The sequence below is a fragment of the Pelophylax lessonae genome (genome assembly GCF_965119305.1).
Source record: "Pelophylax lessonae genome assembly, chromosome: 8".
Classification (NCBI taxonomy): domain Eukaryota; kingdom Metazoa; phylum Chordata; class Amphibia; order Anura; family Ranidae; genus Pelophylax; species Pelophylax lessonae.
In genome coordinates, this window is record NC_138775.1 from 666,623 (window position 1) to 720,915 (window position 54,293).

General features: G+C 47.0%; 1 protein-coding gene across 1 annotated transcript; it reads left to right on the top strand.

Moving 5' to 3' along the window:
• Window positions 1–6,733: 6,733 nt before the first annotated feature.
• Window positions 6,734–38,053, top strand: LOC309561684 (protein SSUH2 homolog; the record flags this gene model as incomplete). Its single annotated transcript, XM_082265672.1, has 10 exons — window positions 6,734–6,803; window positions 6,915–6,966; window positions 12,372–12,427; window positions 14,257–14,381; window positions 18,975–19,037; window positions 19,120–19,202; window positions 22,905–22,997; window positions 24,811–24,925; window positions 30,758–30,868; window positions 37,862–38,053. 10 exons carry the CDS (start codon window positions 6,734–6,736, stop codon window positions 38,006–38,008), a joined length of 915 nt encoding a protein of 304 aa, XP_082121798.1. The 3' UTR covers window positions 38,009–38,053.
• Window positions 38,054–54,293: the final 16,240 nt, after the last annotated feature.

Sequence of the window (54,293 nt, forward strand, 5' to 3'; positions counted from 1 at the left end):
ATGAAAACATCTCGGAGTCTGACCTGCAGTACCTGGAGGAGAGAAGGAGGGTTGTGAGGCGGAAGAGACAGGCGGTGAGGACGGAACAGGGACAGGAAGCCCCAGTGTCTGTCCCCAACCGTTCTAGGGCTTCCGCTTGGGATATTTCCTCATCTGGAGCTTCCTCTGAACAAAATTCAGATTCAGAAATGGAGTTGGAGGAGGCCTCAAGAAAAAGAGAGGCTTCTGGTGATGAGCAGCAGAGGGGAGCTAAGAAGCAATCCACCCAATAACCCAAATGGCGGTTCCCCCTCCGTTAAAAGTGGTGACAATAAATGTCGCCAGTATTAAGTCAGTAAGAGCTCGTTCTATGGCCTTCTTTTTGTTCAGCCAATTAGATGCTGAAATTTTATTTTTGCAGGAGACTAGGCTCACCTCCTTGGCAGATATTCATATGGCCAAGAGAGAGTGGAGGTATGGTCCATCTTACTGGTCTCTTGCGGCCGAGCCTTACGGCGGGGTGGCGGTGTTGTTTAAAACCGGCATGGTAACTGTCCGGCGGGTTATTGAGGTGGAGATTGGGAGATGTATGGTCTTAGACGTCCTTGTGGGAGGGCAGGACCTGCGCCTAATTAATATTTATGGACCGCACACAAAGTGGGACAGGAAATGCCTTTTTACAAGGATCAAGCCATTTCTTTTTACATCCCGGCAAGTGGTTTTTGGAGGTGACTTTAATACTGTGACTAGGCCCAAGGACAGGAAGGACTTCAATGATAGGCTGGGATATGATAGCGTTTTTTTAAATAGTATGGTTAGGGATGCTGGTCTTGTGGATGTGCACATTAAGCACCTTCCGGATGACACAGGGTTCACCTTTCATCGAGGTAATAGTCAGAGTAGGATAGATAGGTTTTTTTTGAAGGAGGCCTCTGCTTTCTCACCCCCAGTGGTGCAGGCAGTGGAGTTCTCTGATCACTGTATGCTATCTGTGGTCTTGAATGCTTCAGACTTCCCTCAGAGGGGCAAAGGCATCTGGAGATTGAATTCGACTCTCCTTGAGGAAGAACATGTTAGACAATCCTTTGAGGAATTCTTTCAGGCACAGGTGACCATCCTGGACTTTTGTAGCAGCAAGGCTGAGTGGTGGGAGCTGACCAAAAAGAGGATTGCTGGATTCTTCAGGGGCCTAGCCAATAAAAAACAGTTTAATAGATACATGACCTACCAACGTTTGCGGAGGAAGCTGGATATTCTTGTCTCGAGAGGAGGAGATCCTGGGGCAATCTCTGAAGTGAAAATCCTCCTCAGGAAGTGTCAATATGACCGGCATACCTCTTTGGTTCTGGAGCGGGACTATGGGAAATACCACTCGCCTGACCCTTACCAGAACTGCAAACAGGGTGTAGCTGTTAAGATGGTCGTTGGCCTTAAGGATAGTACAGGTTCCTTGACAAAGTCCAGGTCAGGGATCCTGGAGGTCGTGAGGTCTTTTTATGCTGAACTTCTTGGGAGGAAAGAGCTTGACCGGGACAAGATGGAAAGCTTTTTGGACTCTACTCCAGGTCTAAATGGTGGAGATGTCCCTTTGATGAATTTGACAGAAGAGATCACAGTTGAAGAGGTGACGAGGGCAATTGAACAGCTTGCCATCAAGAAGTCACCTGGACCGGATGGTCTGACGGCTGAGTTTTACAAAGCCTTTAAGTCTATTCTGGCCCCACATTTGGTAGAGATTTTTAACAGTTGTCTTGCTGAGGGGGTGCTTCCCCCTTCCATGAGACACTCAGCTGTGATTCTTCTTTCAAAAGGTAAAGATCCTTCGATGATTGAGAATTGGCGCCCCATCAGCCTTCTCAATGTCGATAGAAAGGTGCTGGCGAAGATACTTTTCTGGCGCCTATCGGCAGTAGCAGAGTCTTTGCTTTCTCGCCATCAGCACTGTTCGATCCAGGGTAGGAGCACCTTCACAGCGGTTTTAGCTGTCCGGGAGGCCTTGGAGCAGTGCAGGGCTGCAGGCTGGGGAAAGTATTTACTGGCATTGGATCAGGCAAAGGCTTTCGATCGTGTCAACCATGAGTACCTGTGGTTGCTCTTTAGTAAGTACGGTCTGCCGGGTGGTTTTGTAGATTGGTTAAAAGTCTTGTATAAGGGGGCAGAAAGCTTCCCTCTTGTTAATGGTTGGGTTGGACAGTCCTTTGAGGTTGGTTCTGGGGTGCGCCAGGGTTGTCCCCTGAGTCCCCTGCTCTATGTGTTTGCAATCGACCCCTTCATCAGGAGACTAGAGAGCAGCATGTTGTGTGGGGTACCAGTGGGAATCCCGGGTGAGCCGCCTTTGAGGGTTGTTGCCTATGCGGATGATGTGTCAGTGATTGTCACTGGGACAGATGAAGCAGAGGAGGTGGTCTCTCTGACATCACGGTACTCTGAAGCATCAGGCTCCAAGATCAATCAGGAAAAGAGTGAAGTTTTTTGGATGGGAAAGGAAGGTGAGGGGTTTGATCTCCCGGACACCTTTCCAGTGCCCCAGGAAAAAATTAAGATATTAGGCATTGAATTCGGACCTGGCGATTATGGCCTTAAAAACTGGGAAGGCAGGCTGGAAGTTGCCAATACTAAGGTGGTCAGCTGGAAGAGATGGAAGTTATCTCTGAGGGAAAGGGTTGATCTGATTAAGACTTACCTGATACCGATCTTCTTGTATGTCAGCCCTGTCTGCATCTTGCCAGTGTCTCTCTATGCTAGGATCTATAGTGTGTTCTTCCAGATGCTATGGGGGAACAGACTGAACCCCATCAAGAGGAATGTCACCTATCTATCCAGGAGGGAGGGTGGCTTAGGTATGGTCAACCCCGTTCTTTTCTTTTCACTGCTATTTCTCAAGTTTAATATTGGTAGTATGCTTGCAGTGGAACCTCCTGGATGGGCAGGCATGTTTAGATCTTGGTTTAGGCCTTTTCTGCGACTTTGGGAAGAAGGTGGCCAAGTGAAGAATCTCAGGGGTCATCGTGGTCAGCTTCCAGCCTATGTCGCTCCGTGTCTGAAGTTGCTGGGGCAGTGGCGACTGTCGGCTGAAGATCTCAGATCTGCTCCGAGGAAAGTCCTTATGAGCCGAGTCTTGAGCGAAGTCTTTCATGACCCACTGGCCTTAAGGGATTGCCCAGGCCCAATTTTGAGGGAAGGGTTAAGATTGATTAATTTGGCTAGAGTCCCCCTTAAATTCAGGGATCTGGCCTGGTTGTGCTTCCATGGGAGGCTCTATGTTCGGGGCAATTTGAAATTCCGCAGTGGGATGGATCGTGGTTGTCCTCGGGAGGAATGTACAGGTGAGGAGGAGACTATGGACCATTTTCTGCTTCGTTGCCCTTTTAACATAGAGGTATACAAACAGGTGGGGGGGGGCCCTCTGTGTTCCTTTCCTCTCCAGGCTGGGTTATGCTGAGTGGGTGTACGGAGCATTCAATACTGGTGGGGGCTTTTGTTTGGATACACTTTTTTTAGTTAGTTTAGTAGTCCGTTATTACACCTGGAACGCACGGTGTCAGGTCACCCTTCGGCGTAAAATCCTTCCTGTTCAGGTGGTGGTGTGTGACATTCTGCATGAGGTGGGGAAGATTCGGGCGCTTGAGAGAGACAAGTGGGGTCAGAGGGCTTGGCTGAAGGCGTGGAGGGGTTTCAAGCCTCCCTGACTGCCAGGAGTCTCTTTCCCGGGTGTGGCTTTCTGTCTCTTATCACCCTAGATTTTTTCTTAATGCTTAGTTTTTGATAAATGGCTGCATACATAGGTGATGGGTTGTGCCTCTTAGGCCCTCTCTGCTGCTTTATGTAAATAGTTTTCTATGAATGTTGGAAGTGGATTATGTATATATTGTATATATTCTGCACATGGATGTGAATTCCTTTGTTTTCTGTTGGAATATTGTACTACAGTTCTGTTTTTTACTTTTGTATAAAATATGTTGCTTGATTCTTTTCAATAAAAGATCAATAGTGTCCCATCATTGGTGTCAGTGGGGGGGAATAGTGCCCCATCATTGGTGTCAGTGGAAGGAATAGTGCCCCATCATTGGTGTCAGTGGGAGGAATAGTGCCTCATCATTGGTGTCAGTGGGAGGAATAGTGCCCCATCATTGGTGTCAGTGGGAGGAATAGTGCCCCTTTATTGGTGTCAGTGGGAGGAATAGTGCCCCATCATTGGTGTCAGTGGGAGGAATAGCACCCCATCATTGGTGTCAGTGGTAGTAATAGTGCCCCATCATTGATGTCAGTGGAAGGAATAGTGCCCCATCATTGGTGTCAGTGGGAGGAATAGTGCCCCATCAGTGGTGTCAGTGGGAGGAATAGTGCCCCATCATTGATGTCAGTGGGAGGAATAGTGTCCCATCATTGGTGTCAGTGGGAGGAATAGTGCCCCATCATTGGTGTCAGTGGGAGGAATAGTGCCCCATCATTGGTGTCAGTGGGAGGAATAGTGTCCCATCACTGGTGTCAGTGGGAGGAATAGTGTCCCATCATTGGTGTCAGTGGGAGGAATAGTGTCCCATCATTGGTGTCAGTGGAAGGAATAGTGCCCCATCATTGGTGTCAGTGGGGGGGAATAGTGCCCCATCATTGGTGTCAGTGGGAGGAATAGTGCCTCATCATTGGTGTCAGTGGGAGGAATAGTGCCCCATCATTGGTGTCAGTGGTAGTAATAGTGCCCCATCATTGATGTCAGTGGAAGGAATAGTGCCCCATCATTGGTGTCAGTGGGAGGAATAGTGCCCCATCATTGGTGTCAGTGGGAGGAATAGTGCCCCATCATTGGTGTCAGTGGGAGGAATAGTGCCCCATCATTGGTGTCAGTGGGGGGAATAGTGTCCCATCATTGGTGTCAGTGGGAGAAATAGTGTCCCATCATTGGTGTCAGTGGGAGAAATAGTGTCCCATCATTGGTGTCAGTGGGAGGAATAGTGTCCCATCATTGGTGTCAGTGGGAGGAATAGTACCCCATCATTGGTGTCAGTGGGAGGAATAGTGTCCCATCATTGGTGTCAGTGGAAGGAATAGTGCCCCAATGTTGGTGTCAGTGGGAGGAATTGGGAGAGCCACAAGGGCCACAAAGGCAAGACAATGGTTGCACCCATCCCATGAGGAGCAGTTTGGGGACCCCTGTAGTAGGGTGAAGATATATTTAAGGTGTGTGCGTCTTCCAGGCCCATGACACTAAGAAAGTGCAACCGATCATTCCCCGCACCTTCTAGCTGGGAGACTGAATTACATGAAAAGTGATTTCTTTTTTAGTGGATTTTATATTTTAGGAAACTTGTAGCAAAAATTCTTCTAAAGTCGTATAGAAGAGACCATAAGATGACCGATTGCACCAATACAAAACCATGCCCCACACCTGAAACATCGCTGGACCCTGAAGGAGGACTTTCTGAAAGTCAGTATTAGCTCACGATTTTCTCTCGGGCAGACGTTCTTCACTCCTGAGAATAGCATGAATCACTGACATACCGCATTATGCCACTAGATGGAGTACAGAGTAAATATGTATTTATTTCATATGACCATTAGCTCCACCTAGTGACCACAATGCAGTATTGATGACTGGAACAAACTTCCAGCAAAGGTAATGAGTCAGCCAACAGAAAATACATTTAAACATGCTTGGGACAAACATAGATCTATTCTCAGACAAAAGGGGTAAAAAAAAAGACAAAAGAGCTGACTCATTTGACCACCTGATCTTTGTTCTGCCTTTACTTTTCTACCATGGGCCCACATCTACCATGGGCCTACATCTACCATGGGCCTACATCTACCACGGGCCTACATCTCCCATGGGCCCACATCTACCATGGGCCTACATCTACCACGGGCCTACATCTACCACGGGCCCACATCTACCATGGGCCCACATCTACCATGGGCCCAAATCTACCATGGGCCCAAATCTACCATGGGCCCAAATCTACCATGGGCCCACATCTACCATGGGCCCACATCTACCATGGGCCCAAATCTACCATGGGCCCAAATCTACCATGGGCCCAAATCTACCATGGGCCCACATCTACCATGGGCCCACATCTCCCATGGGCCTACATCTCCCATGGGCCCACATCTACCATGGGCCTACATCTACCATGGGCCTACATCTACCAGGGGCCTACATCAACCAGGGGCCTACATCAACCAGGGGCCTACATCTACCACGGGCCCACATCTACTATGGGCCCACATCTACCATGGGCCCACATCTACCATGGGCCTACATCTACCATGGGCCCACATCTACCATGGGCCTACATCTACCACGGGCCTACATCTACCACAGGCCTACATCTACCACGGGCCTACATCTACCACGGGCCTACATCTACCATGGGCCTACATCTACCATGGGCCCACATCTACCATGGGCCCACATCTACCATGGGCCCACATCTACCATGGGCCCACATCTACCATGGGCCCACATCTACCATGGGCCCACATCTACCATGGGCCCACATCTACCATGGCCTTACATTTGCCATAGCCCTACATCTACCATGGCTCTACAAGGATCATAGCACTACATCAGCCATGGCCCTACATCTACTATCGACCTACATCTACTATAGACCTACAACTATCATGGTCCTATATCTGCAATGGCCCTACATCTACCGTAGATCTGCCATGGCCTTACATATGCCATGGCCCTACATCTACCTTGGACCTACAACTATCATGGTCCAGCATTTGTCATGATACTACATCTACTATGGCCCTACATCTACGATGGCCCTATATCTACTATGGCCCTATATCTACTATGGCCCTACATCTACAATGTAAACCTCTGTAAACACAATTTTGGAAATCTTTATTTAGGATAAAATCGACAATTCTCACCGAGGAAAAGCAGATTATTATACTCCCTGCCTTTACTTTGTTTCTTCCAGGGGCCCCGGAGAGCCTCCATGAGCTGGATGAGAAGGGTCCTCCTTATTCCAGGTAGGTCACCTCTGGATTTGTTACCTGCAGCTTCTCGTTATGTTTCTGTGATCACAGGCAGAAGACATTGACTGTAGAATGAACATTTATTACACTTTATCAGGCAGAGAAATCAGGGGGCATCTAAAGCCACCGAGGAATCCTTTCCTCCACAGAGAATCCCTCAGATTGCTTTTCTATGATTCTGAGGTGTCACAGTCAGGGACTTTTTGAAGTCCTGTTGAGGGAGGTGGCCCAGTGCTCTGCGAGGGGCCGATGCCTGGAACCCGGGAACTCACCGGCTTTGTTTTATTGGCTCTAATTCAGGATGCCGGGCCGGACCAAGGGGTAGGCAGAAAAGACAGCCGCCTTGGGCGCATCAGCAGGAAGGAGGCAGAAAAATTACAGGAGCTGCAACCCATGCTGCTAAAGTAAAACCCGATTCCAAAAAAGTTGGGACAATGTACAAATTGTGACTAGTCCAGAATGCAATGATGTGGAAGTTTCAAAATTTAATATTTTATTCAGAATACAACATAGATGACATCAAATGTTTAAACTGAGAAAATATATCATTTTAAGGGAAATATAAGTTGATTTTAAATTTCATGGCATCAACACATCTCAAAAAAGTTGGGACAAGGCCATGTTTAGCACTGTGTGGCCTCCCCTCTTCTTTTTATAACAGTCTGCAAACATCTGGGGACTGAGGAGAAGTTGCTGAAGTTTAGGAATAGGAATGTTGTCCCATTCTTGTCTAATACAGGCTTCTAGTTTCTCAACTGTCTTAGGTCTTCTTTGTCACATCTTCCTCTTTATGATGGGCCAAATGTTTTCTATGGGTGAAAGGTCTGGACTGCAGGCTGGCCATTTCAGTACCCGGAACCTTCTTCTACGCAGCCATGATGCTGTAATTGATGCAGTATGTGGTCTGGCATTGTCATGTTGGAAAATGCAAGGTCTTCCCTGAAAGAGACGACGTCTGGATGGGACATATGTTGTTCTAGAACTTGGATATACCTTTCAGCATTGATGGGGCCTTTCCAGATGTGTAAGCTGCCCATGCCACACGCACTCATACAACCCCCATACCATCAGAGATGCCGGCTTCTGAACTGAGCGCTGAGAACAACTTGGGTTGTCCTTGTCCTCTTTAGTCCGGATGACATGACGTCCCAGTTTTCCAAAAAGAACTTCAAATTTTGATTGGTCTGACCACAGAACAGTTTTCCACTTTGTCACAGTCCATTATAAATGAGCCTTGGCCCAGAGAAAACGCCGGCGCTTCTGGATCATGTTTAGACATGGCTTCTTTTTTGGCCTATAGAGTTTTAGCCGGCGATGGTGAATGGCACGGTGGATTGTGTTCACCGACAATGTTTTCTGGAAGTATTCCTGAGCCCATGTTGTGATTTCCATTACAATAGCATTCCTGTATGTGATGCAGTGCCGTCTAAGGGCCCGAAAATCACCGCCATCCAGTATGGTTTTCTGGCCTTGACCCTTACACACAGAGATTGTTCCGGATTCTCCGAATCTTTGGATGATATTATGCACTGTAGATGATGAGAACTTCAAACTCTTTGCAATTTTTCTCTGAGAAACTCCTTTCTGATATTTCTCCACTATTTTACCCCCCAGCATTGGGGGAATTGGTGATCCTCGGCCCATCCTGACTTCTGAGAGACACGCCCCCTCTGAGAGACACGCCCACTCTGAGAGACACGCCCCCTCTGAGAGACACGGCCACTCTGAGAGACATTCCACCTCTGAGAGACACGCCCACTCTGAGAGACACGCCCACTCAGAGACACGCCCACTCAGAGACACGCCCACTCTGAGAGGTTCTTTTTATACCCAATCATGTTGCCAATTGACCTAATAAGTTGCAAATTGGTCCTCCAGCTGTTCCTTATATGTACATTTAACTTTTCTGGCCTCTTATTGCTACCTGTCCCAACTTTTTTGGAATGTGTAGCTCTCATGAAATCCAAAATAAGCCAATATTGGGCTGACATTTCAAAATCTCTCACTTTCATCACTTTCAACATTTGATATCTTATCCACATTATATTGTGAATATAATGGAAGTTTATGAGATTTGTAAATTAGTCCATTCCTTTTTTACTCACAATTTTTACAGTGTCCCAACTTTTTTGGATTTGTAGTTCACAGCACATGGGGGGGGGGGGGGGTGAAGGGCACACGTTCACCTACTTGCCTCAGGTGCCATGAGGATGCCCGTTACTATATGGAATTCGTGGGGCAGCCACCAGAAAGTCAGAGACAGCGATGGGCTTCATTCCTAGAGCCAAGCTTAAGGTCTTTCCATGTTTGGCCTTATTGTAACTTTTATTTCTGGAAAACTTCAACCCAATGATTATAATCTGGTCCTGGGTAGAAGATGGCGACCAATGTGTGCGATTCTGCTGCATCAGAGAGTCCAGAAAGTGACTCAATCTGTAAATATAACGATAAGAGAACCGATCGTTTCTATCTCCAGGAATACAGACATCACCGAGGACCGGGCCAGAGAGGCAATACTCCGCCATCTGTCTGCCCGATGCTGCTGCCACCCACCCAGAGCCGAGGAGCTGGTCATTAACAGGTTAACCCAGATGCCCCTGTACAGAGTAAGTGCGATTATTCACATAGAATGAAGTGTCAGCCTTGTGGGGGAATCAGAAGAGAGCAATGGAAACAAATATCTATCACTTCATTATTTATTACAGGAACTTCTACAGCGCTTTACATATGCACTATTATATCAAAAGTATTGGGACGCCGGCCTTTACACACACATGAACTTTAATGACCCCCCAGTCTTAGTCCGTAGGGTTCAATATTGAGTTGGCTCCGCCCTTTGCAGCTATAACAGCTTCAACTCTTCTGGGAAGGCCGTCCACAAGGTTTAGGAGTGTCTATGGGAATGTTTCACCATTCTTCCAGAAGAGCATTTGTGAGGTCAGGCACTGATGTTGGATGAGAAGGCCTGGCTTGCAGTCTACGCTCTAATTCATCCCAAAGGTGTTCTATTGGGTTGAGGTCAGGACTCTGTGCAGGCCAATCAAGTTCCTCCACCCCAAACTCACTCATCCATGTCTTTATGGACCTTGCTTTGTGCACTGGTGTGCAGTCATGTTGGAACAGGGAGGGGCCATCCCCAAACTCCTCCCACAAAGTTGGGAGCATGAAATTGTCCAAAATGTTTTGGTATGCTGATGCATTAAGATTTCCCTTCACTGGAACTAAGAGGCCAAGTCAACCCCTGAAAAACACCCCCACACTATAATCCCCCCCTCCACCAAATGATTTGGACCACAAAGACACGGATGAGTGAGTTTGGGGTGGAGGGACTTCAATGGCCTGCACAGAGTCCTGACCCCACCCCGATAGAACACCTTTGGGATGAATTGGAGAATTGGAGCGGGCACTGGGAGCCTGGCCTTCTCTCCAACATCAGTGCCTGACCTCACAAATGCACTTCTGGAAGAATAGAGAAACATTCCCATAGACACTCCTAAACCTTGTGGACGGCCTTCCCAGAAGAGTTGAAGCTGTTATAGCTGCAAAGGGCGGAGCCAACCCAATATTGAACCCTACGGAGTAAGACTGGGATGCCATTAAAGTTCATGTGTGTGTAAAGGCAGGCGTCCCAATACTTTTGGTAATATAGTGTATATAGAGAGGTGTCCCAATACTTTTGGTAACATAGTGTATATAGAGAGGGGTACCAATACTTTTGGTAATATAGAGTATATAGAGAGGTGTCCCAATACTTTTGGTAATATAGTGTATATAGAGAGGCGTCCCAATACTTTTGGTAATATAGTGTATATAGAGAGGCGTCCCAATACTTTTGGTAATATAGTGTATATAGAGAGGCGTCCCAATACTTTTGGTAATATGGTGTATATAGAGAGGCGTCCCAATACTTTTGGTAATATAGTGTATATAGAGAGGCGTCCCAATACTTTTGGTAATATGGTGTATATAGAGAGGCGTCCCAATACTTTTGGTAATATAGTGTATATAGAGAGGCGTCCCAATACTTTTGGTAATATAGTGTATATAGAGAGGCGTCCCAATACTTTTGGTAATATGGTGTATATAGAGAGGCGTCCCAATACTTTTGGTAATATAGTGTATATAGAGAGGCGTCCCAATACTTTTGGTAATATGGTGTATATAGAGAGGCGTCCCAATACTTTTGGTAATATGGTGTATATAGAGAGGCGTCCCAATACTTTTGGTAATATAGTGTATATAGAGAGGCGTCCCAATACTTTTGGTAATATAGTGTATATAGAGAGGCGTCCCAATACTTTTGGTAATATGGTGTATATAGAGAGGCGTCCCAATACTTTTGGTAATATAGTGTATATAGAGAGGCGTCCCAATACTTTTGGTAATATAGTGTATATAGAGAGGGGTCCCAATACTTTTGGTAATGTAGTGTATATAGAGAGGCGTCCCAATACTTTTGGTAATATAGTGTATATAGAGAGGTGTCCCAATACTTTTGGTAATATAGTGTATATAGAGAGGTGTCCCAATACTTTTGGTAATATAGTGTATATTGTACAGTCCCTGCCCTCCAGGAGCTTACAATCTAAGGTCCCTAACTCACATTCATACATACACATACTGTGGACAAGTTAGACCATAGCCAATTACCCTCCTAGCATGTCTATGGAGTGTGGGAGTAAACCCCACGCAGACACAGGGAGAACATGCAAACTCCATGCAGGTAGTGTCGTGGTTGGGATTCGAACCGACAATCCCGGTGCTGCCAGGAGGAAGCGCCGACCACTCAGCCACTCTGCCCTGAATTCACTATCAATATGAAGAGAAGATAAATGGAGCAACATCCAGGCAATGTTCCCGAGAAGAAGCATGAAACATACCCCCCCCCCCCCCAAAATAAGCCCCCATACAGAACATAACCTGAATATCTCACCCTCCGGTATCAGCCCCCCCATAATTTGTACTCTTTGCCTTTCTAATTGAATGTACCATCAGGACATCACACCCCCAATATGACCCCCCATGGTAGACAATTCCCTGCTCCCGGCCTCTCTCCCCCTTTCTGACCCCTCCCCCCCCCCACCAGACTATTACATTACTGGATATGGAAGTTCATTGCTCAGGTGGGGGTGAAAGGGGGGAGGGGTGGTATAAGGATTTATGAAACTCTTCCCGATTTAGGAAAATTTTAGTCACTCACACCTTGTTCTTCTGGCTTCCAGTGGGCGGAGTATTATTGAGTACAGGATAGGCTGGTGGAAAAGGGGCGGGGACTTTGAAGTGTCATGTGATGTATAATGATAGCTATGGGAAGTCATGCAATGTATCCAAAAAGTATCCAAAAGTATCAATCACAGAAAAGAAGAATTTCTAATATGAATCTTTATATCCCAGTACAGGCTGCAGAGCTTCACAGAGAGCCGGCAGCAGGAGAAGACCAGCCAGCCGTATACTGGTGAGTGGATGATATTCCCAGTCATATACTGGTGAGTGGATGACATTCCCAGTCATATACTGGTGAGTGGATGACATTCCCAGTCATATACTGGTGAGTGGGGGATATTCCCAGTCATATACTGGTGATTGGATGATATTCCCAGCCATATACTGGTGAGTGGATGACATTCCCAGCCATATACTGGTGATTGGATGATATTCCCAGCCATATACTGGTGAGTGGATGATATTCCCAGTCATATACTGGTGAGTGGATGACATTCCCAGTCAATATACTGGTGAGTGGATGACATTCCCAGTCAATATACTGGTGAGTGGATGACATTCCCAGTCAATATACTGGTGAATGGATGACATTCCCAGTCAATATACTGGTGAGTGGAGGATTTTCCCAGTCAATATACTGGTGAGTGGAGGATATTCCCAGTCAATATACTGGTGAGTGGATGATATTCCCAGTCATATACTGGTGAGTGGATGATATTCCCAGCCATATACTGGTGAGTGGATGACATTCCCAGTCATATACTGGTGAGTGGATGATATTCCCAGCCATATACTGGTGAGTGGATGACATTCCCAGCCATATACTGGTGAGTGGATGACATTCCCAGCCATATACTGGTGAGTGGATGATATTCCCAGCCATATACTGTGTCCCCTCTGTTTCTCCTCTGTGTCTCCCCTGTGTCCCCTCTGTTTCCTCTTTGTGTCCCTGTGTCCCCTCTGTGCCTCCATGTCCCTTCTGTGTCCCTCCCATGTCCTCTGTGTCCCCTCTGTCTCCCCCCTGTGTCCCCTCTGTTTCCCCTCTTTGTCCCCTGTGTCCGCCCTGTGCTCCCCCTGTATCCTCTCTGTGTCCCCTCTGTGCCTCCATGTCCCTTCTGTGTCCCCCTGTGTCCCCTCTGTGCCCCCCCTCTCTTATCTCCTTTGTTTCCCCTCGGTGTCCCTCCTGTGTCCTCCCTGTGTCCCCTCTGTCTCCCCCCTGTGTCCCCTCTGTTTCCCCTCTTTGTCCCCTGTGTCCCCCCTGTGCTCCCCCTGTATCCTCTCTGTTTCCCCTCTGTGTCCCTCCCATGTCCTCTGTGTCCCCTCTGTCTCCCCCCCCCCTGTAGATATTCACCGTCCCCTCATTATCCCGGCGCTCATTGTCAGGAGAAGAGAAGGAAGTGACGGGAAATTCAAAAGTTTACACTGGAATCGGAGAAAAGGGAGAATTTTCCTAAGGGGACTTCTGGTGATAGTTGTCTAAAAAGGGGCTCCCCCCCCCATATTGTAGAGATTTATTCTGACTTCCTGTTGTGTCTCTGAGACAAGAAATGAAGAGAAGTTTCCACAATGTGACACAGACAGCAAAAATATAAAAATAGACCGGGGGGGGGGGGGGGGCATTGGGCTTTGGTTTTCCCTTTTCTATGAAGAAAACTAAATTTCAGCTCTCGCCCCCCAGAGAGCACAGCGGGGTCCCCATTTCCTCCATCGCTCCGATTATTCAACACACTGAGTTTTATTTAGGAGAATGAGGTAATAATATTCGGACAAACAAAGCTTTCATTTGCTAATATTTCCTTTTATTATTTTATTTTTATGAAATTCAAATATAGAAAAAAGTATCAAAAGTTAAAAAAAAAACATTTTTTCTGCATTGATCATCACGAGTTATAAATATTGTTACTGCCGATAAAAAGTATTTCTTTTATTCTATCGTTGTTTCCTTTGAAATTTGATTATTATTCTACAAAATATTTACAAACAAAGATCCTTCTTTTCCCTCCATATATTGGTGAGGAGGAAATAACGATATCTGAGCTTTCTCATCCTATGTGGGTGCAGGTCAGAGACTGGACAAAGCAAACCGAGGAGCCCCCCCACAGCTATGGAACATCCGAGTCCAGACCCCCAAAATGTTTCAGGACGGCGCCGAGAGAATTCCCCTTCCACATTCTTCAGAGCTGAAGGTGAGCCGATCGATATTACAGATCAGAATGTATGGGAGAGAAATCTTCTCTTCCCTTCCCTTCCCTTTTCTTCTCATCTCTACTCTTCTCTCTACTTCTCTTTTCTTTTCTCTTTTCTCTTCTCTATTGCCAAAACAGTTGGGTTTGTAAGGGGCGGGGTTATTGGGTAATATGAAGGGGAATGGGGAGTCCATGTAAAGGATTTTGTAGTCCTCAGTTTTTCATGTCCCTCTCAGTCTGTCACATATTGTGCAGCTTTTTTCACCATTGGCTCTTCATCTCCCAGTAGGATTTGGAGTTTCCTCTTCTTTTCTATAGAAATTAAGTCTCTTCTATAGGATGAAAGTGGAGAGTCTCTGGAAGTGAGTGTCCCTCACTGATGAGTACTTGGGGCACTGTAGCAGGAAGTGGTCCTCATCCTCCAGGACCCCCTGGTCACACTGCTGGCACAATCTGCTCTCCCTGGGCTTGTAGGTCTGTCTGTGCCGTCCTAATTCCATTTCCAGTCTGTGGACGCTCAATCTGTACAGGCTCAGGGTCTGTCTATCTGTGGACGCTCAGTCTGTACAGGCTCAGGGTCTGTCTGTCTGTGGGCGCTCAGTCTGTACAGGCTCAGGGTCTGTCTGTCTGTGGGCGCTCAGTCTGTACAGGCTCAGAGTCTGTCTGTCTGTGGGCGCTCAGTCTGTACAGGCTCAGAGTCTGTCTGTCTGTGGGCGCTCAGTCTGTACAGGCTCACGGTCTGTCTGTCTGTGGGCGCTCAGTCTGTACAGGCTCAGGGTCTGTCTGTCTGTGGGCGCTCAGTCTGTACAGGCTCAGGGTCTGTCTGTCTGTGGGCGCTCAGTCTGTACAGGCTCAGAGTCTGTCTGTCTGTGGGCGCTCAGTCTGTACAGGCTCAGAGTCTGTCGGTCTGTGGGCGCTCAGTCTGTACAGGCTCAGAGTCTGTCTGTCTGTGGGCGCTCAGTCTGTACAGGCTCAGAGTCTGTCTGTCTGTGGGCGTTCAGTCTGTACAGGCTCAGGGTCTGTCTGTCTGTGGGCGCTCAGTCTGTACAGGCTCAGGGTCTGTCTGTCTGTGGGCGCTCAGTCTGTACAGGCTCAGAGTCTGTCTGTCTGTGGGCGCTCAGTCTGTACAGGCTCAGAGTCTGTCTGTCTGTGGCGCTCAGTCTGTACAGGCTCAGGGTCTGTCTGTCTGTGGGCGCTCAGTCTGTACAGGCTCAGGGTCTGTCTGTGGGCGCTCAGTCTGTACAGGCTCAGGGTCTGTCTGTCTGTCTGTGGGCGCTCAGTCTGTACAGGCTCAGGGTCTGTCTGTCTGTGGGCGCTCAGTCTGTACAGGCTCAGGGTCTGTCTGTCTGTGGGCGCTCAGTCTGTACAGGCTCAGGGTCTGTCTGTCTGTGGGCCCTCAGTCTGTACAGGCTCAGGGTCTGTCTGTCTGTGGGCGCTCAGTCTGTACAGGCTCAGAGTCTGTCTGTCTGTGGGCGCTCAGTCTGTACAGGCTCAGGGTCTGTCTGTCTGTGGGCGCTCAGTCTGTACAGGCTCAGGGTCTGTCTGTCTGTGGGCGCTCAGTCTGTACAGGCTCAGAGTCTGTCTGTCTGTGGGTGCTCAGTCTGTACAGGCTCAGGGTCTGTCTGTCTTTGGGCTCTCAGTCTGTACAGGCTCAGAGTCTGTCTGTCTGTGGGCGCTCAGTCTGTACAGGCTCAGAGTCTGTCTGTCTGTGGGCGCTCAGTCTGTACAGGCTCAGAGTCTGTCTGTCTGTGGGCGCTCAGTCTGTACAGGCTCAGGATCTGTCTGTCTGTGGGCGCTCAGTCTGTACAGGCTCAGGGTCTGTCTGTCTGTGGGCGCTCAGTCTGTACAGGCTCAGGATCTGTCTGTCTGTGGGCGCTCAGTCTGTACAGGCTCAGGGTCTGTCTGTCTGTGGGCGCTCAGTCTGTACAGGGTCAGGGTCTGTCTGTCTGTGGGCGCTCAGTCTGTACAGGTTCAGGGTCTGTCTGTCTGTGGGCGCTCAGTCTGTACAGGCTCAGGGTCTGTCTGTCTGTGGGCGCTCAGTCTGTACAGGCTCAGAGTCTGTCTGTCTGTGGGCGCTCAGTCTGTACAGGCTCAGGATCTGTCTGTCTGTGGGCGCTCAGTCTGTACAGGCTCAGAGTCTGTCTGTCTGTGGGCGCTCAGTCTGTACAGGCTCAGGGTCTGTCTGTCTGTGGGCGCTCAGTCTGTACAGGCTCAGGATCTGTCTGTCTGTGGGCGCTCAGTCTGTACAGGCTCAGGATCTGTCTGTCTGTGGGCGCTCAGTCTGTACAGGCTCAGAGTCTGTCTGTCTGTGGGCGCTCAGTCTGTACAGGCTCAGGGTCTGTCTGTCTGTGGGCGCTCAGTCTGTACAGGCTCAGAGTCTGTCTGTCTTTGGGCTCTTGTAGCACCTCCAGGTATGGGGCAGTTTGTGGTCTCTCTGCAGTGATTGGTAAACAGTTCGTTTCTTCGAGTTTGTTATTTCATTTCTCCATTCAACAAATTTTTCTTTGGAATATTTCATTATGTTTTTTATTTGTGATTTTGTCAGGCCAAATTGTTGGGAGTTTGGGATAGACAAGGCGATGATGAGTTGTTGCAGACCGGCAGGCTTGGGCTGGTTCTTATTGGTCAGTAGGGCCTTATGGCGGTACGAGTCAGGGCTGCTGTTTTGTAGATGATCCCAGAATGATAGCGCCCTCTTCTGCAGGCACTGTTAGAGGAGCTCCGGTGGACTTGGAGGAGGGGCTTGCAGAATTCCAGATGGAATATTTCTGTCTGGTTGGAGTCCCATTGTGATTGGTCTGGGTAGGTGACAGGACCCCAAATCTCACTGCCGTAAAGGATTGGGGTGATGACGCTATCTAAGATTCTAAGCCAGACTCTCACTGGGGGTTTTAGGTGAGACATTTGTCTCCTGATGGCATAGAAGACTCTGCGTGTCTTTTACTGCCTCTATGGCTGGCTTGAAACTTCCTGATTGGTTGATTTCTAGGCGGAGGTAAGTGTAGCTGTTAGTTTCCTCAAGAGTGCGATAGTTTAATGTACATGAAGAGCTCTTTGAGTTCTTTCTATGGAAGATCATGATTTTTGTTTTCCTTGAATTGATTGATAGTGTTCTCTCTCTCTCTCTCCCTCCTCTCTCTTTCTCCTCTCTCCCCTCTCTCCTCTTTTTCTCCACTCTCTTTTCTCTTCCCCCCCCCCCCCCCCTCGCTCACAATACATACAGGTCCCTCTCAAAAAATGAGCATATTGTGATAAAGTTGATTATTTTCTGTAATGTACTGATAAACATTAGACTTTCATATATTTCAGATTCATTACACACAACTGAAGTAGTGAAGCCTTTTATTGGTTTAATATTGATGATTTTGGCATACAGCTCATGAAAACCCAAAATTCCTATCTCAAAAAATTAGCATATTTCATCCGACCAATGAAAGAAAAGTGGTTTTAATACAAAAAAAGTCAACCTTCAAATAATGATGTTCAGTTATGCACTCAATACTTGGTCGGGAATCCTTTTGCAGAAATGACTGCTTCAATGCGGCGTGGCATGGAGGCGATCAGCCTGTGGCACTGCTGAGGTGTTATGGAGGCCTAGGATGCTTCGATAGCGGCCTTCAGCTCATCCAGAGTGTTGGGTCTTGCGTCTCTCAACTTTCTTTTCACAACATCCCACAGATTCTCTATGGGGTTCAGGTCAGGCCAATTGAGCACAGTAATACCATGGTCAGTAAACCATTTACCAGTGGTTTTGGCACTGTGAGCAGGTGCCAGGTCATGCTGAAAAATGAAATCTTCATCTCCATAAAGCTTTTCAGCAGATGGAAGCATGAAGTGCTCCAAAATCTCCTGATAGCTAGCTGCATTGACCCTGCCCTTGATAAAACACAGTGGACCAACACCAGCAGCTGACATGGCACCCCAGACCATCACTGACTGTGGGTACTTGACACTGGACTTCAGGCATTTTGGCATTTCCCTCTCCCCAGTCTTCCTCAGGGTCCGGTCACCTCTTCTCCTTGTGCAGCGTTTTCTGCCACACTTTTTCCTTCCCACAGACTTCCCACTGAGGTGCCTTGATACAGCACTCTGGGAACAGCCTATTCCTTCAGAAATTTATTTCTGTGTCTTACCCTCTTGCTTGAGGGTGTCAATGATGGCCTTCTGGACAGCAGTCAGGTCGGCAGTCTTACCCATGATTGCGGTTTTGAGTAATGATCCAGGCTGGGAGTTTTTAAAAGCCTCAGGAATCTTTTGCAGGTGTTTAGAGTTAATTGATTCAGATGATTAGGTTAATCGCTCGTTTAGAGAACCTTTTCATGATATGCTAATTTTTTGAGATAGGAATTTTGGTTTTTCATGAGCTGTATGCCAAAATCATCAATATTAAACCAATAAAAGGCTTGCACTACTTCAGTTGTGTGTAATGAATGTAAAATATATGAAAGTCTAATGTTTATCAGTACATTACAGAAAATAATCAACTTTATCACAATATGCTCATTTTTTGAGAGGGACCTGTATGTGTATGTGTATGTGTATATATATATAAAGAATCTCTATATTTGTTGGTTATTTTGCTCTCTTGCTCAGGTGTGCTCCAAGTGTCAGGGACGAGGGCGCTGTAAGTGTGGCAGGTGTGGAGGATCAGGGCAGGTAAGTTGTACATCTTCTAGGAGTACACACAGATCTCTGGTATGTTCATTGAACCCCCCCCCCCCCACCCATATTTGCGCAGTTTCGGTGCGGCTGTTCTGGTGGAAGCCGTCAGCGGTCGAGGAATAGGAGGTGCCACGGCTGTTCTGGAAGTGGAAGGAGGAGGTGAGTGCGAATTATCACCATCAGATATTTGACTGATAAGCACAAAGCAACCGTGTGCGATAATCCAGAACAACAAATCAGATTTCAGCTTTTTATCACTAATCGGGGCAATGTAGAATGCTTGCTACACTTTACACATCGGCTGGAGAGTCAGTGGGGAAAGAGGTGTAGGGGGTGCAGGTATAGAGGTGTGGGGGGTGCAGGTATAGAGGTGTAGGGGGTGCAGGTATAGAGGTGTAGGGGGTGCAGGTATAGAGGTGTAGGGGGTGAAGGTATAGAGGTGTAGGGGGTGCAGGTATAGAGGTGTAGGGGGTGCAGGTATAGAGGTGTAGGAGGTGCAGGTATAGAGGTGCAGGTATAGAGGTGTAGGGGGTGCAGGTATAGAGGTGCAGGTATAAAGGTGTAGGAGGTGCAGGAGGTGCAGGTATAGAGGTGTAGGGGGTGCAGGTATAGAGGTGTAGGGGGTGCAGGTATAAAGGTGTTGGAGGTGCAGGTATAGAGGTGTAGGAGGTGCAAGTATAGAGGTGTAGGGGTGCATGTATAGAGGTGTAGGGGGTGCAGGTATTCAGGTGTAGGGAGGTGCAGGTATTCAGGTGTAGGGGGTGCAGGTATAGAGCTGTAGGAGGTGCAGGTATTGAGGTGTAGGGGTGCAGGTATAGAGGTGTAGGGGGTGCATGTATAGAGGTGTAGGAGGTGCAGGTATAGAGGTGTAGGGGTGCAGGTATAGAGGTGTAGGGGTGCATGTATAGAGGTGTAGGAGGTGCAGGTATAAAGGTGTAGGAGGTGCAGGTATAAAGGTGTAGGAGGTGCAGGTATAGAGGTGTAGGGGGTGCAGGTATAAAGGTGTAGGAGGTGCAGGTATAGAGGTGTAGGAGGTGTAGGTATAGAGGTGTAGGGGGTGCAGGTATAGAGGTGTAGGGAGGTGCAGGTATTCAGGTGTAGGGAGGTGCAGGTATTCAGGTGTAGGGGGTGCAGGTATAGAGGTGTAGGAGGTGCATGTATAGAGGTGCAGGTATAGAGGTGCAGGTATAGAGGTGTAGGGGGTGCAGGTATAGAGGTGTAGGGGTGCAGGTATAGAGGTGTAGGGGTGCAGGTATAGAGGGTGCAGGTATTCAGGTGTAGGGGTGCAGGTATAAAGGTGTAGGGGGTGAAGGTATAAAGGTGTAGGGGTGCAGGTATAGAGGTGTAGGGGGTGCAGGTATAGAGGTGTAGGGGGTGCAGGTATAGAGGTGTAGGGGGTGCCGGTATAGAGGTGTAGGGGATGCATGTATAGAGGTGTAGGGGGTGCAGGTATAAAGGTGTAGGAGGTGCAGGTATAAAGGTGTAGGAGGTGCAGGTATAAAGGTGTAGGGGGTGCAGGTATAGAGGTGTAGGGGGTGCAGGTATAGAGGTGTAGGGGGTGCAGGTATAGAGGTATAGGGGTGCAGGTATAGAGGTGTAGGGGGTGCAGGTATAGAGGTATAGGGGTGCAGGTATAAAGGTGTAGGAGGTGCAGGTATAAAGGTGTAGGAGGTGCAGGTATAGAGGTGTAGAAGGTGCAGGTATAGAGGTGTAGGAGGTGCAGGTATAGAGGTGTAGGGTGGTGCAGGTATAAAGGTGTAGGGGTTGCAGGTATAAAGGTGTAGGAGGTGCAGGTATAGAGGTGTAGGGGGTGCAGGTATAGAGGTGTAGGGGGTGCAGGTATAAAGGTGTAGGGGGTGCATGTATAGAGGTGTAGGGGGTGCAGGTATAGAGGTGTAGGGGGTGCAGGTATAGAGGTATAGGGGTGCAGGTATAGAGGTGTAGGAGGTGCAGGTATAGAGGTGTAGGAAGGTGCAGGTATAAAGGTGTAGGGGTGCATGTATAGAGGTGTAGGGGGTGCATGTATAGAGGTGTAGGGGGTGCAGGTATAGAGGTGTAGGAGGTGCAGGTATAGAGGTGTAGGAGGTGCAGGTATAGAGGTGTAGGGGGTGCAGGTATAGAGGTGTAGGAGGTGCAGGTATAGAGGTATAGGGGTGCAGGTATAGAGGTGTAGGGGGTGCAGGTATAGAGGTGTAGGAGGTGCAGGTATAGAGGTGTAGGGGGTGCAGGTATAGAGGTGAAGGGGGTGCAGGTATAGAGGTGTAGGAGGTGCAGGTATAGAGGTGTAGGGGGTGCAGGTATAGAGGTGTAGGGGGTGCATGTATAGAGGTGTAGGGGGTGCAGGTATAGAGGTATAGGGGTGCAGGTATAGAGGTGTAGGGGGTGCAGGTATAGAGGTGTTGGGGGTGCAGGTATAGAGGTGTAGGGGGTGCAGGTATAGAGGTGTAGGGGGTGCCGGTATAGAGGTGTAGGGGGTGCAGGTATAGAGGTGTAGGAGGTGCAGGTATAGAGGTGTAGGGGGTGAAGGTATAAAGGTGTAGGGGTGCAGGTATAGAGGTGTAGGGGGTGCAGGTATAGAGGTGCAGGTATAAAGGTGTAGGAGGTGCAGGTATAGAGGTGTAGGGGGTGCAGGTATAGAGGTGTAGGGGATGCATGTATAGAGGTGTAGGAGGTGCAGGTATAGAGGTGTAGGGGGTGCAGGTATAGAGGTGTAGGGGGTGCATGTATAGAGGTGTAGGGGGTGCAGGTATAGAGGTATAGGGGTGCAGGTATAGAGGTATAGGGGTGCAGGTATAGAGGTGTAGGGGGTGCAGGTATAGAGGTGTAGGTATAAAGGTGTAGGAGGTGCAGGTATAGAGGTGTAGGGGGTGCAGGTATAGAGGTGTAAGGGGTGCATGTATAGAGGTGTAGGAGGTGCAGGTATAGAGGTGTAGGGGGTGCAGGTATAGAGGTGTAGGGGGTGCAGGTATAGAGGTGTAGGGGGTGCAGGTATAGAGGTGTAGGAGGTGAAGGTATAGAGGTGTAGGGGGTGCATGTATAGAGGTGTAGGAGGTGCAGGTATAGAGGTGTAGGGGGTGCATGTATAGAGGTGTAGGAGGTGCAGGTATAGAGGTGTAGGGGGTGCAGGTATAGAGGTGTAGGAGGTGAAGGTATAGAGGTGTAGGGGGTGCAGGTATAGAGGTGTAGGAGGTGCAGGTATAGAGGTGTAGGAGATGCAGGTATAGAGGTGTAGGGGGTGCAGGTATAGAGGTGTAGGAGGTGCAGGTATAGAGGTGTAGGGGGTGCAGGTATAGAGGTGTAGGAGGTGAAGGTATAGAGGTGTAGGGGGTGCAGGTATAGAGGTGTAGGAGGTGCAGGTATAGAGGTGTAGGAGGTGCAGGTATAGAGGTGTAGGAGGTGCAGGTATAGAGGTGTAGGAGGTGAAGGTATAGAGGTGTAGGGGGTGAAGGTATAGAGGTGTAGGAGGTGCAGGTATAGAGGTGTAGGGGGTGAAGGTATAGAGGTGTAGGGGTGCAGGTATTGAGGTGTAGGAGGTGCAGGTATAGAGGTGTAGGAGGTGCAGGTATAGAGGTGTAGGAGGTGAAGGTATAGAGGTGTAGGGGGTGAAGGTATAGAGGTGTAGGAGGTGCAGGTATAGAGGTGTAGGGGGTGAAGGTATAGAGGTGTAGGGGTGCAGGTATTGAGGTGTAGGGGGTGAGTGGAGGAAAGTTGAACCCCTTCTATGAGCACCCCCCCCCCCTCCCATGTCATACTGGTCTCTAGGACAGGTGATATCTGTATGGCCCGGGTGGGGGGGATGGGAATTCATTACCTCCTCCATGTGAAAGGTTGTGTCCGGGTTGTACAATCTCTGTGTTCCAGGTGCAGTAAGTGTTCCGGACGCGGTAAGAAGGTCTGTTCTGTGTGCAAAGGAGAGGGAAGACTCATCCACTCCCAGCAACTTTCCGTCACATGGTAAGATGTCCAGTGTGGTGATATGGGGACCGGTCTGTCCAGTGTGGTGATATGGGGACCAGTCTGTCCAGTGTGGTGATATGGGGACCGGTCTGTCCAGTGTGGGGATATGGGGACCGGTCTGTCCAGTGTGGTGATATGGGGACCAGTCTGTCCAGTGTGGTGATATGGGGACCGGTCTGTCCAGTGTGGGGATATGGGGACCGGTCTGTCCAGTGTGGTGATATGGGGACAGGTCTGTCCAGTGTGGTGATATGGGGACCGGTCTGTCCAGTGTGGGGATATGGGGACCGGTCTGTCCAGTGTGGTGATATGGGGACCGGTCTGTCCAGTGTGGTGATTTGGGGACCGGTCTGTCCAGTGTGGTGATTTGGGGACCGGTCTGTCCAGTTTGGTGATATGGGGACCAGTCTGTCCAGTTTGGTGATATGGGGACCGGTCTGTCCAGTGTGGGGATATGGGGACCGGTCTGTCCAGTGTGGTGATATGGGGACAGGTCTGTCCAGTGTGGTGATATGGGGACCGGTCTGTCCAGTGTGGGGATATGGGGACCGGTCTGTCCAGTGTGGTGATATGGGGACCGGTCTGTCCAGTGTGGTGATTTGGGGACCGGTCTGTCCAGTGTGGTGATTTGGGGACCGGTCTGTCCAGTTTGGTGATATGGGGACCGGTCTGTCCAGTTTGGTGATATGGGGACCGGTCTGTGTGTCTTTCAGAGATAGTTTTCCCACCTTCACATTGCAGACAGACAAATCTCAGCTTATAGAAAGGTTTACTGCTGATGAATGTTCTGCGAATCCCAATACTGGTGTCCCGGAACCCTGTAGACTCCTATGGGGCCAAAAGATGGATTGGGGGTGACCCATCTCCCCGACTCATAGAAGTCTATAGGATTACTCTGTACATGAGTGGATGGAGAATCCCACCTGTGAGAGGCTCCAACCTTCCCTTCTCTATTCAATACTAAATACGAAGGAGGAGATTTACTAAAACTGGAACGCTCGGAATCTGGCGCAGCTCTGCATGGGAACCAATCAGCTTCTGGCTTCAGCTTGTTCCATTAAGCTTTGATGATAAAACCTTGAAACTGATTGGTTCCTATGCACAGCTGCACCAGATTCTGTGTGTTCCAGTTATAGTAAATCCCCCAAAGTGTCCTTACCCTTTAGTGCCATCTTAAGAGCCTTATAGGCCCCCGGGCAATGCAGTGCACTGGGGGAGAGAGAGAGAGAGAGAGGTGCGGAGAGAGGAGGATGAGCCGACGAGGAGGATCCTCCTCCGCTGTGCATGATGGGTCCTCTCAGAACGTCACTGGTTGCTAGATGCCAATCGGCTGGCCTTCCTAGCAACCATTGTGCAGGGAGACTCAGAGCCACCGGCGGACAGCGGGGGGCCTGGCGGACAACGGGGGGGGGGGCCCTAGACCACCAGGTAAACTAATCTGGAGACTGGCCTGGGGGGGACAGTGTAATTGCCACCCTGTGTGTGGGGCCCCTTGGCAAGTGGGGCCCCCGGGCAACCGCCGGGTGTGCCCAATGGAAAAGATGGCCCTGTTACCCTTTAGAATATCGGTTATGGGTGGAATGACCCTTTATGGTGGGCAGAGAACAGTGAATAGATAGCGGGGGCTGTTGGATGAATATTTTCAGGGGCTGTTGGATGAATATTTTCGGGGGGCTGTTGGATGAATATTTTCGGGGGGCTGTTGGATGAATATTTTCGGGAGGGGCTGTTGGATGAATATTTTTGGGGGGCTGTTGGATGAATATTTTCGGGGGGCTGTTGGATGAATATTTTCATTCTGTTGTTCCAGGAGAACTCTGCATTCAGAATACGTCTGTAATCCTCCGATTCTGGAGAATAACGTTCCCACGAGTCTCCTGCGGAAGGTGGCGGGGGAGGTGGTTGTGAAGGACAGTGATGTGACGGTAGGTGGACGTTGGTTGTGGCGGGAAGGAGGTTTGGGCACTCTGATTGGCATGAATGGGGGGAGGGGGTTCTGCAGCTTTCTAAGATTATCCAACGAGAGGAAAGGGCAGTCTACAAAACTCATTAACCAATCAGAAAACTCCTTAACTGACCTGACTGAAGGAAACCAAGTGTGGTCCAAGAGACATCCCATGGATAGGTGACCCCGTAATATGAGATGAGGAAATAGAGACGTCCCATGGATAGGTGACCCCGTAATATGAGATGAGGAAATAGAGACGTCTCATGGATAAGGTGACCCCATAATATGAGATGAGGAAATAGAGAAATCCCATGGATAGGTGACCCCGTAATATGAAATGAGGAAATAGAGACGTCTCATGGATAGGTGACCCCGTAAAATGAGATGAGGAAATAGAGACGTCCCATGGATAGGTGACCCCGTAATATGAGATGAGGAAATAGAGACGTCTCATGGATAGGTGACCCCATAATATAAGATGAGGAAATAGAGACGTCTCATGGATAGGTGACCCCATAATATAAGATGAGGAAATAGAGACGTCTCATGGATAGGTGACCCCGTAATATGAAATGAGGAAATAGAAATGGTGAAATTATTTTATACGGTGCAGTGACTTCTGAGGGGAATGAAACCTCCTTTCAGTTATTCTGGAGGTTCTGTTCTACGCCTCTAATGGGAACATGACATAAGAGAATGAGGAACAGAGGAACCCCAATATTAATCCTAGCCCCCCCCCCCCCCATCCCTAACATTCACTCTCATTGTAACAATGACCCCTCATTTACAAAGTAATGTGATCCCTGTCATAGCTGAAATGGCAATCACATGACTTTTCTTATAAACAAAGTGTAGGGTAAGTGTTAGATATAGGATTAGGGTTAGGTATAGAGTTAGCATCAGGGTAAGTGTTAGGTATAGGGTTAGCATCAGGTTTAAAGTTAGCATTAGGGTTAATGTTAGGTGTTGGGGTTAGTGTTAGGTATTGGGGCTAGCATAAGCGTTAGTGTTAGTCATAGGGTTGGTATTAGGTTTAGTGTTAGGCATTGGGGTTAGCGTTAGTGTTAGTCATAGGGTTGGTATTAGGTTTAGTGTTAGGTATAGTGTTAGGTATAGGGTTAGTGTTAGGTATTGGGGTTAGCATTAGGGTTAGTGTTAGGCATAGTGTTAGGTATAGGGTTAGTGTTAGGGTTGGTGTTAGGGTTAGTGTTAGGTATAGGGTTAGCAGTAGGCTAATTTGACTTCTGCTTACCCGCTCCACGTTCAGAATGTCCCTGCTAGGAGACATTCAGTGCGATTCACATGTATGATCGCATTTCCTGCATGTATGTGAGGCAGGGTGAGTTGGGGGTGAGTTGGGGGTGAGTTGGGGGTGAGTTGGGGTGAGTTGGGGGTGAGTTGGGGTGAGTTGGGGTGAGTTGGGGGTGAGTTGGGGGTGAGGCGGGGTGAGTTGGGGGTGAGGCGGGGTGAGGTGGGGTGAGTTGGGGGTGAGGGGGGTGAGGCGGGGTGAGTTGGGGGTGAGGCGGGGTGAGTTGGGGGTGAGGGGGGTGAGTTGGGGGTGAGGCGGGGTGAGTTGGGGGTGAGGGGGGTGAGTTGGGCTTGAGGCGGGGTGAGTTGGGGGTGAGGTGGGGTGAGGCGGGGTGAGTTGGGGGTGAGGCGGTGTGAGTTGGGGGTGAGTTGGAGGTGAGGGGGTGAGTTGGGGGTGAGGCGGGGTGAGTTGGGGGTGAGGCGGGGTGAGGTGGGGTGAGTTGGGGGTGAACGGTGACACACGTATGCAGCACGTTTTGCGGTGTGCACTGCCGCGCGCTCATAGACTTTAATTCATCATCAGGAGATCCCTCCAGGCACATTTTGTAACATTGATAGAACCTTGGTGAAGGGATTTATCACACAACGCCCGGCGCTCTGATACGTTCCGCCAGTCCTGATATTCGGGGAACAGCCGGGACCTTCCTGGAGATCAGGAACTTGGCTTGGCTCCTAATGTAATAATTCACCTGTCTGTAACCACCGCAGAGATCCCGCGTTCCGCTCCGTAAACTTCCAGCTGATGCCGGGAACGCCGTGCGCTGTAATAAATGATGTATTGAGGCCATTAAACAAAAGATCATTGAAGGGGATTGTCAATAATTCTCCGATCCCCGGACGTCCTGTCATTAGGAAGCCAACAAACACATCGATCGCTTCTCTGGGCAACCCCCCCCCCCACTTGTGATAGGAGGCCAAGCGTACCAAGATGGCGGAGAGAAACCGCCACCTCGGCATGTCAGTGTACCCCGAGTTCCCACATTCGGATTAGACAAGCGGGGGGAGGGGGGTGTTATCTCTCTATTCTATGGGAAATGTACAACATACTTCCCAACCCCCAAAGTCATTCTTAGGTCTATATAGACCCAGCCCCTCCCCCAACCAGTGAGAATGCTTCTTACATTGGTGGTCAGTGGGAAGAATGTTCTCCCCACCTCCATCAATGAGCCTTCCCCTACCCACCTCCATCAATGAGCCTTCCCTCCCCACCTCCATCAATGAGCCTTCCCTCCCCCACCTCCATCAATGAGCCTTCCTTCCCCACCTCCATCAATGAGCCTTCCCTCCCCACCTCCATCAATGAGCCTTCCCTCCCCCACCTCCATCGATGAGCCTTCCCTCCCCACCTCTATCAATGAGCCTTCCCTCATCAACTCCATCAATGAGCCTTCCCTCCCTGCCTCCATCAATGAGCCTTCCTTCCCCACCTCCATCAATGATCCTTCCCTCCCCACCTCCATCATTGAGCCTTCCCTCCCCCACCTCCATCATTGAGCCTTCCCTCCCCACCTCCATCAATGAGTCTTCCCTCCCCACCTCCATCAATGAGCCTTCCCTCCCCACCTCTATCATTGAGCCTTCCTTCCCCACCTCCATCAATGATCCTTCCCTCCCCACCTCCATCAATGAGCCTTCCCCTCCCCACCTCCATCAATGAGTCTTCCCTCCCCACCTCCATCAATGAGTCTTCCCTCCCCACCTCCATCAATGAGCCTTCCCTCCCCCACCTCCATCATTGAGCCTTCCCTCCCCCACCTCCATCATTGAGCCTTCCCTCCCCACCTCCATCAATGAGTCTTCCCTCCCCACCTCCATCAATGAGCCTTCCCTCCCCACCTCTATCATTGAGCCTTCCCTCCCCACCTCCATCAATGAGCCTTCCCTCCCCACCTCCATCAATGATCCTTCCCTCCCCCACCTCCATCATTGAGCCTTCCCTCCCCCACCTCCATCATTGAGCCTTCCCTCCCCACCTCCATCAATGAGTCTTCCCTCCCCACCTCCATCAATGAGTCTTCCCTCCCCACCTCCATCAATGAGCCTTCCCTCCCCACCTCTATCATTGAGCCTTCCCTCCCCACCTCCATCAATGAGCCTTCCCTCCCCCACCTCCATCAATGATCCTTCCCTCCCCCACCTCCATCAATAAGCCTTCCCCTCCACTCCTCCATCAAGGAGTCTCCCCCCCCCCCCACCCCCATCAGTGATCCTTCCCTCCCCCCCTATCAATGAACCTTGGCTGCCCATGACCCTGTCACCAGTTGGCCAGTTTTCCTTCCTCTGCAGACCAGGAACATCCCACAAGAGCTGCAGTTTTGAAGTGTTATCGCTCTCTTTGTGTCCATTTACACACGTAGTGTGGCTTAGCACCGCCCCCTTTTTTTCCTTGTTGGCTCACTGGCTGTAATTGAAAGCAGCAGAAGCCAATGGCAGCCAATGGCTCCTGCTGCTGTGTGTGCCAGTAAGGAGAGAGACCCAGGAGACCTGCTGCTCTTGTGCACATCGCTGGATCGCCCTGGGAGCTCAAGTAAGTATAATGGGGGGCGGGGGAAGCTGCACTCAGAAAGATTTTTAACTTTATGCATAGAATGAATTAGGGCAAAGAAGCCTTCTGCCTTTAGAACCCCTTTAAGTGGCCCGCGCTCCTCAATAGGTTGAGCCACCCCCCTGTAGGGGAGGAGTTATTGCTGCGGATGCTGCAATCCCGGTCCCTGTACAGGGAAAATGCCAATGAGGCCACGAAATGCGTAAAATATCGGCCACGCCTCGTGGTTTTCCTATGCAGCGTGCAGGGGTGAATGGCGTCATTGGAAACAATCATTTTTGATGACATGCGCGGTTATGTATTGCAAAACGCACAGAAAAAACGCACAGGCGTAAAGGCGGCCATAGTGAATGCAATGCCTGGGGCCAACCTTAACCGCTTCCGGACCGCCCCGCCCACAAATACTGCGGCAGGGCGGTCCTTCAGCGCAAAATCACCTACCTGTACGTCTTTGTTTCCAGGTCTGGGGTGTGCATCTGCGCCACCGGCGACCCGCTCCTGCTGTGATTGGACACAACGAGAGCCAATCAGTGGGCTAGGCGGACGCGATGTTCACTTGCACCCAACGATCGTTCCCGAGAGAGGTAGATCACCGTTCTGTGAGAGGGGAAGATGGAGATCCCAGATGGATCTCCGTCTTCCCCCAGCCAGGCCCCTCCCCCACAGTTAGTAAGCACTCCCATGGAACACATTTAACCCTTTGATTGCCCCTGATGTTAACCCCTTTCCTGCCAGTGTCATTAGTACAGTGACAGTGCATATTTTATAGCTCTGATCACTGTATGAGTTTCATTGGTCCCCAAAAAATGTGTCAGTTAGGGGTCCGATCTGTCCGCCGCAATGTCGCAGTCCCGCTAAAAATCACTGATCACCGCCATTACTAATAAAAGAAATAATAAAAAATAAAATTCCATAAAATGTTTCCTGTAGTTTGTGGACGCGATCATTTTTCAATATCCAATTATTGGGATTTGTAGCAGAATACAGATCGGAATAAATTGATGAATAAATTTGATTTTTTACATTTTTTAATTGGATGTTTTATAGCGGAAAGTAAAAAATGTTTTGTTTTTTTTTTTTTGTTTTTTTTCAGAATTGTCGCTCTTTTTTAGTTTATAGCTCAAAAAAAATAAAAACCTCACAGATGACCAAATACCACCAAAAGAAATCTCAGTTTGTGGGAAAAGGGGACATAAATGTTATTTGGGTACAGCGTCGCACGACCGCGCAATTGTCAGTTAAAGTAACGCAGTGCCGTATCGCAAAAAATGGCCTGGTCATGAAGGGGGGTAAATCTTCCGGGGGGCGAGGGGTTAAAGCGGTAGTGTCCCGCTTTTTGACACTTTTACCTACAGGTAAACCTATAATAAGGATTACCTGTAGGTACAAATAATATCTCCTAAACCGGCACGTCTCTTCCGGCCAATCACTGCGCCGGAGCCGCCGAACCCGGAAGAGACGGCGAGGGATCATGGCAGCGCCCGCAGCGATGTCCGGGGGTCCATGTCGGGGCTTCGTTCTAAGGTAAGTTACACATAATGGGCTAGTATGCGATGCATACTAGCTCATTATGCCTTTGTCTTGCAGGTTTTTTTTTTTTTTTTTTTTTAGGGTTTACAACCGCTTTAATCTCAGCTGGAGGCCCCATCGGCACTATATAAGGCCCAAATGAACATTTAGTAGACTAAAATATGACTAAAACAATTCAGATGACTAAAATAGGACTAAAACTAAATCGAAATTTGACGTCAAATGAGTGCAGACGCGGCCATGGACTGACCAATGGTGCCATTCTCCCACCTTGAGGAGGCTCCGCCTCCATCTACCATTCAGGTGGGTTAGTTTCCTGTAGAGAGGAAGATTTATTTGCAGTGAGGACTGCTCAGGATTGGTTGCTATGAGCAGCACAGACACGCCTCCCCGTATTACTAATCATCTGATTGGATGTTTTGTTAGGTGAGCCCCTTCCCTGGATTCGCGGAGTCGTGTGAAGTTGCGAAGGCGTCGCAGAGGCTGATCCGGGAACACGGCGAGATTTGTGGCCCGGCCAATCACATCCTCAGGCAGGTACAGAAAACGCGTTCTTCTCTATTTATTATAATCAGGATTTAGGAATTGGGAATTCTTTTCTCTGATCCCGGAGAGTCCAGAAAGAGGGAAGGAAGTCATTGGATGATGGGAAGAATCGGAGCCGAGGGGGCGGAGTTTCTTTCACACCTTCATCCTGTTCCTGGACAATCAGCATCTGCCTTGACACCCTCCATGGTAATTGGATGAAGGGGTGCCCCTGTGTGGGTGTAAATTTTGGGGGGTCTTCCTGACCCTCATTAGAAAAAGAAGTGTCTTGGATGGGCTGTGATACCGAGTGCAGTCCAATGCCTGGAAATCTCAGCACAGTACTGCGCATGCACCGCCAGATTTCAGAAAGTCAGCAGCCCCGCTACCAATCTGCCGGCCAGACAGCAATATGGACCCCTACTGTGCCCAATACTGGCCTGGAATGATGCCAGGGACCCCTACTGTGCCCAACGCCAGCCAAGAACAATGCTAGGGGCCCCTACTGTGCCCAATGCTGGCCAGGAACAATGCTAGGGACCCCTACTGTGCCCAACGCCAGCCAAGAACAATTCTAGGGACCCCTACTGTGCCCAATGCTGGCCAGGAACAATGCTAGGGACCCCTACTGTGCCCAACGCCAGCCAAGAACATTGCTAGGACCCCTTACTGTGCCCAATGCCAGCCAAGAACAATGCTAGGGACCCCTACTGTGCCCAACTCCAGCCAAGAACAATGCTAGGGTCCCCTACTGTGCCCAACGCCACCCAAGAACAATTCTAGAGACCCCCTACTGTGCCCAACGCCACCCAAGAACAATTCTAGAGACCCCCTACTGTGCCCAACACCAGCCAAGAACAATGCTAGGAGCCCTACTGTGCCCAACGCTAGCCAGATTTCAGAAAGACAGCAGCCCCCGCTACCAATCTGCCAGCCAGACAGCAATAGTGACCCCTACTGTGCCCAATACTGGCCAGGAATAATACCAGGGACCCCTACTGTGCCCAACGCCAGCCAAGAACAATGCTAGGGACCCCTACTGTGCCCAACGCCAGCCAAGAACAATGCTAGGGACCCCTACTGTGCCCAACGCCAGCCAAGAACAATGCTAGGGACCCCTACTGTGCCCAACGCCAGCCAAGAACAATGCTAGGGACCCCTACTGTGCCCAACGCCAGGCAAGAACAATTCTAGGGACCCCTACTGTGCCCAATGCCAACCAAGAACAATGCTAGGGACCCCTACTGTGCCCAACGCCAGCCAAGAACAATGCTAGTGACCCCTACTGTGCCCAACGCCAGCCAAGAACAATGCTAGTGACCCCTACTGTGCCCAACGCCAGGCAAGAACAATTCTAGGGACTCCTACTGTGCACAATGCCAGCCAAGAACAATGCTAGGGGCCCCTACTGTGCCCAACGCCAGCCAAGAACAATGCTAGGGGCCCCTACTGTGCCCAGTGCCAACCAAGAACAATGCTAGGGACCCCTACTGTGCCCAACGCCAGCCAAGAACAATGCTAGTGACCCCTACTGTGCCCAACGCCAGCCAAGAACAATGCTAGGGACCCCTACTGTGCCCAACGCCAGGCAAGAACAATTCTAGGGACCCCTACTGTGCCCAACGCCAGCCAAGAACAATGCTAGGGACCCCTACTGTGCCCAACGCCAGCCAAGAACAATGCTAGGGACCCCTACTGTGCCCAACGCCAGGCAAGAACAATTCTAGGGACCCCTACTGTGCCCAATGCCAACCAAGAACAATGCTAGGGACCCCTACTGTGCCCAACGCCAGCCAAGAACAATGCTAGGGACCCCTACTGTGCCCAACGCCAGGCAAGAACAATTCTAGGGACCCCTACTGTGCCCAATGCCAACCAAGAACAATGCTAGTGACCCCTACTGTGCCCAACGCCAGCCAAGAACAATGCTAGTGACCCCTTACTGTGCCCAACGCCAGCCAAGAACAATGCTAGGGACCCCTACTGTGCCCAACGCCAGCCAAGAACAATGCTAGGGACCCCTACTGTGCCCAACGCCAGGCAAGAACAATTCTAGGGACCCCTACTGTGCCCAATGCCAACCAAGAACAATGCTAGGGACCCCTACTGTGCCCAACGCCAGCCAAGAACAATGCTAGGGGCCCCTACTGTGCCCAACGGCAGCCAAGAACAATGCTAGGGGCCCCTACTGTGCCCAAAGCCAGCCAAGAACAATGCTAGGGGCCCCTACTGTGCCCAACGCCAGCCGAGAACAATGCTAGGGGCCCTTACTGTGCCCAATGCTGGCCAGGAACAATGTTAGGGATCCCTACTGTACCCAACACCAGCCAGGAACAATGCTAGGGACCCCTACTGTGCCCAATGCCAGCCAGGAGCAATGCTAGGGACTCCTACTGTGCACAATGCCAGCCAGGAGCAATGCTAGGGGCCCCTACTGTGCACAATGCTGGCCAGGAACAATGCCAGGGGCTCCTACTGTGCACAATGCCGGCCATGAATGATGCAAAAGGCCCCTACTGTGCCCAATGCTGGCTAAGAATGATGCCAGGGGCCCCTACTGTGCCCAATGCTAGGGGCCCCTACTGTGCCCAATGCTGGCCAAGAATGATGCTGGAGGGCCCCTACTTTGCCCAATGCTGGCCAGGAAAGATGTCAGGGGCCCCTACTGTGCCCAATGCTGGTCAGGAATGATGCCAGGGGACCCTACTGTGCACACTGCTGGACAGGAACTGTGCCAGGGGCCCCTACTGTGCCCAATGCTGGCCAGGAACTATGCCAGGGGCCCTTACTTTTGTACAGAGGGGTAAAATGCCTTATGATTAGGATAGGAATATTTTATTATAGAATTGTGTGGTAAAAAAGGGACTCTAGTCCTAAATAATAATAAAATATAGAGGAGCGAGGGTACCAAATAGAGAAAGTCTGAGCAATGAGAAGCCATGGCTCCTCCCCTCAGCGCCATCCATTGTATCCAATGGCGCTCTGAATAAATCACAGCTGGTTTCCCTTCATAATTCCCTATATTTTCCTGCAGATCTGATTGGTAGATTATCGCACAATTCACCAATCCAGACCTCTGCAATTTCTACCATTCTCTGCAGATAACAGAAATCTCCCAAACATAAAAATATTGTGTCCCCGAGCACAACAATGAGAAAACCCCCCCGCCAAATTCTTATAAATGAGGAACATTTTCTGGGAGGAGGTCGCTGATGGATCATCAAATCAATAAACCAAATATTCTAATAATCTGCACTATTTATTTATTGCCACAAGATGGCGCCAAAACAGTATTTGGTTGTTTGAGCATTTTTGTCTAAACTAAAGAATATCTAACAACAAATATATAATATAATAAAATATAATATACACAGGACAAAATTATAAACCCCACACTTTTGTTTTTGCCCCCATTTTTCTTGAGCTGAACTCAAAGATCTCAGACTTTTTCTATGTACACAAAAGGCCGATTTCTCTCCAATATTCTTCACAAATCTGTGTAAATCTGTGTTAGTGATCACTTCTCCTTTGCCGAGATAATCCATCCCCCTCACAGGTGTGACATATCAAGATGCTGATTGGACAGCATGATTATTGCACAGGTGTGCCTTAGGCTGCCCACAATAAAAGGTCACTCTAAAATGTGCAGTTTTACTGTATGGGGGGGGGGGTCTGAAAACCAGTCAGTATCCGGTGTGACCACTATTGGCCTCACGCAGTGCCACACATCTCCTTGGCATAGAGTTGATCAGGTTGGTGATTGGTTCCTGTGGAATGTTGGTCCTCTTCAATGGCTGTGCGAAGTTGCTGGATATTGGCAGGACCTGGAACACGCTGTCCTATACACCGATCCAGAGCATCCCAAACATGCCCAATGGGTGACATGTCCGGTGAGTATGCTGGTCATGCAAGAACTGGGATGTTTTCAGCTTCCAGGAATTGTGTGCAGATCCTTGCACCATGGAGCTGTGCATTATCATACTGTCCAATCAGCATCTTGATATGCCACACCTGTGAGGGGGACGGATTATCTCGGCAAAGGAGAAGTGATCACTAACACAGATTTACACAGATTTGTGAAGAATATTTGAGAGAAATCGGCTTTTTGTGTACATAGAAAAAATCTGAGATCTTTGAGTTCAGCTCATGAAAAATGGGGGCAAAAAACAAAAGTGTTGTGGTCATAATTTTGTTCCGTGTAATATAACAGAATACGTATATAATATAATGTAATATATTGCAATGAATGTGTATAATATAATAATATATAATAAAAGGCTTGACAAATTTTCTTGAAATCTAGGAGCCAGGTTTTTTTTGCTCCTGTCGGACCGGCTGCCATTCACGCAGGCCGAATGGCGGGCAGTTTTTTTTTTTAACCGGCTGATGTTTCCCGGTATTCGGCCCGTGTGAACTTGGCTGGATGGTGTGATGGGCAGCGGCTCTCTAGGGAAGGACAATGCAGCAAGTTGGGGGCAATAGGAGATGAAATGACTCGTTCCACCTTAGGCCCCTTTCACACGGGCGCCTCCGCTAAGCGGGAGGATGACCGGTCTTCTCCACCATGCAGAGCGAACACTGACACAGTCCCGCTCTCCTCTATGGGACTGCCTGTCCACTTTAATCCAAAGCCATCTGATTTGATCCATCAGATGGATGGAAAATAGGACCACCATTTGTCTGTTTTTGGCGGAGAGGATCGGGTGGCGGTGGTTCTCAGTAGTAGACTGGAGGGTCCGATCAGAAGAAAAACTGACAGGAACCGGATCAGACAGCCCATGTGAATGGGGCCTTCAGCTGTGTGGCATGACAGGGAGAGAATAAAAAATTATTTTAATGGAAAGAAATAATAAATAAAAAAACAGTTTCCATCTCAGCGCCGCCAGTGACTGCTTGTTACAGCCCCGGCCACCACAAGAGGGCGCCAGTTCTCCAATCGAAGCGTCTCCCTACAGCAGACTGCAAAGCCACAGAATCTTAGTCTGCGCACCCGCGGGCCGCAGTGTAGCCCAGGCACCAGGCTGCTAATTCTAGTCACCAATGCGACCTGGCACCTGGGGTATGTTGAGCCCTGATATAATATAATACAACGTGTATAATATAATAAATCTAGGATAATATAACTTGTATCATATAATGTAATGCATTGCTGCTTATCAGTTTTCAGACATGAGGGCAGCATTAGTTTTCTTTTCTCTCGTTATTTTCACCTGGTGATCCTGCCAGTAACACTCCTCCTGTGCACACACTGTACTGTGTCTATGGGGTAGCAGTGCTCTTACTATTGGCTGCTCTCCTGATTTGGACTATAAACACCTTCCCCACATCTCATCTGCATTGCATAGGGAGGAGGGGTTTGTAGTTCACAGAAGACAGCTGGGGAAGCTTTATCATTGTTTGATATTTGAGTTCAGTGCGCAGGAAGTTGGATGCTGAGTTTCTGGCAGGATCCACAGGTTATTTTTGTGTTTTTGGGAAATGATAGTGCGCCCCCCAATGTTCCCCATCATATGACTTTGTGTTCCGGGGTTCGGAGTACCCGTCCCCTGTATACAGAAGTGGCGGCAGTTTTATCTGAAGATCCAATATTCAGCTTCTCCGTCTCCTGGGAACCGGTCTTATAATTGTTATCAGTGAAGCTGCACCCCATTTCTGGTGACACAATCTGCCCTTCTATTGATATCAGTGAAGCTTCACCCCGTTTCTGGTGACACAATCTGCCCTTCTATTGATATCAGTGAAGCTGCACCCCGTTTCTGGTGACACAATCTGCCCTTCTATTGATATCAGTGAAGCTGCACCCCGTTTCTGGTGACACAATCTGCCATTCTATTGATATCAGTGAAGCTTCCCCCCCGTTTCTGGTGACACAATCTGCCCTTCTATTGATATCAGTAAAGCTGCACCCCATTTCTGGTGACACAATCTGCCATTCTATTGATATTAGTGAAGCTGCACCCCATTTCTGGTGACACAATCTGCCCTTCTATTGATATCAGTGAAGCTGCACCCCGTTTCTGGTGACACAATCTGCCGTTCTATTGATATCAGTGAAGCTGCACCCCATTTCTGGTGACACAATCTGCCCTTCTATTGATATCAGTGAAGCGGCACCCCGTTTCTGGTGACACAAATTGCCGTTCTATTGATATTAGTGAAGCTGCACCCCGTTTCTGGTGACACAATCTGCCCTTCTATTGATATCAGTAAAGCTGCACCCCGTTTCTGGTGACACAATCTGCCCTTCTATTGATATCAGTGAAGCTGCACCCCGTTTCTGGTGACACAATCTGTCGTTCTATTGATATCAGTGAAGCTGCACCCCGTTTCTGGTGACACAATCTGCCCTTCTATTGATATCAGTGAAGCGGCACCCCGTTTCTGGTGACACAATTTGCCGTTCTATTGATATCAGTGAAGCTGCACCCGGTTTCTGGTGAAACAATCTGCCCTTCTATTGATATCAGTGAAGCTGCACCCCGTTTCTGGTGACACAATTTGCCGTTCTATTGATATCAGTGAAGCTGCACCCGGTTTCTGGTGAAACAATCTGCCCTTCTATTGATATCAGTGAAGCTGCACCCCGTTTCTGGTGACACAATCTGCCCTTCTATTGATATCAGTAAAGCTGCACCCCGTTTCTGGTGACACAATCTGCCGTTCTATTGATATCAGTGAAGCTGCACCCCGTTTCTGGTGAAACAATCTGCCCTTCTATTGATATCAGTGAAGCTGCACCCCGTTTCTGGTGACACAATCTGCCCTTCTATTGATATCAGTGAAGCTGCACCCCGTTTCTGGTGACACAATCTGCCGTTCTATTGATATCAGTGAAGCTGCACCCCGTTTCTGGTGATACAATCTGCCCTTCTATTGATATCAGTGAAGCTGCACCCCGTTTCTGGTGATACAATCTGCCCTTCTATTGATATCAGTAAAGCTGCACCCCGTTTCTGGTGACACAATCTGCCCTTCTATTGATATGTGATTTGTTTGCTCACACAGAAGCAGACGGTGGAGCTGATCCCGGTCACACATGTGCAGTATGAATACAGAGGGAGGAGCCTGTCATCCCATGTGTACGGTCGGGAATGCAGAGTATATACCAAGCACCGCCCCCCCAGCCTGTCCTGTGGCTGCGCAGTCATGTGATGGACTGACTGACCTCCTAGCATACTACTTGGAGACTGCTGTAAAACACAAGTGACACGGGGTCACGGAGAGGAAACCTTCCAACTCCTCGGAATATGAAGGAACTCTCTGCGATCGCTTCTCCTGGGCACCTCATGGGCGGGGCTTCTCCTGTGTGGACACACCTCTGCAGAGCGACATTCTATTTTATTTCTTAACTATAAAGATGAATTTTAAGAAGACGCTTCACATCGAAATATAACCACAAACAATAAACGCTGATGGCACATTCACACTATGGTGGTATGGTGACACATTCACACTATGGAGGTATGGTGACACATTCACACTATGGTGGTATGGTGACACATTCACACTATGGAGGTACGGTGACACATTCACACTATGGAAGTACGGTGACACATTCACACTTTGGAGGTATGGTGACACATTCACACTATGGTGGTATGGTGACACATTCACACTATGCCGGTATGGTGACACATTCACACTATGGAGGTACGGTGACACATTCACACTATGGAGGTACGGTGACACATTCACACTATGGAAGTACGGTGACACATTCACACTATGGAGGTACGGTGACACATTCACACTATGGAGGTACGGTGACACATTCACACTATGGAAGTACGGTGACACATTCACACTATGGAGGTACGGTGACACATTCACACTTTGGAGTTACGGTGACACATTCACACTTTGGAGGTACGGTGACACATTCACACTATGGAGGTACAGTGACACATTCACAATTTGGAGGTACGGTGACACATTCACACTTTGGGGGTATGGTGACACATTCACACTATGGAAGTACTGTGACACATTCACACTATGGAAGTACGGTGACACATTCACACTATGGAAGTACTGTGACACATTCACACTTTGGAGGTACAGTGACATATTCACACTATGGAGGTACGGTGACACCACATTCACACTATGGAGGTACGGTGACACATTGCAGTGATGAATATACAATGTCAGCAAAAAGTGAGTCCCAAGAATGTAGTAATACTAAATATAAAAGTAACACCCAATCCTACAGATATGGTTTGCTTCTATAGTAAGACACAACTCCACCCAACATACTGACATAAAAACTCCTCATGTGGTTGATACCCCTCCTCCTGTGATCACTCCTCCTCCTGCTTCTAAGATTGCTCCTCCTCCTCTTCCTGTGATTGGTCCCCCTCCTCTTCCTGTGATCGATCCTCCTCTTCTTGTGATCGTTCCTCCTCTTCATGTGATTGCTCCTCCTTTTCCTGTAATCGCTCCTCCTCTTCCTGTGATTGTTCCTTCTACTCTACCTGTCATTGCTCCTCCTCTTTCTTTGATTGCTCCTCCTCCTGTAAATTCTCTCCTCTTCCTGTGATTTCTCCTCCTTCTGTAATCGCTCCTCCTCTTCCTGTGATCATTCCTTCTCTTCCTCTTCCTGTGATCGCTCCTCCTCCAGTGATTGATCCTCCTCTTCCAGTGATTGCTCCTCCTCCTCCTGTGATCTCTACTCTTCCTGTGATCATTCCTCCTCCTCTTCCTGTGGTTGCTCCTCCGCTTCCTGCAATTGATCCTCCTCCTCCTGTAATCACTCCTCTTCCTGTGATCACTCCTCCTTCTGTGATTGCTACTCCCCTTCCTTTGATTGCTCCTCCTCCTTTTCATGTGATTGGTTTCCCTCCTCTTTCTGTGATCGGTCCTCCTCTTCATGTGATTGCTCCGCCTTTTCCTGTAATTGCTCCTCCTCTTCCTGTAATCGCTCCTCCTCCTCTACCTGTCATTGCTCCTCCTCGTTTTATCGCTGCTCCTCTTTTTCCTTTGATTGCTCCTCCTCCTGTAAACTCTCTCATCTCTCATCCTCCTTCTGTGATTGATCCTCCTCTTCCTGTGATCATTCCTCCTTCAGTCCTATATCCTCCCTCCGGCTCCTCCCCTTGAGTCTTATACCCTCCCCCAGCCCGCCCCCCCTTCAGTCTTATATCCTCCCTACCCACCCCCCCCCCCCTTCAGTCTTATATCCCCCTCCGGCCCCTCCCCGTTCAGTCTTATATCCCCCTCCGGCCCCTCCCCGTTCAGTCTTATATCCCCCTCCGGCCCCTCCCCGTTCAGTCTTATATCCCCCTCCGGCCCCTCCCCTTCAGTCTTATATCCCCCTCCGGCCCCTCCCCTTCAGTCTTATATCCCCCTCCGGCCCCTCCCCTTCAGTCTTATATCCCCCTCCGGCTCCTCCCCTTGAGTCTTATACCCTCCCCCAGCCCGCCCACCCTTCAGTCTTATATCCCCCTCCGGCCCCTCCCCGTTCAGTCTTATATCCCCCTCCGGCCCCTCCCCTTCAGTCTTATATCCCCCTCCGGCCCCTCCCCTTCAGTCTTATATCCCCCTCCGGCCCCTCCCCGTTCAGTCTTATATCCCCCTCCCGCCCCTCCCCGTTCAGTCTTGCACAGGTGTAGCGGCTCCTCTCCTTCCTCTGATGTCACCGCACACTCTGAGCTTCTCACAATGTGCATTAGAAGCTGCAGCAAGTCAGATAGAGCTGAGGACGTCCAGCATCATCTAGCTCTTTCCTCCCCAGCCTGACTGTCCCTGCCCCCCCCCCCTTCATTCATTGGATTTGAGTTTTTCCAATTATGGAGGCTCAGCATCACATGAGGGTGTAATGTCACCGCCCACTCCTCCGCCTCCTCCAATCAGAGGATGTATTTCATTCATTCACAAATCTCTGAATGTTTCCTGCGCTGAGCGACCGACACAAAGAGCTGGGAGATCACTGTAGTAGCAGTGTAGTAGTTGTGCAGCAGTGACAAATGAGCAGTGTAGTAGTGGTATTGTGGTAACAATGTAGCAGAGATGTAGTAACAGTGTAGTAGTTATGTAGTAGCGGTGTAGTACGGGTGTAGTAGTGGTGTAGTAGTGATATAGTAGCGGTGTAGTACTGATGTAGTAGTAGTATAGTATAGTATGGGTGTAGTAGCGGTGTAGTAGCAGTATAGTAGCAGTGTAGTAGTGATTAAGTAGTAGCTGTGTAGTAGTGGTGTAGTAGCGGTGTGCTAGTGGTGTAGTAGTAGTATAGAAGGAGTGTAGTAGTGATTAAGTAGTGGTGAAGTAGTGATATAGTAGCGGAGTAGTAGTAATGTAGTAGTGATGTAGTAGCGGTGTAGTGGTTTAGTAGTGATGTAGTAGCGGTGTAGTAGTGATGTAGTAGCAATGTGGTAGCGGTGTAGTAGTGATGTAGTAGCGGTATAGTAGTGATGTAGTAGCTGTGTAGTAGTGGTTTAGTAGTGATGTAGTAGCGGTGTAGTAGTGCTGGGGTAGCGGTGTAGTAGTGCTGGGGTAGCGGTGTAGTAGTAGTTTAGTAGTGATGTAGTAGCGGTGTAGTAGTGATGTAGTAGTGATGTAGTAGCGGTGTAGTAGTGATGTATTAGCGGTGTAGTAGTGGTGTAGTAGCAATGTAGTAGCGGAGTAGTAGTGGTGTAGTAGAAGTGTCTTTCACAGAGGGATCTATGCATAGTTGATGTCACTCGGTATAAAGTATTCACACCCGGGGTTCTATTCTTCCATCTCTACTTCTCCTCTATTCCAATGATATGAAGAGGAGGCTCCTCTCAGGACACGGAAGCTCTGCACATTCCCGGGATTTCCAGGAACATTTTTGGGATTTTTAGGGACTTTTTGTGGCCGAGAAGATTTCAGGAAATAAGTCAATCTGGGAAAGGAAGGTGATGATTGGACGGATGGGTCACATGATGTTTGGTGAACCGTTGTTCCGTGAAAAAACCATACCCTCGTCACTTCCGGTGCACCTACGTCAGCACTGTAACGTTACAGTTAGTATGTTAGTAGGTAGGTAGTATGTTGGTAGGTAGGTAGTATGTTGGTGAGCGGATGGGTAATATATTGGTAGGTAGGTAGTATGTTGGTAGGTAGGTATTATATTGGTAGGTAGGTAGTATATTGGTAGGTAGGTAGTATGTTGGTAGGTAGGTAGTATATTGGTAAGTAGGTAGTATGTTGGTGAGCGGATGGGTAATATATTGGTAGGTAGGTAGTATGTTGGTAGGTAGGTAGTATGTTGGTAGGTAGGTAGTATGTTGGTGAGCGGATGGGTAATATATTGGTAGGTAGGCAGTATGTTGGTAGGTAGGTAGTATGTTGGTAGGTAGGTAGTATGTTGGTAGGTAGGTAGTATGTTGGTGAGAGGACGGGTATTATATTGGTAGGTAGGTAGTATGTTGGTAGGTAGGTATTATATTGGTAGGTAGGTAGTATATTGGTAGGTAGGTAGTATGTTGGTAGGTAGGTAGTATGTTGGTAGGTAGGTAGTATATTGGTAAGTAGGTAGTATGTTGGTGAGCGGATGGGTAATATATTGGTAGGTAGGTAGTATGTTGGTAGGTAGGTAGTATGTTGGTAGGTAGGTAGTATGTTGGTGAGCGGATGGGTAATATATTGGTAGGTAGGCAGTATGTTGGTAGGTAGGTAGTATGTTGGTAGGTAGGTAGTATGTTGGTAGGTAGGTAGTATATTGGTAGGTAGGTAGTATGTTGGTAGGTAGTATATTAGTAGGTAGGTAGTATATTGGTGAGCGGATGGGTATTATATTGGTAGGTAGGTAGTATATTGGTAGGTAGGTATGTTGGTTGGTAGGTAGTATGTTGGTAGGTAGGTATTATATTGGTAGGTAGGTAGGTATGTTGGTAGGTAAGTATGTTGGTAGGTAGGTAGTATGTTGGTAGGTAGTATATTGGTAGGTAGGTAGTATGTTGGTAGGTAGTATATTGGTAGGTAGGTAGTATGTTGGTAGGTAGGTATTATATTGGTAGGTAGGTAGGTATGTTGGTAGGTAGGTATGTTGGTAGGTAGGTATGTTGGTAGGTAGGTAGTATATTGGTAGGTAGGTAGTATATTGGTAGGTAGGTAGTATGTTGGTAGGTAGGTAGTATATTGGTAGGTAGGTAGTATATTGGTAGGTAGGTAGTATGTTGGTAGGTAGGTAGTATGTTGGTAGGTAGTATATTAGTAGGTAGGTAGTATATTGGTGAGCGGATGGGTATTATATTGGTAGGTAGGTAGTATATTGGTAGGTAGGTATGTTGGTAGGTAGGTAGTATATTGGTAGGTAGGTATGTTGGTTGGTAGGTAGTATGTTGGTAGGTAGGTAGTATGTTGGTAGGTAGGTAGTATATTGGTAGGTAGGTAGTATGTTGGTAGGTAGTATATTAGTAGGTAGGTAGTATATTGGTGAGCGGATGGGTATTATATTGGTAGGTAGGTAGTATATTGGTAGGTAGGTATGTTGGTTGGTAGGTAGTATGTTGGTAGGTAGGTATTATATTGGTAGGTAGGTAGGTATGTTGGTAGGTAGGTAGTATGTTGGTAGGTAGTATATTGGTAGGTAGGTAGTATGTTGGTAGGTAGGTATTATATTGGTAGGTAGGTAGGTATGTTGGTAGGTAGGTATGTTGGTAGGTAGGTATGTTGGTAGGTAGGTAGTATGTTGGTAGGTAGGTAGTATATTGGTAGGTAGGTAGTATGTTGGTAGGTAGGTATTATATTGGTAGGTAGGTAGTATATTGGTAGGTAGGTAGTATATTGGTAGGTAGGTAGTATGTTGGTAGGTAGGTAGTATATTGGTAGGTAGGTAGTATGTTGGTAGGTAGGTAGTATATTGGTGAGAGGAAGGGTATTATATTGGTAGGTAGGTAGTATGTTGGTAGGTAGGTATGTTGGTAGGTAGTATATTGGTAGGTAGGTAGTATGTTGGTGAGAGGACGGGCATTATATTGGTAGGTAGGTAGTATGTTGGTAGGTAGGTATGTTGGTAGGTAGTATATTGGTAGGTAGGTAGTATGTTGGTGAGAGGAAGGGTATTATATTGGTAGGTAGGTAGTATGTTGGTAGGTAGGTAGTATATTGGTAGGTAGGTAGTATGTTGGTGAGCGGATGGGTAATATATTGGTAGGTAGGCAGTATGTTGGTAGGTAGGTAGTATGTTGGTAGGTAGGTAGTATGTTGGTAGGTAGGTAGTATGTTGGTGAGAGGACGGGTATTATATTGGTAGGTAGGTATTATATTGGTAGGTAGGTATGTTGGTAGGTAGGTAGTATATTGGTAGGTAGGTAGTATGTTGGTAGGTAGGTAGTATGTTGGTAGGTAGGTAGTATATTGGTAGGTAGGTAGTATGTTGGTAGGTAGGTAGTATGTTGGTAGGTAGGTAGTATATTGGTAGGTAGGTAGTATGTTGGTAGGTAGTATATTAGTAGGTAGGTAGTATATTGGTGAGCGGATGGGTATTATATTGGTAGGTAGGTAGTATATTGGTAGGTAGGTATGTTGGTTGGTAGGTAGTATGTTGGTAGGTAGGTATTATATTGGTAGGTAGGTAGGTATGTTGGTAGGTAGGTATGTTGGTAGGTAGGTAGTATGTTGGTAGGTAGTATATTGGTAGGTAGGTAGTATGTTGGTAGGTAGGTATTATATTGGTAGGTAGGTAGGTATGTTGGTAGGTAGGTATGTTGGTAGGTAGGTAGTATATTGGTAGGTAGGTAGTATATTGGTAGGTAGGTAGTATGTTGGTAGGTAGGTAGTATATTGGTAGGTAGGTAGTATATTGGTAGGTAGGTAGTATGTTGGTAGGTAGGTAGTATGTTGGTAGGTAGGTAGTATGTTGGTAGGTAGTATATTAGTAGGTAGGTAGTATATTGGTGAGCGGATGGGTATTATATTGGTAGGTAGGTAGTATATTGGTAGGTAGGTATGTTGGTTGGTAGGTAGTATGTTGGTAGGTAGGTAGTATATTGGTAGGTAGGTATGTTGGTTGGTAGGTAGTATGTTGGTAGGTAGGTAGTATGTTGGTAGGTAGGTAGTATATTGGTAGGTAGGTAGTATGTTGGTAGGTAGTATATTAGTAGGTAGGTAGTATATTGGTGAGCGGATGGGTATTATATTGGTAGGTAGGTAGTATATTGGTAGGTAGGTATGTTGGTTGGTAGGTAGTATGTTGGTAGGTAGGTATTATATTGGTAGGTAGGTAGGTATGTTGGTAGGTAAGTATGTTGGTAGGTAGGTAGTATGTTGGTAGGTAGTATATTGGTAGGTAGGTAGTATGTTGGTAGGTAGTATATTGGTAGGTAGGTAGTATGTTGGTAGGTAGGTATTATATTGGTAGGTAGGTAGGTATGTTGGTAGGTAGGTATGTTGGTAGGTAGGTATGTTGGTAGGTAGGTAGTATATTGGTAGGTAGGTAGTATGTTGGTAGGTAGGTAGTATATTGGTAGGTAGGTAGTATATTGGTAGGTAGGTAGTATGTTGGTAGGTAGGTAGTATGTTGGTAGGTAGGTAGTATGTTGGTAGGTAGTATATTAGTAGGTAGGTAGTATATTGGTGAGCGGATGGGTATTATATTGGTAGGTAGGTAGTATATTGGTAGGTAGGTATGTTGGTAGGTAGGTAGTATATTGGTAGGTAGGTATGTTGGTTGGTAGGTAGTATGTTGGTAGGTAGGTAGTATGTTGGTAGGTAGGTAGTATATTGGTAGGTAGGTAGTATGTTGGTAGGTAGTATATTAGTAGGTAGGTAGTATATTGGTGAGCGGATGGGTATTATATTGGTAGGTAGGTAGTATATTGGTAGGTAGGTATGTTGGTTGGTAGGTAGTATGTTGGTAGGTAGGTATTATATTGGTAGGTAGGTAGGTATGTTGGTAGGTAGGTAGTATGTTGGTAGGTAGTATATTGGTAGGTAGGTAGTATGTTGGTAGGTAGGTAGGTATGTTGGTAGGTAGGTATGTTGGTAGGTAGGTAGTATGTTGGTAGGTAGGTAGTATGTTGGTAGGTAGGTAGTATATTGGTAGGTAGGTAGTATGTTGGTAGGTAGGTATTATATTGGTAGGTAGGTAGTATATTGGTAGGTAGGTAGTATATTGGTAGGTAGGTAGTATGTTGGTAGGTAGGTAGTATATTGGTAGGTAGGTAGTATGTTGGTAGGTAGGTAGTATATTGGTGAGAGGAAGGGTATTATATTGGTAGGTAGGTAGTATGTTGGTAGGTAGGTATGTTGGTAGGTAGTATATTGGTAGGTAGGTAGTATGTTGGTGAGAGGACGGGCATTATATTGGTAGGTAGGTAGTATGTTGGTAGGTAGGTATGTTGGTAGGTAGTATATTGGTAGGTAGGTAGTATGTTGGTGAGAGGAAGGGTATTATATTGGTAGGTAGGTAGTATGTTGGTAGGTAGGTAGTATATTGGTAGGTAGGTAGTATGTTGGTGAGCGGATGGGTAATATATTGGTAGGTAGGCAGTATGTTGGTAGGTAGGTAGTATGTTGGTAGGTAGGTAGTATGTTGGTAGGTAGGTAGTATGTTGGTGAGAGGACGGGTATTATATTGGTAGGTAGGTATTATATTGGTAGGTAGGTAGTATGTTGGTAGGTAGGTAGTATGTTGGTAGGTAGGTAGTATATTGGTAGGTAGGTAGTATGTTGGTAGGTAGGTAGTATGTTGGTAGGTAGGTAGTATATTGGTAGGTAGGTAGTATGTTGGTAGGTAGGTAGTATGTTGGTAGGTAGGTAGTATATTGGTAGGTAGGTAGTATGTTGGTAGGTAGTATATTAGTAGGTAGGTAGTATATTGGTGAGCGGATGGGTATTATATTGGTAGGTAGGTAGTATATTGGTAGGTAGGTATGTTGGTTGGTAGGTAGTATGTTGGTAGGTAGGTATTATATTGGTAGGTAGGTAGGTATGTTGGTAGGTAGGTATGTTGGTAGGTAGGTAGTATGTTGGTAGGTAGTATATTGGTAGGTAGGTAGTATGTTGGTAGGTAGGTATTATATTGGTAGGTAGGTAGGTATGTTGGTAGGTAGGTATGTTGGTAGGTAGGTATGTTGGTAGGTAGGTAGTATATTGGTAGGTAGGTAGTATATTGGTAGGTAGGTAGTATGTTGGTAGGTAGGTAGTATATTGGTAGGTAGGTAGTATATTGGTAGGTAGGTAGTATGTTGGTAGGTAGGTAGTATGTTGGTAGGTAGGTAGTATGTTGGTAGGTAGTATATTAGTAGGTAGGTAGTATATTGGTGAGCGGATGGGTATTATATTGGTAGGTAGGTAGTATATTGGTAGGTAGGTATGTTGGTTGGTAGGTATTATGTTGGTAGGTAGGTAGTATATTGGTAGGTAGGTATGTTGGTTGGTAGGTAGTATGTTGGTAGGTAGGTAGTATGTTGGTAGGTAGGTAGTTTATTGGTAGGTAGGTAGTATGTTGGTAGGTAGTATATTAGTAGGTAGGTAGTATATTGGTGAGCGGATGGGTATTATATTGGTAGGTAGGTAGTATATTGGTAGGTAGGTATGTTGGTTGGTAGGTAGTATGTTGGTAGGTAGGTATTATATTGGTAGGTAGGTAGGTATGTTGGTAGGTAAGTATGTTGGTAGGTAGGTAGTATGTTGGTAGGTAGTTTATTGGTAGGTAGGTAGTATGTTGGTAGGTAGTATATTGGTAGGTAGGTAGTATGTTGGTAGGTAGGTATTTATTGGTAGGTAGGTAGGTATGTTGGTAGGTAGGTATGTTGGTAGGTAGGTAGTATATTGGTAGGTAGGTAGTATATTGGTAGGTAGGTAGTATGTTGGTAGGTAGGTAGTATATTGGTAGGTAGGTAGTATATTGGTAGGTAGGTAGTATGTTGGTGGTAGGTAGTATGTTGGTAGGTAGGTAGTAGGTTGTTGGTAGTATGTTAGTAGGTAGGTAGGTATATTGGTGAGCGGATGGGTATTATATTGGTAGGTAGGTAGTATATTGGTAGGTAGGTATGTTGGTAGGTAGGTAGTATATTGGTAGGTAGGTATGTTGGTTGGTAGGTAGTTGTTGGTAGGTAGGTAGTATGTTGGTAGGTAGGTAGTATATTGGTAGGTAGGTAGTATGTTGGTAGGTAGTATATTAGTAGGTAGGTAGTATATTGGTGAGCGGATGGGTATTATATTGGTAGGTAGGTAGTATATTGGTAGGTAGTATGTTGGTTGGTAGTGTATGTTGGTAGGTAGGTATTATATTGGTAGGTAGGTAGGTATGTTGGTAGGTAGGTAGTATGTTGGTAGGGTGTATATTGGTAGGTAGGTAGTATGTTGGTAGGTAGGTATTATATTGGTAGGTAGGTAGGTATGTTGGTAGGTAGGTATGTTGGTAGGTTTGTTGGTAGGTAGGTAGTATGTTGGTAGGTAGGTAGTATGTTGGTAGGTAGTTAGTATATTGGTAGGTAGGTAGTATGTTGGTAGGTAGGTATTATATTGGTAGGTAGTTAGTATATTGGTAGGTAGGTAGTATATTGGTAGGTAGGTAGTATGTTGGTAGGTAGGTAGTATTGGTAGGTAGGTAGTATGTTGGTAGGTAGGTAGTTATTGTTGGTGAGGAAGGGTATTATTGGTAGGTAGGTAGTATGTTGGTAGGTAGGTATGTTGGTAGGTAGTATATTGGTAGGTAGGTAGTATGTTGGTGAGAGAGGGTATGTTAGGTAGGTAGGTAGGTGGTAGGTAGGTTGTTGGTAGGTAGTATATTGGTAGGTAGGTAGTATGTTGGTGAGAGGAAGGGTATTATATTGGTAGGTAGGTAGTATGTTGGTAGGTAGGTAGTATTGGTAGGTAGGTAGGTATGTTGGTGAGCGGATGGGTATATATTGGTAGGTAGTATGTGGTAGGGTATGGGTAGTAGTTGTAGGTAGGTAGTATGTTGGTAGGTAGGTAGTATGTTGGTAGGAAGGGTATTATGTTGGTAGGTTATATTGGTAGGTATTTGGTAGGTAGGTAGTATGTTGGTAGGTAGGTAGTATGTTGGTAGGTAGGTAGTATGTTGGTAGGTAGGTAGTATGTTGGTAGGTAGGTAGTATGTGGTAGGTAGGTAGTTATTGGTAGGTAGGTAGTATGTTGGTAGGTAGTATATTAGTAGGTAGGTAGTATATTGGTGAGCGGATGGGTATTATTGGTAGGTAGGTAGTATATTGGTAGGTAGGTATGTTGGTTGGTAGGTAGTATGTTGGTAGGTAGGTATTATATTGGTAGGTAGGTAGGTATGTTGGTGTAGGTAGGTATTATATTGGTAGGTAGGTAGGTATGTTGGTAGGTAGGTATGTTGGTAGGTAGGTAGTATGTTGGTAGGTAGTATATTGGTAGGTAGGTAGTATGTTGGTAGGTAGGTATTATATTGGTAGGTAGGTAGGTATGTTGGTAGGTAGGTATGTTGGTAGGTAGGTATGTTGGTAGGTAGGTAGTATATTGGTAGGTAGGTAGTATATTGGTAGGTAGGTAGTATGTTGGTAGGTAGGTAGTATATTGGTAGGTAGGTAGTATATTGGTAGGTAGGTAGTATGTTGGTAGGTAGGTAGTATGTTGGTAGGTAGGTAGTATGTTGGTAGGTAGTATATTAGTAGGTAGGTAGTATATTGGTGAGCGGATGGGTATTATATTGGTAGGTAGGTAGTATATTGGTAGGTAGGTATGTTGGTTGGTAGGTAGTATGTTGGTAGGTAGGTAGTATATTGGTAGGTAGGTATGTTGGTTGGTAGGTAGTATGTTGGTAGGTAGGTAGTATGTTGGTAGGTAGGTAGTATATTGGTAGGTAGGTAGTATGTTGGTAGGTAGTATATTAGTAGGTAGGTAGTATATTGGTGAGCGGATGGGTATTATATTGGTAGGTAGGTAGTATATTGGTAGGTAGGTATGTTGGTTGGTAGGTAGTATGTTGGTAGGTAGGTATTATATTGGTAGGTAGGTAGGTATGTTGGTAGGTAGGTAGTATGTTGGTAGGTAGTATATTGGTAGGTAGGTAGTATGTTGGTAGGTAGGTATTATATTGGTAGGTAGGTAGGTATGTTGGTAGGTAGGTATGTTGGTAGGTAGGTATGTTGGTAGGTAGGTAGTATGTTGGTAGGTAGGTAGTATGTTGGTAGGTAGGTAGTATATTGGTAGGTAGGTAGTATGTTGGTAGGTAGGTATTATATTGGTAGGTAGGTAGTATATTGGTAGGTAGGTAGTATATTGGTAGGTAGGTAGTATGTTGGTAGGTAGGTAGTATATTGGTAGGTAGGTAGTATGTTGGTAGGTAGGTAGTATATTGGTGAGAGGAAGGGTATTATATTGGTAGGTAGGTAGTATGTTGGTAGGTAGGTATGTTGGTAGGTAGTATATTGGTAGGTAGGTAGTATGTTGGTGAGAGGACGGGCATTATATTGGTAGGTAGGTAGTATGTTGGTAGGTAGGTAGTATATTGGTAGGTAGGTAGTATATTAGTAGGTAGGTAGTATATTGGTAGGTAGGTAGTATGTTGGTAGGTAGGTAGTATGTTGGTAGGTAGGTAGTATATTGGTAGGTAGGTAGTATGTTGGTAGGTAGGTAGTATGTTGGTAGGTAGGTAGTATATTGGTAGGTAGGTAGTATGTTGGTAGGTAGGTAGTATGTTGGTAGGTAGGTAGTATATTGGTAGGTAGGTAGTATGTTGGTAGGTAGTATATTGGTGAGCGGATGGGTATTATATTGGTAGGTAGGTAGTATATTGGTAGGTAGGTATGTTGGTTGGTAGGTAGTATGTTGGTAGGTAGGTATTATATTGGTAGGTAGGTAGGTATATTGGTAGGTAAGTATGTTGGTAGGTAGGTAGTATGTTGGTAGGTAGTATATTGGTAGGTAGGTAGTATGTTGGTAGGTAGGTATTATATTGGTAGGTAGGTAGTATATTGGTAGGTAGGTAGTATATTGGTAGGTAGGTAGTATGTTGGTAGGTAGGTAGTATATTGGTAGGTAGGTAGTATGTTGGTAGGTAGGTAGTATATTGGTGAGAGGAAGGGTATTATATTGGTAGGTAGGTAGTATGTTGGTAGGTAGGTATGTTGGTAGGTAGTATATTGGTAGGTAGGTAGTATGTTGGTGAGAGGAAGGGTATTATATTGGTAGGTAGGTAGTATGTTGGTAGGTAGGTAGTATATTGGTAGGTAGGTAGTATATTAGTAGGTAGGTAGTATATTGGTAGGTAGGTAGTATGTTGGTAGGTAGGTAGTATGTTGGTAGGTAGGTAGTATATTGGTAGGTAGGTAGTATGTTGGTAGGTAGGTAGTATATTGGTAGGTAGGTAGTATGTTGGTAGGTAGGTAGTATATTGGTGAGAGGAAGGGTATTATATTGGTAGGTAGGTAGTATATTGGTAGGTAGTATATTGGTAGGTAGGTATGTTGGTAGGTAGGTAGTATATTGGTAGGTAGGTAGTATGTTGGTGAGAGGACGGGCATTATATTGGTAGGTAGGTAGTATGTTGGTAGGTAGGTAGTATATTGGTAGGTAGGTAGTATATTAGTAGGTAGGTAGTATATTGGTAGGTAGGTAGTATGTTGGTAGGTAGGTAGTATGTTGGTAGGTAGGTAGTATATTGGTAGGTAGGTAGTATGTTGGTAGGTAGGTAGTATGTTGGTAGGTAGGTAGTATATTGGTAGGTAGGTAGTATGTTGGTAGGTAGGTAGTATGTTGGTAGGTAGGTAGTATATTGGTAGGTAGGTAGTATGTTGGTAGGTAGTATATTAGTAGGTAGGTAGTATATTGGTGAGCGGATGGGTATTATATTGGTAGGTAGGTAGTATATTGGTAGGTAGGTATGTTGGTTGGTAGGTAGTATGTTGGTAGGTAGGTATTATATTGGTAGGTAGGTAGGTATGTTGGTAGGTAAGTATGTTGGTAGGTAGGTAGTATGTTGGTAGGTAGTATATTGGTAGGTAGGTATTATATTGGTAGGTAGGTAGGTATGTTGGTAGGTAGGTATGTTGGTAGGTAGGTAGTATATTGGTAGGTAGGTAGTATATTGGTAGGTAGGTAGTATGTTGGTAGGTAGGTAGTATATTGGTAGGTAGGTAGTATGTTGGTAGGTAGGTAGTATGTTGGTAGGTAGGTAGTATGTTGGTAGGTAGTATATTAGTAGGTAGGTAGTATATTGGTGAGCGGATGGGTATTATATTGGTAGGTAGGTAGTATATTGGTAGGTAGGTATGTTGGTAGGTAGGTAGTATATTGGTAGGTAGGTAGTATGTTGGTTGGTAGGTAGTATGTTGGTAGGTAGGTAGTATGTTGGTAGGTAGGTAGTATATTGGTAGGTAGGTAGTATGTTGGTAGGTAGTATATTAGTAGGTAGGTAGTATATTGGTGAGCGGATGGGTATTATATTGGTAGGTAGGTAGTATATTGGTAGGTAGGTATGTTGGTTGGTAGGTAGTATGTTGGTAGGTAGGTATTATATTGGTAGGTAGGTAGGTATGTTGGTAGGTAAGTATGTTGGTAGGTAGGTAGTATGTTGGTAGGTAGTATATTGGTAGGTAGGTAGTATGTTGGTAGGTAGGTATGTTGGTAGGTAGGTATGTTGGTTGGTAGGTAGTATGTTGGTAGGTAGGTAGTATGTTGGTAGGTAGTATATTGGTAGGTAGGTAGTATGTTGGTAGGTAGGTATTATATTGGTAGGTAGGTAGTATATTGGTAGGTAGGTAGTATATTGGTAGGTAGGTAGTATGTTGGTAGGTAGGTAGTATATTGGTAGGTAGGTAGTATGTTGGTAGGTAGGTAGTATATTGGTGAGAGGAAGGGTATTATATTGGTAGGTAGGTAGTATGTTGGTAGGTAGGTATGTTGGTAGGTAGTATATTGGTAGGTAGGTAGTATGTTGGTGAGAGGACGGGCATTATATTGGTAGGTAGGTAGTATATTGGTAGGTAGTATATTGGTAGGTAGGTAGTATGTTGGTGAGAGGAAGGGTATTATATTGGTAGGTAGGTAGTATGTTGGTAGGTAGGTAGTATATTGGTAGGTAGGTAGTATATTAGTAGGTAGGTAGTATATTGGTAGGTAGGTAGTATGTTGGTAGGTAGGTAGTATGTTGGTAGGTAGGTAGTATATTGGTAGGTAGGTAGTATGTTGGTAGGTAGGTAGTATATTGGTAGGTAGGTAGTATGTTGGTAGGTAGGTAGTATATTGGTGAGAGGAAGGGTATTATATTGGTAGGTAGGTAGTATATTGGTAGGTAGTATATTGGTAGGTAGGTATGTTGGTAGGTAGGTAGTATATTGGTAGGTAGGTAGTATGTTGGTGAGAGGACGGGCATTATATTGGTAGGTAGGTAGTATGTTGGTAGGTAGGTAGTATATTGGTAGGTAGGTAGTATATTAGTAGGTAGGTAGTATATTGGTAGGTAGGTAGTATGTTGGTAGGTAGGTAGTATGTTGGTAGGTAGGTAGTATATTGGTAGGTAGGTAGTATGTTGGTAGGTAGGTAGTATGTTGGTAGGTAGGTAGTATATTGGTAGGTAGGTAGTATGTTGGTAGGTAGGTAGTATGTTGGTAGGTAGGTAGTATATTGGTAGGTAGGTAGTATGTTGGTAGGTAGTATATTAGTAGGTAGGTAGTATATTGGTGAGCGGATGGGTATTATATTGGTAGGTAGGTAGTATATTGGTAGGTAGGTATGTTGGTAGGTAGGTAGTATATTGGTAGGTAGGTAGTATGTTGGTTGGTAGGTAGTATGTTGGTAGGTAGGTAGTATGTTGGTAGGTAGGTAGTATATTGGTAGGTAGGTAGTATATTGGTAGGTAGGTATGTTGGTTGGTAGGTAGTATGTTGGTAGGTAGGTATTATATTGGTAGGTAGGTAGGTATGTTGGTAGGTAAGTATGTTGGTAGGTAGGTAGTATGTTGGTAGGTAGTATATTGGTAGGTAGGTATTATATTGGTAGGTAGGTAGGTATGTTGGTAGGTAGGTATGTTGGTAGGTAGGTAGTATATTGGTAGGTAGGTAGTATATTGGTAGGTAGGTAGTATGTTGGTAGGTAGGTAGTATATTGGTAGGTAGGTAGTATGTTGGTAGGTAGGTAGTATGTTGGTAGGTAGGTAGTATGTTGGTAGGTAGTATATTAGTAGGTAGGTAGTATATTGGTGAGCGGATGGGTATTATATTGGTAGGTAGGTAGTATATTGGTAGGTAGGTATGTTGGTAGGTAGGTAGTATATTGGTAGGTAGGTAGTATGTTGGTTGGTAGGTAGTATGTTGGTAGGTAGGTAGTATGTTGGTAGGTAGGTAGTATATTGGTAGGTAGGTAGTATGTTGGTAGGTAGTATATTAGTAGGTAGGTAGTATATTGGTGAGCGGATGGGTATTATATTGGTAGGTAGGTAGTATATTGGTAGGTAGGTATGTTGGTAGGTAGGTAGTATATTGGTAGGTAGGTAGTATGTTGGTTGGTAGGTAGTATGTTGGTAGGTAGGTAGTATGTT